General features: G+C 37.0%; 4 protein-coding genes and 1 long non-coding RNA gene across 5 annotated transcripts in view; 2 read left to right on the forward strand and 3 right to left on the reverse strand.

The window, feature by feature from the left end:
* LOC104883238 (cell division control protein 2 homolog C) overlaps nt 1-911 on the reverse strand; it is a 3,843-nt gene extending 2,932 nt beyond the window's left edge. The window contains exon 1 of the mRNA XM_010667720.4: nt 179-911. Coding sequence (XP_010666022.1) covers nt 179-712 — 534 coding nt within the window. The 5' untranslated portion in view covers nt 713-911. The remainder of the gene's footprint in view (nt 1-178) is intronic.
* A 9,879-nt stretch (nt 912-10,790) lies between these two features.
* On the forward strand, nt 10,791-11,522 carry LOC125493762 (uncharacterized). Its single transcript, XM_048637275.1, has one exon. It carries the CDS (start codon nt 10,791-10,793, stop codon nt 11,520-11,522), a length of 732 nt encoding a protein of 243 aa, XP_048493232.1.
* Nucleotides 11,523-15,216: 3,694 nt separating this feature from the next.
* On the reverse strand, nt 15,217-20,501 carry LOC104883239 (ATP synthase subunit d, mitochondrial). The gene is made up of 5 exons (XM_010667721.3): nt 20,162-20,501; nt 19,548-19,629; nt 17,369-17,433; nt 15,683-15,769; nt 15,217-15,570 (listed from the first exon to the last, which is right to left on the reverse strand). Exons 1-5 carry the CDS (start codon nt 20,330-20,332, stop codon nt 15,469-15,471), a joined length of 507 nt encoding a protein of 168 aa, XP_010666023.1. The 5' UTR covers nt 20,333-20,501; the 3' UTR covers nt 15,217-15,468.
* A 12,206-nt stretch (nt 20,502-32,707) lies between these two features.
* Nucleotides 32,708-33,187, reverse strand: LOC104883245 (uncharacterized). The gene has a single exon (XM_010667727.2). It carries the CDS (start codon nt 33,185-33,187, stop codon nt 32,708-32,710), a length of 480 nt encoding a protein of 159 aa, XP_010666029.2.
* Nucleotides 33,188-53,238: 20,051 nt separating this feature from the next.
* On the forward strand, nt 53,239-53,879 carry LOC125493318 (uncharacterized). The gene is made up of 2 exons (XR_007269852.2): nt 53,239-53,600; nt 53,691-53,879. It is a non-coding gene; the product is annotated as an uncharacterized LOC125493318 (long non-coding RNA).
* The last annotated feature ends 18,210 nt before the right edge of the window (nt 53,880-72,089 follow it).

The following is a 72,089-nucleotide window of genomic DNA, read 5'->3' on the forward strand; positions in this document are numbered from 1 at the left end:
TTAGTTCCGACATATTGAGTTGAGTTAATTTCCTCTCACAGTTTTTAATTCAATTTTACTACAAATAAATTTAGTTTAGTTTAGACAGATTAAACTCATTTCATTTGAGTCCAAAAGAACAGAGCCTAAGATTCAAAATGACAATCCACAGAAAAGAAAAAGGAGAGAAGATATGGACCTCATGGGTATAACTCTTGAGAGGCACAGTAAAAGACCTGCCGAGACCGAGATCAGCAATCTTAAGAATTCCCTTATCTTTATCAACCAAGAGATTCTGAGGCTTGAGATCTCTGTGAAGGACACCATGACTATGACAATGAGAAACTCCCTTGAGAAGCTGGAATAGAAAGCTTTGCACCTGAGTAGGTGGAAGAGGACGAGGATTAGGACCCTTGCGGTGTGAATCGATGAATTTCTTGAGATCGGTGTCGAGGTACTCGAAGACGAGGTAAAGTAAAGGCTTGGCAACGCCGGTAGTCGCGTTCTTCTTGTCGACGTGCTCAACACACAGAAGCCTCACTACATACAGCGATTGCGAGAGCATTTGCAGGAGTGATACTTCTCTTAATGCAGTCGGTGGCACACCTTCTTCGTCCATTTCTAGCCTTGTCTTCTTTAGTGCTACCAGTTGGCCTGTCCCTTTTTCCTTTGCCTTGTACACCTTACCATAGGTTCCTTCACCCACCTTCTCTAACTTTTCGTACTTGTCCATTTTTGAGATTCACCTTGTTCTATTCTTCAGTTTTAATTCTACCCTCTCTATTTGATTGGTTCTAATTGGGAATTTCAAATTTGGGACTGCACAAACCCTAAACCTATAAATACAGACAGAGAGAGAGATCGGAAGGAGCGCCTGTTTTTGGTTTTTGAATTTCCCCCAACAGGCCAACACCCACTCAAGACTCAAGAGTATAGACTATAGAGCAAATATAAATTCAATTTTGAAGTAAAAATTAATAATAATAATAATAAAAAAAATGTGACTTAACAGTCAACCTCCATCATTGTCTTCCCGCGTCTCTGCATCTTTTTTTGAATTTCGAATTCACTTCCAGCCTCACACATCACAGATTCACAATTGTTATTTGTTAGTAAGGGTCTTTCACAATTGTTATTTGTTAGTAAGCATGTATGCATGTAACTTATGACGTTTATGATCCGTCGTTCAGACATCGCTCGTCTCTTGTCCAAGCGTCATTCGCATGTCGTCCAAGCGTCATTCGTCCGTCGTCCAAGCGTCAGTCATCCGTCGTTCAGACGGACTCAACTGTCGTCTAGACGGAATTAACTTTCATCTAGACGTCATTCAGTTGTTGTGCAGACGGACTCAACAGTCTTTCAAAGTGTTATTACGTTACTAATCTATTGTCTAGACGTTGTTCGTCTGACGTCATGTCATGCAGATTTTGACCATAACAGTTAGGCCCCATTTTCCTAATTGAAGCATGCCGAAGATTAGGAAAATCGCCTTTGCCTTTGAACGTCATGTCTATTGTTCTTTCGCATCATTGACTAGCGAGGCATGATTGTCAGTTGGTGCCTTTTGTCATTGTACCTTTGCTGGCGACATGGCCAATAAAAGACTCTTAGAATGAATACATAGAGTGAAGTTAAATTATATGTCATATAACATATCATAGGAGGGAAATTTTGGCGACATGGCCACTTAAGATTTCGTAGAAATAATTCTGGCGACATGGCCACTTACGATGTCGTAGAAAGAATTTTGGCGACATGGCCACTTACGATGTCATAGAAAGAATTCTGGCAACATGGCCACTTCCGATGTCGTAGAAAGAATTCCGGCGACATGGCCACTTAAGACGATGTCGTAGAAAGAATTCGGGCGACATGGCCACTGAAGACGATGTCAAAGAAAGAATTCCGGCGACATGGCCACTTAGGACGATGTCGTAGAAAGAATTCGAGCGACATGACCACTGAAGACAATGTCGAAGAATGAATTCCGACGACGTGGCCACTTAAGACGATGTCGTAGAAAGAATTATGGCGACATGGCCATCTAAATTGTTGTCGGACGAAGTCTGGCGATGAAGCCGCTCAAGATCTCAAAGCATGAGATTCTGGCATCAAATCCTAACCAATATCTTAGTGTAACAATTAGGGATGGGCAAGGGTAGGGTCTGGGTCGGGTCCATCTGGACCCTAGACCCGGACCCTAAATATTTTTGAAGACCCGGACCCTAAGGGTCTGAAAAATTGGACCCTTACCCGGACCCTTAGGGTCTGGAGGGTCTAGAGGGTCTGGAGGGTCCAGGCCTAAATTTTATATTTTGCTAAATTTTCAGCATTATTAATATCAATTATCATCTGAAATTCGCATGAAACAAACACAAAAAAATCGCATGAAACAAACACAAAAAATCGCATGAAACAAACACAAACATATAAATTGAAAAAAACGAAAAATACAAACACAAACTTATAAACTGAAAAAAACGAAATAAACACAACTTACATAAGAGTTTAGAATGGGTGTTTTGGTGTTTTAGTTTAGGTTTTAGTCTTTTAGAAAATCAATTTGTTTTTTCGAAAAAAAGTCAAAATGTATATATTAGATAAGTTTAGGGTCTAAGAGTCGGGTCTGGGTAGGGTCTGGGTCCAAAACTTTAAGACCCGGACCCTAAAGAATTTACTTGGACCCGGACCCTTAGGGTCTGAAAAAGTTGGACCCAGACCCTTAAATTAGGGTCAGGTCCAACAGGGTCCGGGTAGGGTCCTGGACCCATGCCCATCCCTAATAACAATAGTCATTATTTTGTAATCATTAAATTTCTTTTCAGGTCGCCTTAAATGTGTAACCTTGTTGTGTCATGATGCAGATGTTATGTCATAGGTTATAACGTCATTAAAAAGCATGTATGCATGTCGTCGTACGTATCGACGCTTAGTGTGTTTAAACATATGCATGCATTAGCTCCAGATGAATAGCTTAAATGAAATAATTATAGATGCGTCTGTTGATATACAGTGTTAAACTCAAAGGTCTTACTGGGTGCTTTAGTGAATTTAGGCATAAATACAGTTTTATGCTAATATACCATCAATGCAAACCATGTCATTTAATTTCACTTAGCCAATGCATTATCCATTGTTACGAAACTTCATTTACATTGAAACACTAATGTCATGAAATATAAAAATTCATCATTGAATTATATATTGTGTGTCTAAATGCGCCCATGTATGTCTATGTGTGTCGTTTAGGTGTCGTGTGTAAGTATCACGTGTGGTGTGAACATGTGTATATTTTTACCTCACAATGTAATGTTTGAACTTTAACAAATGAAGTGATCATCAGTCGGTCTGCCGATATCTGGCGTTAAACTATATGTGCTTAGTAGATGCATGTGAGACAAAAAATGAGTACATTTGTTATGTCGTCATAGCTAGTAGATCATGTGAACTAATGTCATGTGATGCTATTGACTTGATGCATGTTCCATGCCATGAAAAGTCGTGTAATCCACGTTTGTGACATCATGGTTGGTCCCTATGTCAAGCTGGTGCACAGCGATTATCATCGCATCCTCTAGTGGTAGGCGTTGTATCGTGTATAGATATGTGTCGCGTCGTCTTCTGGCTAACGCCGCGTCGTCTGGATGTAGGCGTCGCGTTGTCTTTTGACAGGCGTCGTCTCGATCATCTGGTGACAGTTGTCATGTCGTTTAGAGACAAGTGTCACGTCGTCTGGAGACAAGCGCCACGTCGTCTGGAGACAAGCGCCACGTCGTCTGGAGACAAGTGTCATGTTGTCATCGTGCCGTCGGTCACTAATTCTGCGAAAGAAAGGATACACCAACGAATTTATGTTCTTGTGGTAACCAAGTTAGTAGTGCTTGTAAGGACCAATATAAATATATGTAATAGATCAAAAACAAAATAGAGCGTTCAAATGTTAGCAATAAAGAATTCATATGAGTCAATGATAAGAGTAAAAATTGCAGAAATAGATTAGGAATTGTTTAACTATCGTCATGAGTTTTAGCAACGTCAGTGACTGGTCATGGTACACCAATGATTTTTTGGTCAATATCTCCTCAACTGTTGAGTCTACGTTGTCGTCCCCTAAGACTTGTAATATTTAAGATTCTATGTCATCTACCATAATCTAATATATGGTCTCGTTTGTCGTTAACATACTTTTTGTCTACTGCTCTTGATGCTGACGACGAACGCTGGTTTTGGTGATGAATGCCTTATCTAATATCAAACAACTGATGTTTGGCGTTTGAAGTCAATGGACAAGGATACTTCTCAAGAATCAGAATTTTGTCAATGTCATTGCTACACGATTAATCTCTAAAACTAGTTGTAAACGCAATCTCTCTTTGGAGGTGAAAGTAAAAAGTACTTTCATAAGTATGACAAAATATATGTATTATAAACAAGGGATAGTCAAAACCGTCGAAACATATGTAAGAGATGATGAGATTCATAAAGGTATAAGTTACAGAGACAAACAATTGCAAAGAATAAAGTGAAACGAATAAAATCGGCAATGAAAGGAGGAATGAAAGTACTATAAGATTGAGTGACTTTAGGATTGAGTACTCGTGGAGATGTTTTGATACCCGCATGGATCTTTACAGTGCTAAGTGTCGGTGTCAGGTCCATTCGTCAATTGATTCTTGTCATCATTGTCGTGACTGAGCGTCATTGTCATTGAACTTGTCATCATTGTGTCAAACGATTTTCAATCTACATTTTGATGTTAGCTTTGAATGTCTTATCGTTGATAAGCAATCTTGGTGACAAAATTGTGTCCTGTAATTGACGTTAGTTGAAGCAAAAATAATAACCTCTCTATCACTTTTCAACACAGAAGAGTTGTCAATAGGGTAATAGACAAAACAAGAGTAAATGATAGTGTAATTACGTTATGGTCAAGTGTGACAGACAATTTACATAATAAGTCTTCATCACATTCATCTAAACCATAGCATAGAAAACAAAGTTTTGAAAGTGTTTTGTAGCATACCTATGTGACATCTACAACGATCACAAGTTGCAACTTACTTGACGACGTTAATGGTCAAAGACATTCGAATGTCAAATTTTGTCATGCTGGTATCAGCCCCCAATGTGGTATTTGCCTGATTTTTTTGGATGTCCTTCATGTCATGATGACACCGAAAGTTTCTAGCGTTTTTATCTGCTTAAGATCTTTAGACTTCTTTGAGTGACAGTGTGTAATCATAGTTGATATCGAACCCCCATGACACTTATGTCGTTGACTAACATTGTACCTTGTACTCAAATTCTATAAGCATAATTGTTAATCGCTTTCAAAGTCATGACAAAAAATATCATAAGTTACAATCTAAAAGTCACAACAATTAAATCATACTATCATGTCCCCTTGTGGCGACTTTAGGACAAAACAAAGGTTTTCACACATCGAACTTAGTTTTGGACTGAAGTTAGCCAGAAAATTAGATGACGCTTGTGACTTTAGAATTGTCCTTTGGCGGTAACTAATAGTGTAGAACCTTGACGCTATAATCTATTCTCCATTTGTCCTGACAAACTTGCGTTATCTCAAAACAAACGTATTGATTTAGTTAGTCATGTCCGAATCCGAAACATATTAAATTGATACCATGATGTTAAATTGTAGTTTACCAAAGCAAATGTAAGAAATATTAAAGAGAATTACCTTACTATCACGCCAAGTAAAGAGAACTTACTAATGTGTCGCACGGGTGACGGTTCGTGCCAGAGGAGACGTCTTTGGTTTAAGACTGGCACTAAGATGATGTCAGTGTTAAGTCGACGTTGGACTGTTTGTCGTGACGACTTCATTTGTCCAGACGGACTTTTTGGTCACGACAGACTTATTCATCTGTCACGACGACCTTCTTCATTCCGACGCGACGACAAAACGACTTTCTTCATTTGGTTGCGACGATCTTCTTAGGTGCGACAGGCTTTTGATTGTCACAACACTTTTCAAATAAGACATTGACATATACTTACACCATGGTAAATGTGTGCTTGGTTGATCACGACGTTAGGATTGATACATGTTGCATCTCCACGGGAAAAAGCAAGACAATTAGAAATTAACAAATAAAACTTTGTTACCTATTTCGTCGTGAAGTCGGGAAGTTCACGAAGTCAGCGATAAATAAGGTGTACGTTTGCGTCATCACAATCAACATCTGCTTAATTGGATCGACTTCACCAATGTGATTGTTGATCCTCAACATCATGACTGAGTCGACTCATGCTTGGACTTCGGTCACACTATGACGCCGCTTTGTGCTTTGATTTTGCTTAATTTTCGGATGTCAATCGGCGTCTGGATGTCAAGACATATTCTGACGTTGCCATGCACACGGTCGTGACACAAAGAAGATGACGAATTACTACTTCGACACTGACGCTTCAAATAAAGCTATATGACCCATAGACAAGACTTTGTGGAAATGTGTTTGAAGGAAAAAATCTAGTCATCGGCCCCACGGTGGGGGCCAAATTGTTTATGCCAAAAATCGCATAAGGGAGATCATTGGCTGGGACGTCGATAACTAGATTAAAGCAATAGAAACAAAGGACGAAATTCAAATGACAAAGATAAAGAAAAGGAAGACAAGAAATGGTGACGCGGAAAACCCCAATGAAGATGGGTAAAAATCGCGGGTGGCTTGGATGTCCACCAATCCACTATGGTACCGGCGTTAAAGCCACGTTGAATACATGTACATTGGATGTTTACACGATGCTAATCATTGATAATCTAAAGTATTTGACTAAGGGAAGAGTTATACAAAAGTATCTTTGAGAAAATATAATTACTTTTAATGATCGTGGAGTAAAAAGTATTTGAGAAAGGATGGCCTTTGATGATGTATTTTTTCTAGGTTGTCTCCTCTGAATCCCCCTTGAATAATGCCGATGTGTTCTCCTTTTATAGCTCTTTAGACGGTTGTAAGTGGTTGACCAAAGAGACATGTGTCTCCTACAATATAGGACATAGTGGTTGTACTTATGACTTAGTCTTCTTGCTGTTTATAGACTCCTCCAAGTAATGTATATTGCTTTGACATGTTATAGGGCAGTGGTAAGTGCTTCCTTGATTATAGGAACAGTTACAACAACTTCGTTTGGTCTATTGCTCCTTCACGTCGGCTGACTGCATCCGTCGCGTCGGTCAGTACTGCTGGCTTCACATAGAGTATAAATCAGTTATAAATGTCCTTGATTGGCTTCTTGAATCTCTCCAACTGTTTTGACCTTGGTTGTCAAGTAATCTTTTATCCCATGTGTCATTTAAGTAGTCAAGTGAGTGGAAATAAGGATCCCACAAACATAGGAACAACTTTTGACTCTCTTTTGATGTTGGTAACCACCTCCTAGTATTTAGGGATTTCATCTGAGTTGGTTATGTTGTTGAGCATCGACTGTTGGCTTTCGGGCGTCGCGACAATACTCACCTTCCGTCGCGACGTCACTTTCTTGTCGTCGCGACATTTATGATCTGTCGTTCAGACGTCGCTCGTCTCTTGTCCAAGCGTCATTCGCCTGTCGTCCAAGCATCATTCGTTCGTCGCCCAAGCGTCATTTGTCCGTCGTTCAAGCGTCACTCATCCGTCGTCTAGACGGACTCAACTGTCGTCCAGACGGAATTAACTTTCATCTAGCCGTCATTCATTTGTTGTGCAGACGGACTCAAGTGTCTTTCGATGTGTTATTACGTTATTAATCTATTGTCTAGATGTTGTTCGTCTGACGGCATGTTATGCAGATTTTGACCATAACAATAACCATTGTCGGTGACTTGGTGTCGTCCTTTTCCCATTCGCGACTGCCAACGCCCAAAGCATACTTTACATCAAAATCTTCTCCATGTCCAGTGTTATTCTAATCACAACTCCTTGGATTATACCAATGCTGGTCTCTACATCAATTATATTCATCTATAAAATCCGCATGTATGATTTCGTTTGGGTCGTTCGGCCACCATATGAAGCTCCCAAGACTCCAGCGCCTAAGAATAAGATCTCTCAGAGAGGATTTCGGTAAAGAAGTATTGGTCTATTCTAGAATATTTGGTCATGTTGGTACTACAGATAATAATGATAAGGTTATTGTGTCCGTTGATTAAGAAGTTGCTAGCTCAGATAGATCAGAAACTATTTAATATGGGTAATGGGTAAATTTTTTTTTTTTTCACTTTTTTGAATGTTATTGGTGCTTAATTGATATGTAATTGCTCTTCTGCAATTCTATCTTTCCTACCAAGCTTGCCTTGGCTCACTTGGTGAATGCGATGGCACGGAGTAGTGGCCTGGAACCAGCCAGCCGTGAGCAACGAGGACGTTGGTCCTTATGTGGGGGGACGAATGTTATGGACTGATCTCGGGGAAAGGATCCCAAATCGATCGTATGAGAGGTTGGTGTGTGGTTTATATAGGACAATGGGTTTTCCTCCTCTTGAGTTAGCTTTTTGGGAAGTGCATTCCTATTGTTCTATAACAAATGGTATCAGAGTCAAACCTCAAAGTGGTGGCCTGGAACCATCCACCCGCGACCAACGAGGACGTTGGTCCTTATGGGGGGACGAATGTTATGGACTGATCCCTGGAAAAGGATCCCACATCGATCGTATGGGAGGTTGGTGTGTGGTTTATATAGGACAATGGGATCTCCTCCTCTTGAGCTAGCTTTTGGGAAGTGCATTCCTATTGTTGTATAACAAATTATTCAAACCCACCAAGCGAGGGGCATTTGGAAGAGGATTTCCCTTACTATCCGCCCTCCTTCAAAATGCTAGAGCCCCTGAGATTATTCATTTTATCAATCTAAAAAGAATTCTTTACTAAAAGCATACATTTTATGCAATTTTTTTCCTATGTCCAGCCGCATACTTAGGCATCATCGTGTTCCTACAATTGAGTCATATAATCTATTTTAAAATAATGGTGGCCTGTGATTAGCATACATATTCTACCACTATATATGTTAAGGAGATTCAAGCCCTGTTTGGTATTGAGCTTTTTCATCAGCTTTTAGAGGTTTTGAACCCATTTTAGAATTTCGACCAGTCAAAACTTTATTATGGGTGTTTGTTAGAAGAGGTTTGCAAAAGAGTTTTGGGATCAAAACTCTCAAAACAAAAACGTTGCAAAATGCAACGTTTTGTTTAGAATTTTGCAAAACAAAAATTGTGAAGACAATTTTGCCCACTGTTAATTAGCATTATTAACTCAATGCAAAATCACCAACACTTCCATGGAAATCCACCATCGTAAACACCACCATCGACATCCATCAAAAAAACCTCCACAAGTCAGAAAATCACCACCACTGATGAAGAATCGAAGATGGTGATGCTGCCTAATGGTGATGATGATTTAGGTTGCCTTATGTTGATGATGAAAAATTGTCAATTGATGATGATGATTCTTCTTTTTTTTTCTTGTTACAGAGATTATGATATTCTTGATGATTTTTGATGACGATGATGATTCTTAATGAACGATTGATGATGACAATCAGATGTGTTTGCACATATTAGTTTTGGAAAATTTTTAAAAATGAAATCAGTGGAATGGAAGTGAAAGAGAAAGAGGAGAGGTAAGGAGGAGAGAGAAGGGGTTATGGAGGTTGGTGGCATGTAGTGGGGTGGGTTAGAAGGGAAATGAAAGATAAAAAATAAATTAATAACAATAACAATAACAATAACAATAACAATAATAACAACAATAATAATAAAGACCAATGTCTATAATTATCATTTTAAATCCTAAAATACTTATCAGCTTTTATTAAACACCTAAGTGTTATCAAACACATATATATAAACAGCAGTCAAATCCACAGTCAAATCAAAACTCAAAACTCTAACAACAAACTCTAAACTCTATTTGCAAAATAGAACCTAAATGAGTTACGATTTTGTGTTATGGAAAAATAAGTAGTGTATGTCTAATATTCATCAGCCCTCAAGCTATATCCAGCGCCTATGATGAAGAGAAATATGTGGGTAGTTGTAGCTAAAAGCAAGCGGGAAACGTAAACTGGTAACAATCATAATTAACTATAGTTGAATTTTTGCCCGTAACTGCACACGAATTCACAGCAATCAAATCCCAAGGCCGATGACCCGGACAGCGCGCGTGTGATAACTCCAATCACCACATACCCACTAAGGGGGTGTTTTGTTCACTAGTTTTAGGTATGAGGTATGAATTTGGAATGAACAAAACCCATACCTAGTGTTTGTTTAACTTATTTCTAAATTTTAAACCCATACCTCAAACCCATAAGGTATGGAGTTTAGAAACCCATGGGGGGAGGTGGGTATGGCTCATACCTTACCTCTAGGTATCAAATAAAAGAATATTTTTCATTCGTAAATGAAACCAAACACAAAGTATTAAGTATCAAGTTCCAAACCCATACCACCTTGGTTTCATTCCTGATTCCAAACCCATACCATTATATGAACCAAACGCCCCCTAAAGTCTCATTAAATTACTAGACAACTCAAAAGGTAGAGGAAAAATAATGATTATAAACATTACACTTCTCTTTTTTTCTTTCAATGTGGGACAAATGACTCTTCTTATTATTTTGAAGCAAACTTTGAATTTCTAAACAATACTTTTATAAACTCGAACATACTTTACAAAAGACCTTTCAGAAGAGACAGAGGCGCACAAAAATTCGCAACTAGGACAAGGTACAACATATGTGTGCACTTGCACGGGAGGTGGCAGCTTTTTTCTACACCATTGTCTAGGACAAAACAGATGTAAATAATGGGAGATTTTAATCAAGTCGAATATCTCAATCAAAAACTAGGGGGTTCCGATCATATCCCAGGTAAGGAGCAATTCTCCACATGGAAGAGTAATTTGGGTTTAACTGAGCTGAACTACCATGGACAACATCACACATGGTGCAACAATAGATCAGGAATTGATAGAATATATGAAAGATTGGATAGAGTATATGCTACGGAGGACTGGATACATCAGAAACCAGAAGCCACAGTCTTAAACCTTCCTATTCTAATTTCTGACCATAGCCCAATTGTACTTCTTACATCACCGTTAAAACCCAAGATCAGAACGCCTATCAAAATGGAAGCATGGTGCTTAGACTTCAAGGAAATCTCGAATATAGTATCAGATCAGTGGCAAATCCCTGCTAATGGATCCCCGATGTATAGCCTAGCTCAGAATCGCCAAATTAGGTACCAATTGTTCAAATGGTGCAAGGAGTATAAGAAGTGTCATAATATCAGCTGGGAAGAATGCCTTGACAAATGTAGTGAATTACAAACTAGCCTTCCTTTTGCTGATGGAGGATTTGTTGATGAACAAGCAAAGATAGTAGCAAGAGGAAAGGTAGAGCTTCAACTGCAATATTGGCAGCAAAGAGCAAAAGGTAAATGGAGAGCGTGGGAAGATACTAATTCCAAATGGTTCTTCAGAAAAGCAAAACGTAGGAAGCGGCGAAATGAAATTCTGATGCTCAAAACCACATAAGGGAAATGAATCTCAAAAAAAGAGGATATTCATCAAGAACTGCTAAACTATTTCTCTCATATTTACCAAGGTGCTCAACTCGATAATAATTATTGGGAGGAACTTGCTTCAATCCAAAATCCCATCCCCCACATAACCTTAGATCAACAAACCAATCTGATCAAGCCAATTACTTTTGAGGAAGTAAGACTAGTGGTGTTTCAAATGGGTAGTCTCAAAGCCCCTGGCCCGGACGGAATTCCCGCCATTTTCTATCAGAAATATTGGTCTATAGTGGGTAAGGATATATGGCAAGCAATTTCTCACTTCTTCTCTTCGGGATATCTCCTAAAAGAGTGGAATCACTCGAATATATGCCTAATACCCAAGAAGGAGAGACCGGAAGAAGCGAACCGATATCGACCAATAAGTCTGTGCAATGTGATATACAAAATCATTTCAAAAATAGTCTCCAACAGACTCAAACCAATGTTGCAGAGCATCGTCTCTCCATTTCAAAATGCCTTCGTCCCAGGACGATTCATGGCAGACAATTGTCTCATTGCTCATGAACTAGTGGGTGGAATAAAACAGCGTACGAGCGGAAAACAATACTATGCTGCTCTGAAAATCGACATGTTCAAGGCCTATGATAAGGTTGATTGGAATTTCCTCCACTGGCTTCTCTCTCAGATGAAAATTCCAGCTATTTGTTGCCACTGGATCATGCAATGCGTCACTACCGTCTCGTACTCTATCCTCATAAACGACGAACCTTCAGAAAGGTTTAATCCTACCTGCGGCCTCAGACAGGGAGATCCTTTATCATCATATCTGTTTATTCTTGTCATGGAAATTCTTTCTAGATTATTAACGATAGCCTCTGAGGATAAAATTTTTCAGGGAATTAAGCTCTCTCGAACAGGACCTTCTGTTTCTCACCTATTCTTTGCAAATGACGCCCTGATTTTCTTCAAAGCTTCACCTGAAACTTGTGCAGGAGTCAAGAGCATATTGGATAAATTTAGTAGGCTGTCAGGAGAAGTAATAAACTTCCACAAATCTCTCATCATGTTCAGTCCTAATACACCATTAGAGAGTCGTCAACAAATGCGGAGAATAATTAATACTCCCTCTGTTGAGTCAATAGCGAAGTATCTCGGATGTAACATCGAGGTTAATGGAAGATCGACAAGACAATTCCTTCCCTTAGTAGAGAAAGTTGAAAATCGTCTTTCAAGCTGGCACCATCTATCCCTAACTATTTCAGGAAGAGTCATCCTCATTAATAGTGTGCTCGCTATGCTGAGTTTAAATATTCTTAGCGTGTTCCTCATTCCGAAAGTGATTGCAGATAAATTAAACTCAATCTTTGCACGTTTCATTTGGGCGGGATCCAGAGATTCAAAACCAATTTACTGGAAGAGTAAGGCTACCCTGGAACTTCCCAAGGGAGGTGGCGGGCTAGGTATCCGGAATGTTCACCTGTTCAATAAAGCGATTCTAGTAAAGCAAGCGGTCAGGATTCATAAATCAACACAATCATTGATATCCCAGGTCTATTATGCCAAATACAAAAACTCTCCGTTCAACATGGTTTTACAAAGAAACAAGTTAGGAAGAGTTTCTTGGGGATTCCGAGGGTTATGCAGATCGATCCAAGACTGTTCAGAAGGTTTCGAGCTAATAGGAGATGGATCTAGCACAAGTATTCTTGAAGACAAATGGTTGAAAGGTGGGCCTATCCAGCTGAAATCGGGCATCAATCTTGAAACTATTGGAATTCGGCAAGTATAGGATCTGATGACTCCAACCAATAAAGCATGGAACAAACCATTGATATGGAGAGTCTTTTCACCAGAAACCTCTATCAGGATTCTGTCCACGTACCTCCCACAAGAAACCTTCCAGGACCAATATACATGGAGCGAGTCCAAATCCGGCTCCTTAAGAGTGAAAGATGTATATGCCCAATTTTTTATGCAAAAGGGTCATCTAGAAACAGATCATCATCGAAGAGCCTTTTGGAGTAAGCTATGGGCCTCAGATCTCAGGCCCAAATGGAAAATCTTCATATGGAGGCTTTCTCATAAAGCCCTTGCCACTAATACCAACTTAATAAAACGCAACATTCCAGTGTATCCTAGATGTTACTTTTGCCATCGGCAGAAGGAGGACGACAATCATCTTTTTCGAGATTGCGAAATCTCAGCTCATGTCTGGTTATGCTCGAAGTTAGGCATCAAAGTAATTTCAAGCCAAACTATCCCCTTATGTGATTGGGTCCGCAATTTCTTGAAGTTGTTTTGGAAGGAGGATGGAGTCAAGTGAGAAAGAGTCAAATTTCGTAGTCACTCTCTGGTCGATATGGATCCACAGGAATAATATCGTTTTCAGACAGATATATGAAGATCCTGCAATCATTATCCACATGAAGGATGCTCTCCTCAAAGAATGGGCGGAAAGTAAAGATTTAAAGGAATCCTCGCGTAAGCGCAGCGTTCTCTCAACTGGAGTACAACAAGATTGTCCAATTTCTTAGATCTCTAATTATCAACAGGATATTTGTGTGATGGTAGTGGATGGAGCCTGGAAACGACATAAGAATAAGCATCCAAGAGCTGGAATTGGTTGGTCAGCCAGTGTGAACGGCACCAGGGCCTTTGAAGGCAATGCTATTGTTAGCGCATCGTCGTCTCTCCAAACAGAAGCCTATGCTGTCTTTAGAGGGATATATGAAGCTAAATTGCGAGGAATCCGACATCTTCAAATTCTCTCGGATTCGGTGGAAGTCGTCAGAGCTATTGGTAGTCCGCATCAACCATTTGAGATTACCACATTAATGCACGATATCAAAGCCTTAAGTAGAGATCTTAGCACTTGTGAAATAAAGAAAGGTAGTAGAATGGATGTCACTCTAGCTCCTAAATTAGTTGTAGAAGCTAGACAGGGTAAGATAGTTTCCTAATTGGTTTGTTTGTTCTTGTCGCCAAAAAAAAAAAAAAAAAAAACAGATGTAATTGTTTCCTAGAGCAACGTAATAGTTTCAAAGACATAGTAGTTGACGGCTACTGTGCAGCTGATGTAAACTGTAATGGCAAAGTGAGTAATGGTGATATAAGATAGCTTGAGATCATTGAAACAGAGCGGGATATCGTAAAACCGAAGGGGAGGGGAGGGGGGGGGGGGGGGGGTTTCGCATAATCATTGAGAAATCATTGGATAAAATGTTAATCACTCCGTCACATAATAGTGCTTATTTTTCATTTTTCGCGAGAATTAAGATAAATGAAACATGAATGATAAACAAATAATATTATGGGGGGAAAAGCTAATTTTAGGAGAGAGAATGGTGAATAATGGATAAAAGAGCATTAAAAAAACTATTTTCAAGGAGCAAATAAATGATGGTTGCATGATCTTTTAGGCAAATCAAGGGCAATAGTAGAATTAAAAAATAGAAAAAAAACATCATTTTGGAACACCAAAAATGGAATGCAAGCACTATATTATGAGACAAAATGAGTAGTAATGTAATATCAAGATAGAAAACAATGCCTGATAAAATCAAGATGGCATCGAACTTCAATTTAACAAAGACTACTACAATGAATAAGAGGAGAGCTTAATACTATCAACCTTGATGTGAAAATTTTAAATTCGATGTTTAGTTTCAAATCAACAGAACTTCAGAAACAGCCACAACAGGAAGATGTATTCTTAAAAATTATTTCCAAAACAGGCCGTTTGACAAACATTTTTTGTGCTCGCCCTTTCAAAGACATCATGCAAGCACCTCAAAAATTAACTATAAGAACATGGGAGAAATTTCCTTCACATGATCAAAACAAGTCGCCAGAAAAAGCAAAGATTAGTTATTTTATTATGCTAATTACCGATCAAACACCATGATCTCAACATGTTTATCATAAGCAGGAGATGGCAGAAACAGCAAAAGAATGCAACATCAATAACCCCAGTAATCATTGCGAATCTCATCATCAAACTTCTTCCTGAGCTCTGGATGCTTCTCAAAGTACTCATCGGCAGTCATGGTGCTCAGCTTTTTCTGTAGAGAGTCGGATATCACTTAGACTACAAAAAGAAGTAACAATCTACATCTACTAGCTTTAAAGATCCTAAGGTAAGCATTTAAATAGCTGCAAGGCAATTGGTCTTACCTTCAACTCCTGCACATCTGCTATTTCTTTTTCTAATCTTTCAGACTCTTTTAACGATTGTTGTTCTGCTTCCTTCAGTTCCACCAACTGCGGTACATTAGAAGGCAATGAATAAGCATGCTCACTCATCCTTGTAGCAGAAAATGCTTTTTCTGGTGAATATGAATAAAACAGATCTATTACAGAAAATGATTTCCTGAAAATAGCAATATAATATAAACCTCTGAGCTTGACACCCTATTGTTGTGTTCAGCTTTCATTACCCATGTCTCCTTTCCCAGGTAAAACTAGTTATTAGGCTCGGGCTATTTTCCGGGTAAGAAAAAATTTTATTTATTAATATAATACTTTATGATAATAACACTAAATACAACTTAGTCTAGTGGTTAAGACTTTAGTATATGTACTTGAGGTCTCGGGATCAAACCTTATACTACGCAATTTCTAAACAAATTTATAATACATGGATTACATGAACTAAAGCTTCCTAGGGAGAGCGCCACGTGGCACAGTTTCTTGTTTATGCACGCTTTTTAATTATATTTATTTATTTATATAGATGTTTTTATAGTCCGAATCCGACCCTAGTCCATTCCGATCCAAAGGAAAAAATCTGAGCAGACTCCGACAAAAAAGTCATCCGACTCCGTTTAAAAAGTCGGACTCCGAGTCGGAGGAGGGTCAGAGTCGAAACTCATAAAATAATCCGATATCTAAATCCGACTCCGACTTTGAGTCAATTAATCCTTTTTTCTTATTTATGTTAATGTATTATATATGTATAAACTAACTTCGACTTTCAGTCAATTATCTTATATATGATTTTCCCATTGAAAAAATGATGTTAAAAATAATAGTAATATTTAGATTATTTGTACTATATAAGATTTCCATATGATTATTAGAATAAATTGTAATGATTGATTATTGTATTATAGAAGACTATTCTATTATAAAAAATGGGCAAAAAATAAGTCGGACCGGATTCAGTGTCGGATGTTCGGGTTTTAAGTCGGATGTTCGGATTTTAAGTCGGATGTTCGGAATTTATGTCGGATCGGATTCGGAGTCAGATATCCGGATTTTAAGTCGGGTTGAAGTCAGATTTTCGGAGTCGGGCTCATATTTAAAATCCGACTTCTTGTAGGGTCGGAGTCGGATTATGCATAATCCGGTCCAAGTACGACCCGTTGCCATCTCTACTCTAACCAGACATTATTTTCATAAAACATATTGGCTCTAGCCAGAAATTATGTTCATAAAACTTATTAGCTCTAACCAGACATCTTTTTCATGAAATTATGTTTTAAAGGTGAATAGAACAAAAGCCTTAAAGATCAGAATAGGTCAATAGGACCTATTCTGCTTAGAAACCCTAATATGAAAGTGGAGCATATTTTGTATGTATATTACTAAAAGCAGAAATTTAGTAGTCCATATTAATCCAACCTTCTTTATCTTCAAAAATTTTTGTTGGAGAAATACAAAAACACTTCTTATGTCTCTTCAGATAAAAAATTAGAGGTGTTGCGCAACTGTACCCCGATCAATGCACTATACAGAGTTTCAGAGGCCTTTATATCTTATATCAAATTCTCCTGGGCCTCAGATCAAAGATTAGAAAGGTGTTGCGCAACTGTACCGCGATCAATGCACTATACAGAGTTTCAGGTATCTAATACTCACCAGGGCCTCAATTTTTGGCTTGTACTCCGGTGTAACTGTGTCCACATACTTTGGAATCTCAACGGCTGAAGGAACATCATTTTTAGATTAAAACCTCAACAAGATAAATGTCATGAAAAAAGATGGAATTAAAAATCAAATCACCAACAATACGTCAGGACATAATTGTCAAAAATGAAATGCTCACAAGAATATATTATACTTCTCATATTCATTAAATAAAGACCGAGCCCATCCCTGATAATGTAAACACAAGTTTTTCTTCCCAAATATAAAAAATCCCATTTCAATAAACAATATGTAATATTGCTTAGAGATTATGATAACCATCACCTCATAGTGAGATCCCGAACACTACGCTTTTAAATATTTTGCACACATGTTAATCAGCACAAAACCAAGAGAGACTCTACATAGATAGGGAATAGCAATCTTCATGCTAGGCATATACTATGTACATCCCAAAATGAATTGCTACGATATTTGGATATCAAAAAGAGAGTTTCCTCTTTCTCTTCTCAAAAGACCAATAGTTTAAACATTATTTCCCCATTCTCTCTCTCCAACTGGACCATCACATCAACACTTCTCTCCCTACCACAATATCTTGCTCCCTCAATCCACTTCCAAGAAGTTATTTACATCAAATAACTATTCCTAAAGCCAGTGAAGTCAACCAAAAAAAATTTCAATGAAGGGAAGATGTAATATACAGTGGAAGAAATCCAAATATATGAGCACAAGTAAATCATAAAGAGCTAATGCAACTGATGGTAGCATTGTTAGTAGCATCTCAATTGACCAAAGTGCATTTGTTCATAAATCATAACCAAATGGCAGAAGTCCCTTGAATTTTTGCACGTGGAGAAAATTACATCAAGCAATTGCATGAAAGATAAGGACATGCTTGATTGAGGATTATGTATTTACAGGAAATAGAAGAAAAAAATAAAGAAAGGAAAAGTTGATAGGGTGATGGTAGGTGGGAAAATAATGATTATGTATTACACCCAAAATAAGGGTAATAGTTCCCCTTTCCATCTCTTACTCCCTGCATTATCTATATCACCTCTTCTACCACCACCTAAATTCATCTTCATTCTATTTGTTCTGGGTCAACTACCCCTTAATGCATTACACACTATCCAAGGATGCCTAGAGAGAACATATAGAGATAGTAAATAAGATAGGGACGATAATTGATAAAATATAACCAGACACCCAGTGAAATGAAAAATTAAAATGCCAGAAAATAAAATTCAGTTGTATATTGCCAAAGGTTCTATTTTAGCTAAAGCTTGAATTCACGATAGCATTTTAGTAAATGGATATGAAGTGTACTCAACCAATATAGGTATTTGATTCCTCCTACTTTACATTATTTCTCTACTTAATTTGAGCAGCTACGTGAACAGGCAGGAAAGAGCATCCCACTGTCAAATCATCTATATCTGCATGCTAAATTAAGGTGCATTAAGACATTTCAAAGGGTATAAATTCATCATAGATGGAAATTCTTGCTGCTGCTCAAGAATATCCTCTTCTAATCCTCAAGTATAGAAAATGGCCATGCATGGAGATCATAAATGACATACCAATTTATTCCATGTTATCATGTGAAGAGGCACCATCCAAACGAAAACAAATAACGGGATGAAGAAGCATTAGGTTAACTCAAGAGTATAAAATCCCCCCCCCCATTATACGACAAACATCATATACCATCTCCTTAATCAATCTATGTGCTCTTAGAAGTTAGAACTGTCACATCCGTTTTTCAAAGACTTAAGTTACATTGGTAGTGAACTATTTCTAAGCTTTAAATCAAGAATAATACAATGTCTTGCCAAAGTATCTTCGTATTTTTAGATGCTCCAGGAGAGCTGGCATCACAATTTCAATCAAGTTTCTAATGGTACAAGCCTCTCCACATAAGTAATGTTTCATACACTAGAATATATACCTAACAACAGCAGAATATGTCAAATCTTCAAGATCATAGTGCAATATAACACCAAAAAATCACGACTAACTAATTCTACTACAACATCTGGCTCTATTTTACGACCTCAATAGCATCAGCATTTCAGTTTTCAACATCCATGTAATGCAATGTATACAACTTCAAAAAAGACTTTCCTTGATAGAAAAATTGATAACAAAGAACACGGAATCATACCATCATAAGCTTCCTTGTACATATCAACCAATTTATTGCCAATTCCTTTTCTATAATATTCCCAATCTATGGGCTCAGGTTCCTGCACAATCAAAAATTATAGTGCTATATTATTATAGTATCTTACATATCAACCAATTTAACACCATGTTTTTCAGCAATTAATTAACGACTGAACATCATTATAGCTACGATTTTCACAGAACCTAAAAGAATTCAACAGATCAGAAACCTGTCACCGCGATTAAATACTCAAATTAATCAAACCTCATCAATCAACCAAATCCATAAACCATCAGAAAAATCCAAATAATCTATAATCAAAACTCAAAGTTTCACAACAGAAAAAAAAATCGCATTAAGCGGACATTACATTAATCCCTAAGAATCAAAATCGACAGAAAAGAAAATATAAAACAGGAAATTAGGTTAAAAAAACCGCATTTCCGAAAATCAAGAAGAATAAATCGAAAAAGGACATTATATTAAGTCCTAAGAATTCAAATCGACAGAAAAGCAAATGAAATAACATGAAATTAGGTTAAAAAAAACAGATCGGAGAGGTGAAAGCAGTAAAAACGATGAAAAGAAAGAGGAGAGAGAAAGATAAGAACCTGACTGAACTTGGTCTGAAGTTGAGAGTTGACCTCGTCAAAAGTGCGGCGAAGAGTGAAGAACTCTTTGCGAGCTTCCTCGGTGACAAGGAGCTTAGCCATGCCTTCCCAATCAATGTTCTTCGATGCTTTGAAGGTGACATCGGCTATCTTCTTCGCAACTCCACTCATTTTTTCGTTCTCTGTATTTTTCTCTCTCTACTCTCTGAGATTCACAACAAAAATGGGGGTAATCAGATTGAGGGTCTCGGTAACTGGCGATTGTGAAAATGTTATGCTTGGGCCAACTATAGAATGAAACCCTCTTTTTTTGTTATCTCCCCTCTTCGGTCCTTGGTTGCCTAGTCTATGGATGGCCTAGGTTCGGCCCGTCAGTTTATATACTTCTTCGGTTTCGAATAAGTAACCACTAGCCTTCATATGCACGCGATGCGTGCGTTAATTTCAAAATTTGTTATTCTATAGATATTTCATTCGTACTTTATTTATGATTAAACTTAAATGTGAAAAATTCAACAGTTAGATGAATTTAGATATATTAATTCGCTAATGTAAAAAAATAAAAAAGGTTGTGAGTGATTGTTAACATTAATTTTTTGTGAATGAATATTGAACAGAAAGAACAAAAATAATGAGTTGGTTTAACTAAATTAAAGAGTATCAAAGGTAGTGAATGTTCAGACTTTTCATGTGCACGTTATGTATGCCATCTTTTTTTATAAGGTACTAGCCTTCATATGCACGCGATGCATGCGTTAATTTCAAAATTTGTTATTCTATTAGATACTCCATTCGTATTTTATTTATAATTAAACTTAAATGTGAAAAATTCAACAGTTAGATGAATTTAGATATATTAATTCGCTAATGTAAAAAAATAAAAAGGTTGTGAGTGATTGTTAACATTAATTTTTGTGAATGAATATTGAACAGAAAGAACAAAAATAATGAGTTGGTTTAACTGAATTAAAGAGTATCAAAGGTAGTGAATGTTCAGACTTTTCATGTGCACGTTATGTATGCCATCTTTTTTTTATAAGGTATAAATATTTTGTCCGTTTAATTTTTGATTGAAGTATTTAATGCATATACCATTTTAAACTTGTTTTAAATGGCAAGTTGGAATGAGAATTTTTAAATGATTTCCTTTTGTAATTTTTTTATTCCATTAATTAGATCATTAAGGGTATTTTAGTCACTTCAAAAGAGGACACCACACCTCCTCCCTTGGCTTATATAATAGAGATAAATATTTTGTCCATTTAATTTTTGATTGAAGTATTTGATGCATATACCATTTTAAACTTGTTTTAAATGGCAAGTTGGAATGAGAATTTTTAAATGATTTGCTTTTGTAATTTTTTTCATTCCATTAATTAGATCATTAAGGGTATTTTAGTTACTTCAAAAGAGGACACCACACCTCCTCCCTTGGCTTATATAATAGAGATTAGTTATTTTTAATAACTTTCAATGATTGTGTTGTTTGGTTAATTATATATTCATCCCCATCATTTTTTTGTTTTATATTATATCAGTATTAATTTATCTTTATCCTTCAAAATGTATATTTAGATACATATTTATTATACTATAAAACTTAAAAGCTGAAGTACAAGATTAACATAAATGACTTAGTAAAAGTCGATAATTTTTTTCCAACTTAAATCTCGAGTTTGGTTATTATGTACTTGTATGTGGTAGATGAAAGTTAAATCGATTACATGGATTGTATGTAAAGTATGATTTTTTGGGAAATTCGATGAAAAAGATGAGATACTCCCTCCGTTTCCTAAAGATCTTCACTCTTTCCGTTTAAGGGTGTTTCCAAAAGATCTTCCCTCTTTTGCTTTATTCCTTATTTGGCAAAACAAATTTCCCTATTTACCCTCTCATGTCACTATCATATGGTCCACCATTACATTATTAATTCAATTTTACTCCCTTTCTCTCTCCTACTTTAACCCTTTTTTATTTGTTTATATATCTTAACCCCTTTCTCTCTCCTACTTTACTCACACCATGCCCCACACAACTTGATTTTCCTTGGTATCTGTAGGAACAGTAAGTGGGAAGATCTTTAGGAAATAGAGGGAGTATTATAGTGATAAGAAATTATTTTAAAAAAAGGGTTTTTTTTTATGGTGAGCCCTTGTGTTATTTAAAATTCTACGATGTACCCTCACTTTTTTTTTTCTCTCTGTTGTACCCTCATATTTTTTAAGTTATCTCTATGATACCCTCCCATTAAGTCAACGTTCAGTTGACTGTTAGTTTTGTTAAACCCTAACAAATGATGGGAACTTTTCCCACCAAAACACGTTGCAACAGACCTGTCTTCTTTAAATCACTCGCATCTCTTCCATCCTCTCTCTTTCCATCCTCTCTCTTTCAAATCTGCATCTCTTTCCATCTCTTCCATTACTGAATATGTCAAGTTCTTATTCTTCTAAGTCCTACAATGGCTACGTACGAACTGGAATTCATAAGTCCTAGGTGCAACTACTGCCCTGCAAAAACTGCAAAGCTACATATATTTGGGTCCCAAAGAAATCCGCGAAAGGCCTACTTCAAATGTGACTACTGTCAGTTCTTCTTATGGCTTAACAACAACAATGTTGTTGTGAGAGGAGAGATGCTTGAGAAGTTGTTGATGCGTGGTGGTGATGAACATGTTGTAATGCTTGAAGAGGAAGGTTTGTTGGAGATGAAGTACGAAATTACCGATTTGAAGGAGAAGGTTGAAGGACTTCTCAAAAATTTAAAGGAGATGATTAAAATTGGGTTGTTTATATATGTTTTTCTACTTGTTATTGTGAATTAAATTAGGGTGAAATTGTTAGTAATTAAAATGCAATGAGATAGGAATATCCTACTCAATTGGTGTAGTTGTTGGACAAAGGATGAAAGTTAAGGTTTTTGTGATTGCACTTTTGGTGAATTAATAAAAATTGATTTTGCATAATCTGAATTTGATCTCCTTAACAATCTCAAACCATATATGAAGTAAACTACAAAAGTCAGATGCATAATTCATATAATTCAATTAGTGCGGCTAGTAGAATAGTTGCTTATTGTTGCGATTTTACCTATATGCAGCAATATATCGCGTAAGAAGAAAAGGTAAAGTATAAAATAAAGATATTATTGCTGCGTTTTCGGCCTAAAATCGCAGCAATATGTTATCAACAGGAAATTTTTTGAAAAAAAAAGTTGATTATTTGACCAGACATATTGCTGCAGTTTTTGTCAAAAACCGCATCAATATATTAAAATAATATAAAAAATAATATTTTAATATATTGTTGCGGTTTATGCCAATATTTTTAAAATATATTAAAAAAAAGTATAAAACATGTGTGTATCAGTTGGGGTTTTTTTTTATCACTTTTTCCTCATACGCGGTTTCCTCTCACTCTGTTCTCATCCCCTCATCTCTCCTCTCACCTCATCCCTCGCCACTCCTATCTCTCATCTCGTCGGTCGTTCTTCGTCGGCCCATCGCAAGTTGGCCCACTAGCCTCTCGCCTATCGCCTCGTCGTTGTCGCCAATCGCCACTCTTCACCAGAGATTACTCAGATGAGAATAATGGAAGTTGTTTGATTATTATGCTTGAATTTTGTAATGCATTCTATCCTGGATTGTGTGATAGTTGTACTTGTTTGGTTATTATGCTCCGGTGTTTTTTGCCACAAAGGCTTCACTGATAATAATCCAGGGGAAGAAGAAGAAAAATTATAATGAAAATTGAAAGATGTTGGCTCTAGGGGTGTTGTACTGTTTCTTATTGGTTTGTTTTGTTGTCCAAAGAACTAAAGCAAACCAAATCTCTAATACTAACTAACTTTTAGAAAAATAAAGTGATGGTATTTAAATAAAGTGATGCAATAATTATGCAAGTTATATTAATAACAACTCATAAGTCATAATACATAGGAACAAGCCAAAAAAAAAAAATGCAAGTTACCCGCAACTCATAATCACAGGATGACAGGAACAAGCCAAAAGAAAAAGCAAGGTTAAAATGGGTGTGACCAAAACAAAACTAATGCCATGTACGTGTTTTTTGTTTATAGTCTTCACTTACCTTTTTTTACCCTGTTTTCATATTGTGCCATCATAGATCTGAATTGCGTACACTACTTTTTTTTTATATGTTATGTTGTATTCTTGAAATCTTGCTTATTTACATTGTTGAAATTTTTACTTTGTCCAGTTTTCTTATTGTTGTGTTTTTCTTTGTTAGTTTCATTTCATTTTCTGGTGGAAGTTTATAATTTTTGCTATTTTTTATGTTTCGAATTTAATGGCAAAATGCCAAAAAAAAACACTTGTACCTATTGCTGTGGTTTTCCCAAGAAACCGCAGCAATATACTTTATGAATCTGATATAAAATATATATATTTGCTACGGTTTTACCTAGAAACCGCAGCAATATGTTCAAATTTTGCTGCGGTCCAAAACCACAACAATATATTAATTACCTATTGCTGCCCCCTTAATTGTTGCGCGGCCAAAACCGCCGCAATAGACCACTTAATGACTGTAACAATAAGTATTCTACTAGTGTGCAAATTGAACAAGTATCCAAAAAGCTGAACAAGCATCAATACGCCCTACTAATAGTGCAATTTTCCAAAGTACCCAAAAAACTGTACAAATGTTAGAGTCAATTGTATCTTAGGCTCAATTGTTCACAAAAAAAAAACACCACATTATGTTTCATAATCTTCAAAGAAGGGTCATTATGTTCATAATCTTCTGCCTTTTAGCACTAGTTCTTCCAGTGTCACTTGTTGAAGGTTGGCTAGAAAGTGACTGATGTAGCTAAGGAGGGTTGGCAATTGTGGTAGGTTGGCTAGAAGATGACTGATGTTGCTGAGGAGGGTTGGCAGTTGTAGTAGGTTGGTTAGATGATGCAAAGTCAACTTGTCTTCTTGTTGCAGGTCTTCTTGTTGGTTGCTCTAAGTATGTGTGTGACTGATTGATCATCAAATCAATGAGATTACAATCAACTTTAATCTAGGTTGCACCCCACCTCCTTGCTGCTCCCTTCGTTCCTTAGCTGTAGCTCCACTTTTGCAAGTCTTTGAGTTATGGCTAAAGTCCTTGCATTTCTTGCATTGTACAGTGGTGCTTCTCTTCCCTTTCTTCTGTTCTCCCTCCTCTCTTCTCCTGTTCCTAGATGGTTTACCAATTCCTCTTTTCATGGTTGGAGGAATAAGTGTTGGTTGACCCAAATCTGGCCACTGCTTTGAATCAGGGATTCTTGAAATGTTGCCATTATAAGCTGCTTTATACCTAGATACATTAAACCTATATGAGACATAGTCTAGTGGGTCTTTAGCAGCATCCAATATGACTTTAATTTCATGCTTACATGGAATACCACTGACTTGCCACCTTCCACAAGCACACTCTCTCCTATTCAATGACACAAGCAAATGAGCCCTCCCATCATGATCCTCATACTCTCCCCTCCGAGATGGATAGGCTTGACAAGTCCTTAACTCTTTTGTCAAATATCTCACCTTCTATATGATGTTAGGATATATACCTTGTTCTGCCCATTGCTGAGATAGGTGTTGTCTAGTGGCATGCCTTACCATTGCAATTCTTCTCACACCTGTCACAAGGAAAACCCAAGTAGTTTAGTGTTTAGATAATAAGGCATTGTACATTAGTAAAGATAGTCTAAATGCATATTAAGGAGGATAGTTTAGTGTTTACCCTCTAATAATGTGAGGATAAGATTACACCTATCTGCACCTATTGTGGAGTTAAAACTCTCCACAAAATTGTTTGTCACTTCATCATTGCACAAAGTAGGATTAAACTTCCATTTGGTCCATCTGTCAAGTGGGCCCACATCTTTAAACCACTTAACTGCTCCGAGTCCAACCACTTTTTGTATTATTTTAAAGCTTTCTTGAATGAGTATTGAGAACATGACTTGAAAACTGACCAAAAGAGCTTATGCATCAAGATCCATGGATAATTAGTCTTGAAATTTTTGCACAAGTGTCTTGCACAATATCTTCTAGGGACCTTTGGCCACACTTGATCTAATCTAGGATTAATGCCCTACAACATACATTAATGTAACATAAATAAAAACAGGAATACATAATAAGTATAAAAACACTGTACAATGGAGGGAGTAGGGTTACCTTTTTCCTATCGAACATAATGGTCAAGTCTGACCTTCCACTTGCAGTCAAGGTTGCCTTCAGATGATGGAAGAACCAACTCCATGATGTCTTGCTCTCAGAACCTACCACATCAATAGCTACAGGAAATATCTCATTATTGTCTCCATCCAATGAGACAGCAAACAACAAGATCCCTCCAAAATGCCCTTTAAGATGGGTGCCATCAACACCAACCAATCCCCTACAACCATCTATTAGGCCTTTAAACTGAGCATGGAAGGTATTGAAAATGGACCTGAACTGTCGAGGCTTTTCAGGCCTCTATAATGTTGCCCAAGTACAAAAGGCGACTGAGTTTGGGTTGTTCATCTTAAGGAGCTCACAACAGGTTGGTAGATTTGTGTAGGAATCATCATGACCCCCTTGGACGATTCTTATTGCCTTATCTTTTTACAAAGTGTGGAAGTTGCCATTCTCACACGATATCTATCCGAAAGCAACTCATCCATAGTTTTCCCTCTAATGTCCATATTTGCTCTAATATCCTCCAATAATTTTCTAGCAGCCCATTCACAGTTCACCATAGGATTAGTTACTAAATTCAAATCACAGTTATGCTTTTGCTTCATGGTTTTGATTTCCCAAGTATATCTATTTGCTAGCCTAACAACATGGATTCTCCACCCACACCTTTCATCAGCACAAACTGTTGTATACCTAAGCTTCTCCGACCTAGTAACAACTAAGGAAACCCCTTCCTGTACGCAATAGTCTCTCAAGGTGTCTTTGAAGTGTTCCTTATCCATAAAAAGCATCCATGGTTTTAGAAAAATATTCCCCATCTCAACATCATCATATATAACACCATTTTTGTACATACTACTGAAATATCCTCTTTCTTCAGCATTCCAATCTGAGTTTCTAAATGCCTCTCACCCACCATCAACAAAATTCTGGTGCAATAGCTCATTAACATCCTCTTCCACTAAAAAATCATCACCATCAACTTTTTGATCACTCCTACCCTCTTCATTATTCACACCTGGCACCCACTCCTCTTCACTCTCACTGCCACCCTCACCACTGACATTTGGTCCCTCCAAAGCAATACTTGTGCTCCTACATCTTCTAGTCCTAGCTACTTCAACATTAATATCAACATTGACAGTAGTGGAGGCAGATTTAGGAATCCAAATACCCTTTTTTCTTAGTTGTGGTCCTAGCCATCTTTTTCCCATGAGGAAAGGTTGTAACACACTTAAGTTGTGTGCTTTCCTCTACAGTGTTGGAAGGTTGTGGATTAGGCTCATTTTTGTCCTGGGTCAGTGGGGAATTAGGTTCATTTTCGTCCTAGGTCAGTGGGGGTTCAGGTTCATTTGGGGCTGGGATGATGGTGGACTGATGTGAATTTGGGGCTGGGAAGATGGTTGGGAATTTAGGTGAATTTGGGCCTGGGAGGATGGTGAACTACAGAATAGTAGTTTAGGGAATCTTGGGCTTCTCCTTAGTGTAGGACTTATCATTGGGGGAGTTAGGTTTGTTGGACAAAATCAGGTTGGGTCAATTGAGGTGAGTGTTGACTTGACTGATCATTAATAATCAGGTTTGGGTTAAGTACAGTTGTCTTAGGTTCAATTATGTTGCTTGGGCCTTTTTTTTCTTCCAAGTCTGAAGTTTGGGCCAATAGGTCTTTGATGGGCCTCCTAATGGCTTGCCTAAGTTTTGGACTTTTTTAGGTTTGGGTTGGCTCTCAGACTTAACCCTCTGTGCTAACTTCCAGATGAAATTAGGTTCTTCTAAACCATCAACCCATACATCAATTTTTTTGCTGCCCAACACCCCAAACATTATCATCATGCTGCCATCATCAACAAGTTCAACAGTTGTATCCCTATTTTTATACTTAAACACAGGGTATGAGGGAAGCTCAAAATCATTCTTCTCAAACAATTCACACATATCATTCAAAAATATCCATCAACAGACAAAGATCCAGATCACCAATCCCTAATTCTACCGCATTTCCTAGATAATGAATTCCCAAAATTCTCTCAGCCATTTTCTACAACATTACACAACAACACACATGCAAAGCTCATTTTCAGTTTCTAAGCTAAACAAACAAACCCTAAACACAACAATATAATTATCACATACAAAAGAGAAAGATGAGATTTTTAAGCATCAAAGTTACCTAAAATTTGAGAATTACACCAGCGCAGTAGTTGATTATCCTTCTCCCTGTTTTTCCTTCTTCAATTAGGCGCAAAATTTCTTCTTCAACAGATGAAATCTTTCCTTGCTTCATCTAAGTCTACAATTTCTTCTTCACAAATTCTGGGAAAAAAATTTGGTTTTGGAATCAAAGGATTGATTTTGGTTGTTGATGCGTGCTTAAAAAGATGAATAGACTGATATTTAGGAGTAGTTAGGAGATCAGTTAATAGGGTTTAAACTAGAAACGGAATGTTAGTGAGCCCAACGTATTTCATAACGCCGTTTTTAAAATATTAAAACAAAGGGTACCATAGAGATAACTTAAACAGTATGAGGGTACAACAGAGAGAAAAAAAAGTGAGGGTACAACGTAGAATTTCAAATAACACAAGCACAGACCACAAAAAAACCCAAAAAAGAAAAGAAAAGCAAACCAATATGACTAAGAGTGATAGAGGATATTTGTATTGATCAATCATATTAATAGATAGTAATGTACTTCAAATTGTTGAGTTGTTTACATATATATATTGTAAACATTAATGTCACTCAAAATTCTACCAATATACTAGCTTTAATTCAGAAGATGATGATTTTATGTATAAGTTGTGTATATAGGTAATTTTGTACAATGCACAATTATATTTATTAAATTTTGTTTCATTATTTTATGATATAATTTATTATTATTTGTATTATAGGCAGATAAAATATCATATTTAATACAGCAATACTACCACAGAATATTAATGTGCACTCAAATGATAGGACACCCTTGTTGAATGTATCCAACGTTAAAACAATAGTTTTTTTTAGTAGTATATGTAGATATAACTAGTGAATCATACAAAATTTACAATCATTGTTATTTAATCAATGAAAACGAATTAATTTTAAAACAGGGCCTATGATACTCAATACAGTTCGTAATCAATCTGCACGTATTGCTCAAGATAAAAGAAGGTGTATATTCAAAGATAAACGTAAAGGTCGTTTTTGTTCTCCTAAAGATATGAAAGAAAATGAGACTCCAACTAAGCCGGTCTCACATGGTCATAAATCGCTAAGCCTACTATTGAGAGCCTATACAAAATCTTACCTCCCGGTGTATAACTTTGAATTGCAACAATAACAAACACAGTTGGTCAAACTTGTCGATTAACTCAAATAATAAGAATCAAACAGATCAATAAATTAAATAATTATTCAATCAATCCCTCATATGCATACATAAATCCCCAATTCCCTAGAAAATAAACTACTCACACATAATTGGGGAAACATAATCACAATTAAATAAAAGAGCAACATGATGGAATAACAAGGAAGAATTAAAAAGGGGATACTAAGGGATGAGAAACAATACCAATTGAAGAATAAATCTTGAAAGAAATACTATATTGAAATCTTCAATGAATTTATAAAATATATAAATTAGGGTTCTTGAGACAATAAAAGTGCTAAGAAAACTAATGACTAAAAGAATAATATGAAAATGTGTTTTTTTTCTCCTCTAAAAGGTGAGTTATTTATACTAAAGTAACAATTAGCGCAACACACGCTTCACAATTCCGCCCGACTTGGCGGTTGTCATGTCATTTTCCATATAAGTGAAATAGCGCTCCCGCTCGGTCGGGCATGCAACAAAATATTTTATTTTCCTACAAATCTTCTCCAAACGATGAAATTTGGCTAAGTAAAGGCGTTAGGGCAGTTTTCACCTAGACAGGCGGTCATCAGCCTTTACAAATCTCTATCTTCAAAATATCATAACTTCTTCTTTATTCGTCAAAATTAGGCAAATGACCACTCGTTAAAAATCTCTTGAAGTTTAGAATCTAACCCAATCAAAATTACCGCATCAGGATTTGTAGAACTTGAGATATAATCAAAAGAGTGGACTGGAGTGATTTTTCTACTTCTTTCACTACTATTCTCTTTGCTTCAAAACTCTTCCAACTCAATGTTCATGCTCTCAAAAGTACATTATCTCTTGTAGTGATATAAATGAGTAGAAAATGCACCAAAACATGCTAATTACTACAATGATCAACCTGAAACTACAAACACACTATAAGGAGTACACTAATACTAAAAATAACTCCAAAGAGTGCAATGAAGACCAATAATAATTGAGGGAAGACGGTAAAATTCTACATAAAATAGATATATCAAACTCCCCCAAGCTAAATTTTTTCTTGTCCCTAGCTAAGCAAAACTTGCCCAAAAATCAAGAGTTCAAGGAAGCAATAATCATTTCACCCCGACATAAAATCATTGCAAAAATCATTCTGGTGACTCTGGATCAAATCAAGCACAACAACTCATAATCTGTAAAGCTCAACAAATAAGCACTAATCAAGGATAAGGACAAAAGAGGCCACTAGACATGCACTACGTACAAATCAATGAGAAGGATCTCACAAGGGGACTTTCCACTCATTTGTAAAACCCTCTACAGCAGTTAAAATGACTGCTTTTATCCAACCCCGAGTACCCCATCCTAACTCTCACATTCATGTGTTTGAAGGGTGATCAACGACACTAAATTGCCAAACTTCACCAAGTTAGTCCATAGACTTGAGCCATCTCTCCACATTAGGTAACCATACATGCAAAGAAATCATATGACTCATTAAATCTTGTTATGAGGCCCATGGTAGTAGGTGCAGTAAATATTTGAAAATATGGTGCTCAAGGAAGTGAAGTATTATTGCAACTTTGATGATACAACCCACACAATATATCGAATTCCAATACAACTACAACCAATTTTCTTTTCTTTGATCTCCTTTCTCCTTTCATATAATCCAAGCAAAGAATTTCAACTCAACGTCGTCTTTCACAATTTTTTTTCTTTTGTTCTTACTTTTCTTGAAAAGCCTTGCATGTCTCATTTTCAAAGGTATAATTTAGCTACTAGCTAAAAGGGATAAAGGAAAATCAACAATTAGGACTTGAAAATAATAATGCGGAGTCCTTTTTTCATCTACACTATTTTTTTTTTCATTCACTTTAATAACCAATTTCATCCAACAAATGACAACCTACATACATTTCCTAAATACTTCACAACCAAAGGTAGATGGATGTATTTTTGGAAAATGAGGAGCTCATAGCATGGTTACCAAAAGAAATAGGCTTAGCTCAGCGTGTACTAGGGGAAATAAAAATGTAGGAAAGGTTATTTGGTTTTATGGTGCAATATCCTACAAGAGTCAAATCATTTTTAGCCATCATATAGTCAATGTATCAATGGAGAGAAACCACAAGTTTAACCTAAACATGCTTGTGGGACATACATAGTGCCATAATTGTGATTCTTATTATAGTCAAAGTATGTCATGCTTTGTTAATCGATCATTGTTTCATGCACATCATAAATACAACGTCAAAACACAAATACGATGATACAGGGCACAAGGAAACAACTATTCAAATTGATTATAATTTTCTAATGAGCTCCCATTTTTGTTTTTTTGAACTTAAAAAACCTAACTAACACTAAATAAGATTTGGAAAGCAATAAACTATCTAAGGAGTGAGAAAGAGACCAACCATATGTACAGAAAACGCCCCCCACGCTGCACTCAACAATAACCTTATTGCAACGAAGGAAGGAAAGAAAGAAAGCAATACGTGCTCACGCTCTTTTTTTGTTGTTGTTTTGGTTTCTTCTAATACAATGATGCAAAAAGAAAGCTCCAAAGACATAAAATGCCACAATCTCACCACTCCATAAATTAAAATAAAATAATAAGAAATAAATTAGAATTTTGTTTTTGTAAAGAATCGGCTTGCCTCCTTATTAGTGTTGGTTTATAAATGTCCCGCACGATCATTTACCTCTTTCAGTTACCCAGTAAAGGTGGTGCTTGGAGGTAAAATTCTTCAACTAAAGCAACAACACCCTTCTCCTCGATCTTACTACCGCCACCACCATCCCGTGGGCAAAGCGGCCCATCAGGAAACTCATCTCCAGCTAACTCCTCAATAAACTCATTAGTACTACTGTGACTTTGCTCCCATAATCGCCCAGGTCTCATATCGTCCCCTGGGCACTTCAGGATTGCAAACTCACAAACCGTCTCATCTGTGACATCTACTCTGTAATATATACTATCAAGCATAGGGATGTCATGAGTCATGTTTAGATTGAAAGTCACATGTTCATCCTAGATATTCAGTGTGCTACTTCCCGCCCTTAAATCAATTACTTCCCTTACAGTGCACAAAAAGGGTCTACCTAAAGTAATGGGGATTTTTAGGTCCTCAGCCATGTCAAGCACCACAAAATCAACAGGAATGAAAAACTTACCCACTCGAATAGGGACATCCTCTAAGATACCTAATGGGTGCTTAATAGAATGGTCAGCCATTTGGAGGGTCATTGTGGTACACTTAATTTTTCTCATTTTAAGTTTTTTACACAAGGAAAGGGGAAGGACACTGACACTAGCACCTACTTCACACAAAGCATTATGAATACAAATAGGAACAATAGTGTAAGGTATAGAGAAACTACCAATGTCTTTCTTTTTAGGTGGTGCCCTATTCTGAATAACCGCACTATAATGTTCAGTAAAGGCTATAGAATCCAGGTCATCAAATGTTCTTTTCTTATTCAACACATCTTTCAAAAACTTAACATACATTAGAATCTATGTATTCAGAGAAAGGAATGGTTACTTGAAGGCTTTTTACAATAGCCAAGAAATTACTAAACTTCTTCTCAAACTTAGAGCATGTTGCACGGTGTGGAAATGAGAGTTTTAGAGCGAAAGGTGGAGAGACAAGATCCTTCTTTTTCTCACTGTGCTAGGCACCATGCTTCTTAGAAACGTCTTCATCGAACCCATCGTCCCCAACAACCTCATATTTAGCCAACCAGTCTTCCTCATCTAAAGTAGAGTCGTTGTGGTTAATCATAGCGGGCTCATCGTTTCACAAACCATTCATTAGAGTGATTGCATTAACACTTTCTATGGGATGGACGAACTGGCTAGACATTGAACCGAGCTATCTAGTAGAGGACAAACTTGCCAACTGAGCTATTTCTGACTCTAACATCTTATTATGTGTCCCCTGTAGCTTGTTCTGACTTCTGAGCGTGTAGGTTCTCACACTGAAACCTAGTATCTGCTTGAAAAGAAAGAAATTTTGCACACGTTTATCTTGTAAAGCAGTAATGCCTACTTGCCTTGGGCATTGGGCTTAATGTTGTAGCCCAAAAATCAAGGGCTATCAAGATGACAAGTGGCCTCATCGGAGCCCTACACGTGGCAGGTGCTCATAAAGGTAAAGTACAAAGGGCCAGAAAGCTGCAGGGCTAAAAGTATATCTCCTGAAGAAAGTGTACTAAAGTCCCTCTCTTGGCCCAAAGGTTGTACTTAGGCCCAGCAAAAGTAGTCTGCACCTTTGTATGAAAGTGAGGTGTACTGACCAATCAATTACTGCCACGTGTCACCATTTTATTGATTAGCCAATCAGATGCTCCAAAATTAGGGTGACATCAAGGTACAACAGTCATTTCAAACAGTATAAATAGTCCTTGATTTCAGGGTGAAAGGTACGTTTTTCAGAGCATAGTACTGTTACTCTGTCATAAATTCTTCTCTCTCTCTAAAAGTTCCTTTACATCCCTGATATCTGACTTAAGCATCGGAGGGGGAAATACCACCCAAACCTCCAGGGTGGGTCCCTTTTTTGCAGGTTGTTGGTCAGAAGTTTGCACCGGGATTCGAGCCAATCATTGTTGCACAAGTCTCCAGTTTTAGAACCTATTTTTGGGAGTTGTGATATTTAATTACTAGTTTCATACTACGTAACATTTGGCGCCGTCTGTGGGGAGACGCAACAATGACGGACTGTCATTCATCGAATGTCGCAAGGAACAGAAGTTTTAGAGTTCAGGTAGAAGACACTGTGGATGACGAGAGGCCACCTCGTGGGCGAGATCATGGCCATGCTGCCGTCCATCTGGAGGGTAGGACTGTGACTCCAGTCGTTCAGGAGAATCTTGACCGTCCAGTGACAGCTTGTCACTTGGAGAATGTGTTGAATGACTTCCAGGCAAGAATGGCCGTTGTTATGGAAGAGCAGATTAAGAACAATATGTTGTTCTTTCAGCTGAGTCCAGGAGGAGAGGTAGCAGCGCCGCTTAAGGGAGATCCCAAGAGGGTTGTCCAGGACCTAGTCGGCCACCTCGGCCAGAATTGACCAGGCCGCTTTCCAAGGGAGGGGCCAGCTATTAGTGACTCTAGGAGAAAGATGGACTGGAGGTTGGTAGTCCGTCCAGGCGACAATATTCCCCCTACTAGCCACAAGATGGAGACTGATACCAGGGAATATTTGGAAGCCAAGAGGGCAGCAGCTCAGCAGCGTTCAGCCTCTGGTTCCACTCCTTATATGAAGGATCCGTCCTTAAGACTTCCGTCCAGAACAATGGCACGAAGCCGTGGACCATCAGCTTTTCAGCCAAGGCAGGAAAAGACAGTTTTGCAGCCAATGGTGTACAGGCGTCAAGCCTTAGCTAACACCTCTTCTAATCCGGTACTAAAGGAGTATCGTTAGGAGCACATACCCATTGAGGGTCAGGTTGCGGCACTCCAGATCAATTGGCCAACTCCTTTCTCGGTCAGGATTATGGAGTCCCCTCCTTTCCCAAAGGTTAAGCTCCCGACCATTGAACCTTTCGACGGAACTACTGATCCAGAGATCATCTATCAGCTACAAGCATCAGATGTATGTCCAAGGGGGACGATGCTACTTGGTGTAAGAATTTCCCAGCTACTTTGAAGGGGGTAGCGCAAAAATGGTTTAACAACTTGCCACCTAACTCAGTGAACAATTTTACTGAACTCAGCATTCTATTCACCAGTCACTTTGTGGCTAATCGTTAGGAACAAAAGACAAGCATGCACTGGGTAAAGTCATCCAAGGTCCTAAGGAGGCATTGAGAGGTTATGTGAAGAGATTCAATCTAGAGGCATTGCAGATCCAAGATCTAAATGCGGGGTGGCGTTTGACGCCTTCATCAGAGGTTTAGAGACCAGGAAGCTTTAAGTTTGATTTGGTTAAGAAGAAAGATCACTACTTTGACGGAAGCTTTGAAGGAGGCTGAGGCCTTCATCCATGCCACGGAGGTTTGTGCTGAGGCAAAGAGCCAGAGGTGAAGAAAGTGGAAGAGGTTGTTCAGCCAAAGAAGAATCCGCCCAAGAAAGCTGAGACTTGGGCAATGACTTCTCTGACCACCTCGTCCAAAAGAAGTAGGCGGTCTGAGCCGGCGGCCTCAGTTGAACCAATAGAGTTCAACAAAGATCAATATTCCATTTTGATGGAAATAAAGGATCAGCATGACTAAAGGCGCCGGCTGAAATGAAGACGCCATAGAAAAGAGACAAAAGCAAGTATTGTCACTTCCACAAAGATTGTGGGCATGAAACTAATGAATGCAAGCACTTGAAGAGAGCACTAGAAGAGTTGGTTCGAAAGGTAAGATGAACAATTACCTCCTTCGTCAGGAAGGAATTCCAGAAAAGAGATAACCGTCAAGGAAGAAAGATGGACGGAGATAGCACAGATGATGATGTAGTAATGGTCATCTCGGAGGATTTGCGGCAGGAGGTCCAACAAATCGCGGCCACAAAAACTATTTAAGGGAGCTCAGTCAGGTTATGCTCACTAACCAGGCCGAGTCTGATCCTTTCCCAAAAATAGTGGTCAGCGAGCTGGACCGAGGGAAGATAAGGACGCCGCACGATGATCACTAGTTGTGGAAATGAAGATTGCCAACCTTAGGGTTAGGCGAATTCTGATTGATACTGGAAGCTCCACTGATATAATCAGTGCTGATTGTTTGTCTCGGTTGAAGTTTGATAAAAACGATTTGATGCCGGTAAATCATCCTATAATCGGTTTTGGCGGAGGGGTCATCCATCCCATGGGGACTGTCACACTGCCCGTCAGGGTTGGGGAAAAAGATGCTGCCAGGACGCTTTTTGTGAAATTTTTGGTAGTACGAGACTTGACCGCTTATAATGTCATTCTCGGACGACCTACCTTAAATCACATCAAGGCTGTCATTGTGACCCACCTAATGTTAATGAAGTTTGAGTGTGATGGGGAAAGATTGGATCTCTCTATGGAGATCAGCAAGCTGCTAGAGAATGCTACCTCACCATCTTAAACCTTCATCCTGGAAGGAGAGGGCAGAGCGTCCAAAGGTTTGCGAGGATGATCCGGCCGAGAAAGTAAAAGGCCAAATTGTTGAGCTAAAGCAAGAAGTTGAGAAAGTTCAAGAGCTACCTCTTCTTGAGAGCAAGCCGTCCATGCTTTTGCCCAGCAAGAAGAGAAAGTATTTGGCAATCAAGGAAGAAAAGCATTCGTCTGAGGAGGTCATGGCTATAATGAGTCTGGGACTAGAACGTCCAGAGCCGGTAGAAAGTCCGGTAGAAATTTGCTTAAATCCAGAGCGTCCAGAAAGAACATTGAAAATAGGATCAGTTTGAGAAAGAATCAAGGACGCCTTAGTTGCGTTGCTGCGAGAATTTGAAGATGTGTTTGCCTATGCTGTAGAGGAAATGCCCGGGATAGATCCTGAGGTGGCCGTCCATAAGCTCAACATTGAGCCAGGGCAAAAGCCTATTCGGCAGAAAAAGAGGCACTTAGGGCCGGCCAGAAATAAGGCCGTTGATGAAGAAGTTCAAAAGCTGCTCAAGTCTAAGTTCATCCGGGAAACATATTACCCAGATTGGGTAGCAAATGTTGTGATGGTTCCGAAGCCGAATGGCACCTGGAGAATGTGCGTTGATTATACGGACCTGAACAAGGCTTGTCCTAAGGACAGCTTTCCGTTGCCTAAAATCGATCGTCTGGTGGATTCAACAACCGGCCATGCATTGCTGAGTTTCATGGACGCCTATTCCGGCTTCCACCAGATTCCCATGTGGCCGGATGACCAAGATAAAACTTCCTTCATTACTGAGAAAGGTATTATGGATGGCTCAGAATGCCCTTCGGCCTAAGAAATGCGCCAGCCACATTTCAAAGGCTTATCAACACGGTGTTTCAGCCGCAGCTTGGGAGAAACATGGAAGCCTATATCGACGACATGATCGTCAAGAGTAAAGAAGAAAAAGATCATCTGGACGATCTGAGGGAAACTTTCCTACTTTGAGGAAGTTTAAGTTGAAGCTCAATCCGCAGAAATGCGTGTTCGCGTAGTTGCTGGAAATTTCTGGGATTTTTGGTTGATCAGAGAGGGATTGAGGCAAATCCCGATAAAATTCAAGCTATTATGAATATGTCTTCGCCGTCCAAAGTCAAAGAAGTTCAGCGATTGACGGGCTGTTTGGCTGCTCTTGGACGGTTTCTCTCGAAATCAGGGGACAAATGTCACCATTTCTTTGCAACTATTAAAAAGAAGCCAAGTTTGAATGGACGGAAGAGGCTGAGGTGGCGCTTCAGCAAGTTAAGATCATCTTCGGCAGTTGCCAGATTGATCAGCCCGTCCGAAGGGAGAAAAATTGTTCGTTACCTGGCCGTGTCTCCTTTCGCGGTAAGTGCTTGTTAGCTGAGAGAGACTCAGTGCAAATACCGTCTATTTTGTGAGCCACGTATTGAAGGATGCGGAGAGCAGGTATTCGTCCATTGAAAAGTTCGGCCTGACTTTGTTGATGGCCAGCCGAAAGTTAAGGCCTTACTTCTTAGCCCACAGCATTCTTGTTTATACTGATCAGCCGCTGAGGCAAGTGTAATAAGATGGATGCATCTGGCCGAATGTTGAAATGGGCCGTTGAGCTCAACATGTTTGACTTAACATTTGAGCCTCGAAAGGCAATCAAAGGGCAAGCTTTAGCTGATTTCATTGTAGAGCTTACCCGGCCTACTGTAGAACCGTCCAAGACCTAGCAGAGGGAAAGCGTCATTGGACCCTGATGGTGGATGGATCCTCAACTGCGAATGGATGTGGGGCAGGGATCATCTTTCAATCCCCAGAAGGAGACAAGTTTGAGTATGCAATGAAGTTCAAGTTCCAGGCGTCCAACAATGAGGCAGAGTATGAAGCTCTCTTAGCCGGCATTAAAATGTGCAAAGCGGCTGGAGCCTTGGAGATTGAAGCTAAAACTGACTCTCTGCTGGTCGTCAGTCAAGTAAACGGTGATTTTGAATGTAAGGAAGCGTCCATGGGCAAATATATGAATTTAGTCAAAGAGAGATCAAGTCTTTGAAAAGGTTCGTCCTAGATCAAGTGCCCAGATCTGAGAACATCAGGCTGATGCCCTTTCTAAGCTGGCCAGCTCGGCTGAAGGAGATGTTCCTAGAACGGTCGTCTGGGAGGTCAAAGCGGCCAAGAGCATTGAGGCCGAGAAAGTGCTGTTTCTCAGCCGAGAAATGAGTGGATGAGCCCAATCATGAATTTAAGAAACTGGCCGTTTCTTGATCCATTGAAGCTAAGTATGTGAAAGCAAGGGACAAGTGGTTTGAGTTGTGGAATGGCACTCTATACAAGAAATCCTACAATCGGCCTCTTCTCAAATTCATCAGCCGAAAGGAAGGTTTGGACGTTTTAAAGAACCTGCATGAGGGAGCTTGTGCTTCTCACATTGGAGGAAGGCATTTGGCAGAAAAGGCTCTAGGACGGGCTACTTTTGGCCGTCCTTGAAAGAAGATGCCTCTGTTATGCCAAAAATGTGATAGTTGCCAGAAATGGAAATCTATCAAACCGTCCAATTACTTAACTCCAATTCTCTTCCCCCTTCCCTTTGCTAAATGGGGGATGGATATTCTTGGGCCTTTTCCTATTGCTGCCGGCCAGAAGAAGTTTGTAATAGTAGTGTGGACTACTTTACAAAATGGGTTGAAGCTGAAGCATTAAGAGGCATCACCACTAATGACGTCAAAGGGTTCATCTGGAAGAACCTGATTACAAGGTTTGGAATGCCCAGTCGATCGTCTTTGATAATGGGCCGCAATTTGAAAACCCAAGCTCCGTCAATGGTTGGCTGACCAAGGAATCAAGCTCACTTTGCCGCAGTGCTCATCCACAGGCTAATGGGCAAGTTGAGGCTTTTAACAAGATTCTTCGGCCGGATAAAAAGAAGTTGGACAATGCAAAGGGGCTTTGGGTAGAAGAATTGCAGCTGGTCTTATGGTCAATAAGGACAACGGCCAAGAATTCCACAGGAGAGACTCCTTTATGATGGTCTATGGCTCTGAGGCCGTCCTTCCTATTGAGGTTGAAGAACCCACCTTAAGGTAATGATGTACTCAGAAAATGCTAACTGGGCAGCTCTTAGGACGACTTTGGACTTAGTTACCGAAGTCAGGGGCAATGCTTTGCTGAGAATGCAACTATACAAGTTGAGAATGGCAAGGGAGTTCAACAGAAGAGTTGCAAGGCGTCCGTTAAAGCTGGGAGACCTCGTCTTAAGGAAAATGGAAGCGGTCGGCCGAGCCAAAGAGTTAGGCAAGCTTACCCCTAATCGGGAAGGACCCTACAAAATAATCGAAGTAGTTCAGAATGGCACCTTTCGTCTGAAGGCATGGACGGACGTCCCATTCCTAGGACGTGGAATTCTGACACTTTGAAGAAATACTTTGTTTAGGGCATCCGCAAATTTAATCTTTTACTAATGCATTACAATGAAAAAGTAGAATGTATACATGTACCTTGACTATTCGTCAAGCAAACTTCATATAATACACTCTACTTCTCTATGACTTTTGTTTGATTTGTTTGTTAAGTTATATACTATCGTCCAAAGCTAATAATTTAACAAAGCAAAAAGACAATGCACCTTTCATTAGGAGGTGGGCTGAACATGTTATCGTCCTAAAATGGATAAATAGATAAGATTTGGCCGGTTGTTTACTTAAAGAGTTAAACATCTCCTAAACAAGGTCAGCTGGAATTAGGACGCCTTAGTAAAGGTATCTTACTTCCCGTCCAGAAGCCAAAAACTTAGAGATAACAACCTTAGTAAAGGAACAAGTTATCTCATAATTTAACAAAGATGGACGAGTTGCAATCACTCTTAGAAAAACGTCCAAGTTATTTAAAAAATTATGGTCTTTACTCCTTCTTGAACAGAGAAAGGATATAAGTATTCCTCGTCCAAGAAGGGGGGCATATAGGGGCATAATTTATAAATGACTAAGTCTTTGTCCAATGACGAATGATTGTCCAGGTTTAGGCCGAACAAGTTATTAACTTGGGAGGTTTTTGAAATTCAAAATTTAAAACAAGTTTTTGCTTGGACATCTGGTGATGAACGTCTAGAAAAGAACTAATGGGTCAGATAAAAACTTGTTGACGAATTACTTTTATACTTGGGACATTAATAAAGGTCTTAATGCAATCGGTCAAAAGAGCTGAAAGAATCGTCGGAAGTATGTTATGACGAGTTGCTTTTGTACTTGGCATAAATATGGAATTGTAATGCAAGGCGTCTTAAACAGTAAAGCATGGCACAATGGAGATTGAAAAAGATAGCTTTTCATATATTAAAAGAGATGATTACAACTAATCTAAGAAAAAGTACAAGAAGCAAAAAATTACAAGTGGCCTGCGGCCAAGAAGAAAAGGGGAGAAGCTAAGCGTCAGGATGGCTATTATCCTCTTCGTCCTGAGCCTCAACATCATCTTCTTCCTCTTCGTCTTCGGAAGATTCTTGGAAGACGGGGGCCTCTTCCCCTTTGATGTTGGCTTTGCGCAGGCTCTCCTGGAAGTCCAGCCGGCGTACATAACGGGGGACATCCTCTTCTTCGGCCATCATCTCGAAGGCCTGCACAGCCCAGTTCTTTGAGGTGTCTATGACGGTATTCATAGCCTCCTTAGCCGCCTCCACCGTGGCCGCAACCTCAGCTCGGAGAGTTTGATTTTTAACCTTCAGGTCGAGGTTTTCTTTGTAAAACTCGGCAGCCATGGTCATGACTGAGTTCCTCTCGTCCAAAAGGTAGCGTTCCAGAGACGCTCTCTCGTCCAGCATTTCGGTCAGCCGAAGTAGATAACTTTTGTTTTGAGATTCAATATCGGCTGACCGCATCTCCCAGGCTAGCTTGGACTGCTGATGCAGCACCTCCTGCTCGGCCATTTTGAACTGAGCGAGGTCCGCAGCCGCGGTCACATCTTGGACGAGCTTTTTATTTTCCATTCTAAGCTCCTTCTCCCAATCTTCAGTTATTATGCTGCGAGCAAAGAGCTGAAAATAGGAGGACAAAAGAGTCAGGATGAATGCAACATGGAGAAAATATATATCTAAGTAAAGAATATAAACGTCTAAAGAAATAAAGATGTACCTCGGCAGCAAGTTGAGACATGTATCCTACATGCCCTGATGATGCTCCCCTCAACACCTTAATGTAGGGTTCAGGAAAGCACTTGAAAAGCTCCAGCTTGAGCTTCTCGCGGTCGGACGATGACATCTTTCCAAAAGCCGGGGAAGATTCATCGTCAAAAAGAATGGGAGAGCCGTCAATAGCTGGACCCTTCCCTTTATCTGAAAGATTAGACTCGTCAGTATATCTGATGGGAATAACCACGGCCTGTTTGTTGGACGGACTCATCGGACGCCCGCCAACCCGTAGTGTTCTAACCACGTTTGAATAATAAGACTCACCAGAAGAACGGGACGTCGTCCTATATGCAGTAGGCATTAGGCCTACCAGCTTAGCCACTGGTCCAGAGAAAGCGGACCCGTCTGCAGCCGCGTCCGACTGAGAAGATTGGCCTGCGTCGTCCAAAACGACAACCTCGTTAGGTTGTGAGGCTGCAGGTTGCTCGGCAGGGCCGACGTAGGTCACCAGGGCCAGAGAGCCAATCTCGGCCGGTTCTTCCTTGGCCTCTTCTTTGGCCGAAATATCGATCACTACCTTAGGAATCGGTCGTGTCGATTTCTTCTTCTTGGCTGTGAACCCCTTTGCCTTCTTAGAGGGAGGAGCTTCACTAGTTCCAGCCGGCCGCTTCTTTGCTGCCGCCTTTTCAGCCAAGGCTTTGGATGTTGGGGCATTTTTCTGAAAGATTAGAAAGATGTAAATTAAGTAATAACTCAGAGGCCCTTCAAAGATGGAAATCGTCCAGAATAAATCCGGACGTTTTGCTCATCATGGAGGCAGCTCGTCCAGCCATCGTCTAGACGTGTTGCTCTTTAATGAGGCAGCTCGTCTAGCCATCGTCTGGACGAGTTGCTCTTCAAAGAGGCAGCTCGTCAAGCAATCAAACTGGACGAGTTGCTCCTCAAAGAGGCAGCCCGTCAAGCAATCAAACTGGACGAGTTTCTCCTCAAAGAGGCAGCCCGTCAAGCAATCAAACTGGACGAGTTGCTCCCAAAGAGCAGCTCGTCAGCTTCATCTGGACGTGCTGCTCTTCAAAAGAAGCAGCTCGTCCAGCCATTGCCTGAACGTTTTGCTGTTCAAAAAAAAAAAAGGTAATCTTACCAGTGTCTTTGCCCTCTTTTCGGCACCTGACTTGCTGTATTCCTTCCAGAGAGTATCTGCAAATCTGGACGAGCTCATGTCTCCTATCCAAGATTTTCTCAGTTTACTTCTGGCTGAGTCTGCAAAAAGAGAAATAAGAAAGTGAAGGTCAGACAAATGATAATTAGGACGGGAAATTTACTTGGAAAGTATTTCGATGATTATACCTCTATCCTCGTCCTGCCGTAAGCCGACAGCGACTAAGAAGTTATCGTGGTAGAACATCTCTTTAAAGGGGATCCAGTTGGACGGACCCTTGAAAGAGACGCCCTCCATAGAATATTCCGAAATCCGGAAATACTCCACCATCTCTTCGGCCGAGTTACTTTCTAACTCTAAGAATGAAGCCATCCGTCCAGTGTTGGTATTGGATCGGCTAAAGTAACGAAGTCGATTAGCCACCGCTTTATTGGGTGCTTGGACGAATAGGAACTCACCTTTTCAAGAATGCATCTTGGATGTTTTATCCCAGGATGTCAAGAATCCTTGACGGTTGCATACACTTAGCCAGCTTCCCTCAACGGTTCTGGGAACCTTGGCAACATAATGAATATGGGTGAAGGCGGCCAGAGAAGGGTCCTTTCCTTTTAAATTGCAAACGGCCAGAAAAGTGAGGATGTTTTGCCAGGAGTTTGGGGCAAGCTGATTATGTCCCATGCCATAGTAATGAAGAAGCTGGCTGATGAAAGGGTGAAGAGGAAAGCGCAGGCCGGCATCTAATGCCAAGCGATAAACAACAAAATGTCCTGAGGGGGCACTAAGTATGGTATCCTCCCGGCCAGGGAGGACGAATTGGTATCCTGGCATGGGCATGGCCAGTGAGAAAGGTCTAAGGTCCGAGCCTAATCGTCCCAGCCAAGTGTTATCGGCCAAGATAAATCTAGGGTCAGAAAGAGGACCTAGCCGCCGTCTTATTTCAGACGAGGTTGTCGACGGCTCCTCTGAATCACTGGCAGGATAGGAAGAGCTGGCTGTCTTTGGCTCATCCGAGACCGTCCTACGTATGGACGGGCTGGGATCTGGGGAGCCTCTAATTTCTTGTTCCTCCTGGGCGTATTCAGGGGAAGGACTCGGGTTTGCTGGACGAGCGCTCCGGACTTCGCGCTCACCCTCGTTGGGAATCCGTCCAGTGGATCCCTCCATTTCTGAGCTAGAGGGCGGCAGATTAACTCCTCGTCTGACACGAGCTGTTTGCTTGACGTGCGCCAGATTACCCTGCACAGGTAAAGACTGGGTCGTCTGACTTTGCCGGCCATGAGAAAAGAAAAAGAATGCATGACCGGCCAAGATGGGTCCAACTCTAGAAGATGCCGGTGAAGATTGGCCCTCTGTTCTAGGGTTAGTACCAACCCTTGAGCGGCCGGGATTGTTCGATGAAGAAGACGAATCCATTTTCTTTAAAAATGCTTGGAAATATACAAGAAAGGAATAAGGAAATACCTGTATACGAAAGTTCAGACGGTAGTCAAGGACGAGTTGAATTCTCGGACGAGTGAAGTAGCAGTTGCAAGAGCTTGGACGGGAGTAGTTTCTCTCTCTAAAAGCTCAGTAAAAATTGCGGAGTCTCTCTCTCTAGAAAATTTCTCGCAATGTTAAAATGATTCCAGGACGACTAAGTCACATATTTATAGAGGAGTGAAAATGACCCCCATCCGGTAAAAAATAACCGTTGCTCTCAGGAGTTGACCTGTGGAGACCGGCAAAATGGCGCCTCTTTTTTGAAAAGAAAAAGGGCAGTTCCAGGTCGGTTAAAAGAGGAAGATTAACCGTCTTGGCGCCTAGAAAATAATAACTCCCTCTTTTAAGGGGTAAATGTTGTAGCCCAAAAATCAAGGGTTATCAAGATGACAAGTGGCCTCATCGGAGCCCTACACGTGGCAAGTGCTCATAAAGGTAAAGTACAAAGGGCCAGAAAGCTGCAGGGCTAAAAGTATATCAGAATGTGTACTAAAGTCCCTCTCTTGGCCCAAAGGTTGTAATTAGGCCCAGCAAAAGTAGTCTGCACCTTTGTATGAAAGTGAGGTGTACTGACCAATCAATTACTGCCACATGTCACCATTTTATTGATTAGCCAATCAGATGCTCCCAAATTAGGGTGACATCAAGGTCACAGTCATTTCAAACAGTGTAAATAGTCCTTGATTTCAGGGTGAAAGGTACGTTTTTCAGAGCATTGTACTGTTACTCTGTCATAAATTCTTCTCTCTCTCTCTCTACTTTCTCTCTCTAAAAGTTCCTTTACATCCCTGATAGCTGACTTAAGCATCGGAGGGGGAAATACCACCCAAACCTCCAGGTGGGTCCCTTTTTTGCAGGTTGTTGGTCAGAAGTTTGCACCGGAATTCGAGCCAATCATTGTTGCACAAGTCTCCAGTTTTAGAACCTATTTTTGGGAGTTGTGATATTTAATTACTAGTTTCATACTACGTAACACTTAAAAATTGTTTTTTTAGAAAAATTGAGGCCCCTCTAAATGATAGGCTCTGTTTTAATTCCCATTTTGGACTAGTTCAGGGTCGAGCCTGTGTTGACCTTTTTTTTTATTTCTTAGAGTATTACAGTATGGTAGGGGAGTTACAGTACTGGAATATCACTAAACTTACTACTCCGACTGTCCATTTATTTTCTTAGTTTATGCATGCACCCTACACATTTCATCTTTTGGTTGTCAAACTTATTTTCATATACCTTGTAGGGTACCGCTGACTATGTTTTTTTTGCTTCATCCATCTCGTCGCATGACTATTGTTGCTTACTTATATTCTAATTGGGCTAGTTGTCCCAAGTAGTTCTCGTATCACAATGAGTTGTGTTGTTTTCCCTTAGTAACAACATTATAAGCTAGCACTTTAAGCAATCCATTATGTCCAAGTCTTACCATCATGCTTAGCATCATGCCGCTTACACAAAGCATGACACTTGTATGGATTCATTCTATTCTTGTTGAGTTGAGACTCCTCATTTGCCATCCTGTCAAACTCTTTTGTTATAACGTTTATGCTCCCTTTTTGGTTGTTGATCTTTAGCATGATCGTAGCAAACATATCACAATAGATTATCAGTGGTACGTAGGAGAACATGTTGTTCATGGTGAGTTGGTAATAAAATAAGTCTCTACTCAATTTCAAATTGCTGATATACTAAGAGTCTTAGTGGCCCGCAATTTGAAATTTTCATTTTAGTCTACACGTGGTTTTCCCAGAACTAATTGGAGAGGATGTAATATTCGATACCCATATAAGTGCAACTCTAATGACACTTAACATGTGAAATATAACCAGTCAGAGAGAGAGAAAGAGTAGAGCAATCAGTTTGGTTAATGAACTACTAGTTGAACTGAAACAATTGAAATTTGAATGAATTAAACTGAACTAGGAGTAACTGTAACTAAAATAAATTGAAAAATGCTAAATTAAAAATGAAATAAACTTGTAAACGAAAAACCAAAACTGAACTGCAACTGAAATGAAACAAACTGTAACTGAAGATAACTGTGAAAAACTGAAAAGTTGATCGATCAACGGAACTAAACTGAATATTTAACTGAATCAACAGAACTGAATATTTAACTGAAAGTGGAACTGAACTGAAACCGATTTAAACTAAAATTGTTCTAAACTAATTTTTAACTGCACCGAACCGAATTTACATATTACCAAATTCATGAAATATTCCAATTCACGAATTTGATGGTGATAGTATTAGTACTCTCACATGTAAATTTATGATGATATTATATTATCAATATACCAAATTATGACATTATCACTATATTTCGTGAAAATGATATTTTCAAATCCATCAAACATTTTCTTTATTTCAATGAAAATATGACTTGGATTCACAATCCTATACAGATAAAATATTGATCGGTAATAAATTCCCATGACAGGATCTTCCTATGAACAAGAGATTTTACACATTTACAATTTTACATAAACATGATTTATATCTACTACCTCAATAACTTGACACGTATTTCTTTAAATTTCTTATACACTAACTACTTAATCTTTAAAGTTCTCAATGTACCATTCCATCTTCACTAACTAGTTAATCTTGAAATTTCTCAATGTACCCTTCATTAATTGCATATCAAATAATTTCTATCAGTAGACTTCCTTTTGAGAATGATATCTCAAACCTTGAGGTAGTTAGGATGCTATGAGCTTTAATGAATAACATTCTCACTAAAATTAATATATTGAAAATCATATCAATTAATAGAGAAAATCAGGACAAAATTGCTAATTTATTTATCTTTCTCCAATATTCATATTTTACAAAACTAATCTAACCATACAAAAATCATAAATTTGATAAATTACAAATAAGCATGAGGCCACTCTACTGCCCTCCAGCATACATGTGCCTTTCTGTCAGCAACGTGCCAAAATCCTCTACTGCATCTAGGCAATAAGAGTATAAGACCCTATATTCCAACTCAAAGTATAAAAATTGGATTAGAAAACTAACTTTTACCACAACTTGATATAAAACATTGGTGCTAACAAATTACCTTTAAACTTATCATTGACATTGAAAAAATGAATATTATTTTATGCATTGGGCTCTCAGATCAGATAACAAAGAATCACAAAGCTCAAAAGCCCAGCTTTTTACATGAAAAGTATAGTCATCTAGCATCGTCCCAAAATAATTCCCACAACCAATCAACTTTAGTGCATCTAGCAAGGAGACCTATGGGCATCTCTTCAACTTACGATACAAAATACCATCCAAGCAGCTCAAATTGAAACCCAAAAAAAGCCCCAAAAAGAAGAGTTCCCAATCATAGGAATCCAAGGGTCACACAAAAACTGATAGTTAAAGAAATCGTTCGAAACTTTATTCATCAAGCTCAATAGAGTATAAGGACATTATACCATTATCGAAAACCAACTCAATGGAGTATTAGTAATAGCATACCATTACGGAAAACTAGCCTAATAGAACAAAAGGGGAATATGTATCAAGCTCAAAAGAGAATTAGGGACAACATCAACATACCATTATAGAAAATCAGCCCAACAAGACAAAAGGGGCATATTCATCAAGCTCAACAGAATAGACATCATACCATTATCGAAATCGTACGCAACATAACAAAAAGGTTTGTTCATCAACTTCAACAGATTCATAAACCAGCATACTAGCACTGAAAACCAGCCAAAAACTGAAGGGAAATATAACTCAAGCTCAATGGGATTTTAAGACAGCATAACATAACAGAAAAACAAGCCCAACAAAACAAAAGGGGCTCATCAAGCTCAACATTATGGACAACATACCATCACTGAAAACCACCATAAAAAACCCACTAATTAGCACAATGGGAACACCAATCAGTAATCTGGTAATAAACTTCACTCAGCCTATAAATTATAAATATAATCAAATAAGTAATAAAAGGTCAATAAAATAGAAAGTAAAAAAACTGCCCAAAGCAATACACATACTCTTGGAAGGGAGTCTAAGTCTACATTGTCAAAAACTGAATCTTTAACAACATCAAAACAATCACCAACTTCCTCTTCTTTCAAGTATCCAAATAACCAGTTTTGGGTTGTCACAAAAGCCTCAACATTTTTGGGAAGAAGAGATGGCCTATATTTGGTCAAAACTCTCCCACCCATGCTGAATGAGGATTCCAAAGCAACCGATGTGATAGGGATTGCCAAGATATCTTTCGCTATCCTGGAAGGAACTGGATATATAGAAGCGAAAGACTGCCAAAAACTTAAGGACATCAAAATCAATATCACTGCGTGGAATCAAGGGTGCATTTAGATATGCATCTATACCACTTTCAACATCGGATCCATTATAATTATTGGCCTCGAATTGCTAAAAAGAACAGAATAGAAATAATAAGACAACAACTTAGTCACAACATTTACATATCAAAGAATGACTCAATTGTTCAAAATAAAAACTTGAATCATAGCCATTGTTTGAGTAGATGTAAAACTGGAGTAAGAGGTAGATGTGGAAGTGGTAGAAATGTTGTCATAGAACTTGTAAAGCTCCAGAAATGCATTATAAACAACTTTTAGTTTTTTCTCCATTTCAATTCCCACAACCAAACAACCAAGCATGTTTTGAACAAACTTCAACTTATAGCTAGGATCAAGCAAAATAGCAATAGAGAGCACAAGTGAATAATCAACCCAATACTTCTTAAAAATTTTCAACATTTCCTTAGCCATTTCCTTAATACTATCAACCTCATGAATATGACCCACTTCTAATAATATTTCAATTGCTGTGATGTTTTTAAAATATAAATTAGCAGTTGGATATTCAAAACCAGAAAACAATACAGTAATATGGTAAAAAGGCTCAAGAAAGTCACAAACATATTTAACAATTTCTCATTCATCCAAAGTTAGTCCATTATCAAAAGAAGACTTTCTAATTGCAAATAAATCAATAGCCTCTCTAGCTTGAAGAACACTCATAATGATCAAATAGGTGGAGTTTAATTTCTCCTAGTGGGAACATCCAACCTTAACTTTCCCGAAAAAGCAATATTAGAATCCACAACACACTGTTCAAACTTTGTTAACCTTGAATCAGAACCATTAATGTAGTTCACACCGTCACGCAACTTTTTCACACAATCATCAACAACTTCCATGCCAGCTGGCACAATCAAATTTAAAACATGGGCACAACATCTAACATGGAAATACTTACCATTTGAAGGTAAACCAGAACGATAATGTAAATATTTCAACCTAGTTATTATGACATCCATAGAACTAGCATTATCACATCTCATAGAAAATGTATTTCCTTCCAACTTCCAATCCTTAATCAACCCCAAAATATATATATATATATATATATATATATATATATATATATACATACATACACACACACACATACACACACACACACACACACACACACACACACACACACACATAAATAAATAATACCTTTATCTGGTGGGGGAAAGTACTTAAAATTCAATATGTGGGATTTTAGTTTCCATCAACATAATGCACAGTCAAGGTAAGATAACCACGAGATGATACTATAGAAGTCCAACAATCACAACTCACAAGTAAAACACACCCTACTATTAACCAAAGAAAGAGAAGTTTGCAAAGAAGACTTCATATCATCATGTTGTAAAACACAATATTTTAGTATTGTATTTCTAGTAATAATGTGTCTAACATTTGGGTTAAGATAAGAATGCAATTGCATATGCTTCTCATGCTCAACTATTCTAAGCGAATATGAATGACACATAATGGCCTCGGCAAACATTATACATTAGGTCTTTTGATCATAATCAGAACACACATTAGGATTTTTAGCCTTGTGCTTAAAATAAGCAACACTTTTTTCTATGTGACTAATAGCATTAGAAGTGACATAAGAAGGGTCAACACAAGATTTACTTATTTTGCAATTACTTGTTGAGTGAGGCATGACTTTACCATCCTTTCCTTCAACCATTTTGAAAGTGTAATGAGCCCATATTGGAGCCCTTTTCTTACCTTATGGTTTGCTCGAAACAACAAGAGAACTCTCTATGTAGTCTTGTTTGGACCTAATGCTCTCAATCTCCTCATCTGCAAACAACAACAACAAAAAACATTAATGTGTAACTAAACATAAACAAAACTTAAAGTAAAATAAAATGATGACAAAAAATACCTTCGAAAAACCCAAGTGGTCCACGAGAATCAAGATCCATGATACTGAAAAATAATGAGATCAGTCAAACAACAAAAAAACAAATTTCAATTGGAAAAAGAGATCAAGTAGGAATGGGGAGTAACAAATCAAGAAAAAAAATGGGCCAAGGTCAGGTGGGGCGCTGGGTATATGTCATAAAAATTTATTTATTTTAGGGTTTTTTAATGATTTATTTTTTTAAAAGAATTTCTAATCAAATTTTAATCAAATAAAATCCAAAACTAACCCAGGCCATATAATCTAATTTAAATTTAATAAATCCAATTTTTTAGTTGGTAAATTTAATTTTCAGTCAATAAATCAAAAAACCCTGAAGTATAAAATATCAACTGAAAATTCGAATCAAATTATTTTAAAAAAATCAACAATAATGTATGGCATAAAAATCCTAAAACGTTCAGATCTAAGGCATAAAATAAATAAACAAACCCTAAAACATTCAAATCTAAGACGTAAAATATAAAATATCAACTGAAAATTCTAGAAATTTCTTTAAAAATTAAATAAATCAATAATAACATATGGGAATTTTTTCCTTGGATAATGCAAAAGTGGGTTTTAATTCCCAAAATATGCCCAAAAATATTAAAATTCCCTGCGTACCGTCCACGTAGGACGGCACGCGAGAATTTTTTTTTTTTAGTAAAACCGCTACTCGGAGTAGCGGTTTATAAAAAAAAAAAAAAAAAAAAATAAAAAATTTTTTTTTTTTTTTTTTTTATAAACCGCTACTCCGAGTAGCGGTTTATTATGAAAAATGATATCTGCTTACCATATTTTTGCGCAGGTAAACCGCTACTCAGAGTAGCGGTTTATATTTATAAACCGCTACTCAGAGTAGCGGTTTATATTTATAAACCGCTACTCAGAGTAGCGGTTTATATTTATAAACCGCTACTCAGAGTAGCGGTTTTTATTTGTAAACCGCTACTCCGAGTAGCGGTTTATTTTAAAATTAAACCGCTACTCTGAGTAGCGGTTTCTGTGGGTTAAAACAAAAAAAAAATAATTTTCTCGCGTGCCGTCCTACGTGGACGGTACGCAGGGAATTTTGATTTTTTTGGGCATATTTTGGGAATTAAAACCCACTTTTGCATTATTCAAGGAAAAAATTCAAATGGCATAAAAACCCTAAAACGTTCAGATATAAGGCATAAAATAAATAAAATAATCCTAAAACAGTTAGATCTAAGACATAAAATATAAAATATCAACTAAAATTCTAGAAAATTCTTTTTTTAAAAAATAAATCGATAGGCATACCGCATGTAAATGTGATTGAAACTTCAAAAACCCTAAAATGTTACAGATCTAAGCCAGAAACTTTTTCCAAAAAAACCGTTCAGATCTGAGGCATAAAATAAATAAAGAAACCAAAAACGTTCAGATAATATAAAGCATTGAATTTTTTTTTAAGAAAATCAAAGCCTGATACACAAAATATACATAATCTTCCTTGAAGATTGAAGCCTTCAAATGCTTCTAGCCTTTGTTAGCCCCTCCGTCGTCGCCAAAGAAGATCGAAGCCTTCAATACTTTTCCTCGCTGTTAAGTCCGCTGTCGTCACCATCGTCGCCAAAAAGCTTTGCTTCATTGTTGGCGCTGCGCGTTTATAGAAAGAGTGAATTTTTGTGCATAGTGGAAAAAACCTTATATGTCACTTAGTAACAAATGCGGTTTTTGTAAAACTGCATCTGAAAAACAACCAAAAAAGGAAGGGAAAGTTGGCAGAAAAATCTGATGTGGTCCTCTTGTGGACCACATCAGATTAAAAAAAACCGCTATAGTTTTTTAAAAAATTGATGCAGTTTGTTGGACCGCATCAATAAATCAGTTATATTTCCGCAAAAAAAAATCACCCAAAATCAGTAACGGCCCAAAATGAAAGGCCCAACTTCAGTTGTGTTCACGCTAACACTCCTGAGGGCTGAGACCCCTCTCCTCTCTTATTTCACCCTATCAGACTCCAAATTCTCCTCTCACTCTCTCCTCAATAGAGATGTAAATAGATCGGGTTCGAGGCGTGTGGAGCGTCACCCGCATCCACCCACTCCACCCGATCCATCCATCCATTTGTAACCGGGTTAAACGAATGGATCAGGTGATTAACGGGTGAAATCAAATAGTATTAGGAGAAGAAAGAAAAATTACTAACAAGAAACACTAATCCATTTATATAATTCTACTTACTATGTAAAATCGTCTCCAAACTAACCCTAATCCACATTTTTAATATTTATATACTTATATTATCATCTTGTAACTTTTAGGCTATAGATTAATAAAGCTGTAAAAATGAAAAGCCCAAAATTAAAAAAATTATATATTTTTTACTTCAAACGGGTGATGGATCGGGTGGTAAACGGATGATGGGTCGGGTGATGGATGAAAAAACATCATCCGAACCCGACCCGCATCCATCACCCAATTATCCGTCTCCCGGCTATCATCCGTTTAAACCGGGTTTTTCACCCACTTAATAAACCGGATGGAGTGAATGGTCGGGTGATCCACTGGATATTGCCATCTCTACTCCTCAACATAAACTCCAAAACACTTACACTCCTCTCACTCCCTTTCATCTCTCAACTCTCGTATCTCCCCCTCTCTTCACGCCCTTCAGCACTGAAATCATTTCAAACCACGTTACCTTTCTTTGTAAACGCATAGCCTTCAAACCAGCGACACCTTCTAATTTTGGAGAGAGAAATTGAAAATTCTAGAAGAGAGAGAAAGAAACCACAAATTCCATGGCAGACGATGAAGAAGTCTCAAAAAAAACAGAGCAACTTAACTATAAGTAGAAGCTTGAGATTGCGAAATGGTTTCTCTTGAATTCTCCCACCAGCGAAATACAATACGTTTTCAAAGGTCTCAATTTCACACAACTTTTTCGCATTTTCTCTCTCCAATTTTGCATTTTTTTTTCAATTTTGAATTGCATTTTGTTGTACTTAACAGATGTGAAGCTGACTTTGAAGGATGATAATGTGCATAATTTGGCTGCTTTGGACGCGTTTCCTCAGTACAATAAATCTCATATGATTTGTCTTGAACTTCTTGATAAAAGTAGTGATGTAAATTTCTTTTCGAAATGTTTTAGCTATGAACTTTATTTATGATATTATGGATGAAATATGTGTTAATTCAGGGTTTATCTCTGTTACATAAGGGAAGGGGAGCTATGGTGTCCTCTTTTGAACGGATTATTTTGCCCCCTTCCCTTTTAAATTACAAAAAGAATCTCAAAATTAAAATTGAGACTCAAAAGTTATGGGCAAAAATTTAAATATTTAGATTTCAAAGATTTCACAACAAGATCCTATTACATACGTTGGCAATCTTTTTATGCATCTATATTTTTTTTTGTATGGTAGTTTTACTGGTATAAGATCGAACCTAAACATTTGTCGTTTTCATCAGGTGCTTAATTTTTTTTTTTTTTTTTAAAGAAAGAAAAGGGATTTGATTAATATTTAGCCAAACGGCACTTACAAGTCATTTCTGAAAAAACATAAAATTCTAATAGAAATACATATCACCCTAGAAATGTAAACATCGCAGATTTGACTTAATTTTGCCTTAATAAAAATCTTCATCTGAAACAATACAATATGTGAGTTCGCTCTAGTTCGGCATACAATCTGCAGATGCGAAAATTTTGGGATGAACGTACTCCAACAGTCTTCCATAATTTTACAGAAGTTGTGAAACCCTAATTCTTCAGGTTGAATCTTGAACTTCAACCAATGAGAATAATTTCTCATACCTAAAAACAAAAGAACCATACTCACAACTCCCATCAGGTGCTTAATTAGACTAATAAGGAGTGATCAATTTACCTGGCCACTTTACCAAAAACATATATATATATATATATATATATATATATATATATATATAAGGAAAGGGGAGCTATGGTGTCCTCTTTTGAACTGACTATTTTGCCCCCCCTTGTTTTCTAAATTACAAAAGGAATCTCAAAATTAAAATTGAGACTAAAAAAAAACTACCAAAAATTAATTTACAACACTCATTCACAAATCACTCAAAAAATGCCAATATTTAAATTTTTGCCCATAACTTTTGCAAAAAGTCCATGTTCAGAAATAAATTTTGAAAAACAAAACAATATCAAACTTTCCGCGAACAATTTTTGCAAAAAATACATTTTCAGAAAAAAAAACTAAATTAATTTGCGAAAAGTAACGATTTTTGTTTTTCTAAAAAAAATCCAATATCAAATTTATGAAAAAAATCAAAACTTCATTTCAAATATAATTCAAGCTCAAAGTGTTGAAATTTAGAAAAGGACAAAAAGTGAAATGATGAAAATTTTTAAATATCAATGTGCAAACATAATTTAGAAGTTAGACAAGGAAAAAAAACGGAGGTGTATTTGTAGTGAAATCATAATTTAGAAGTTAGACAAGGAAATAAAATTATTTACTTTTCATAGTGTTTCCTATATATAATGAAACTTTTACATATATTTGGACCTATCTCTTTTTATTATATAATAGCGATTAATTATCAAGGTAAAAAGGTTTATGTAAAATTTCATTCAAGAATTAAAGTACAACATATCTCTATTATATAAGGGAAAAGGGGGGGGGGGGCTATGGTGTCCCCGAATGAAGAGACTAATATTTTACCCCTTTTCCTTTCTAAATTACAAATCCAATTACAAACCAAAGGGAGATTCAAATAAAAATACTGGAAATAAAATTATAACAATCACTCACAAGTCAACTTAAATCATAGAATTGCATAATTTATATTATACAAAACACTCAAATGATGAAACTTTACAAAAACCAAAAAATTAACTTACAAACTACAACCAATACACTACAACGTCAATATATACTCACAAAAATTTGACTTGAAATCCAAGTGTCCACTTTCTTCACAATATATGAAGTAGTGTACTTAATTTAAAAATCAACTAAAAAATTATAATATTAGAAATCATAGATAAATTCAATAAAATTTCTATTTTGTTCATAGAATTTTGACCCCGAAAAGAAAAAAACTAAAAAAAAAATGGTGAGAGACTTAAGTGACAGAGACTAAACCAATTAAATTTTGCAACTAAAAATAATTATACTTTGTATGTCTAATGTTCAAATTTTGACTTTTATATAAGTCGGAAAAAATCGAGCTTTTGTCTTGAAAAGAATTCAAAGCATGCATCGCGTGCAAAAAGTGCTAGTGAGTAATAATGGGAGAGTTATGTCTGCATTGTGGAGAATGCGCCAAATTTGTGGTGTTATGGCATGGTGTTGCTAAAATTATCAATTTTACAGAAATAGAAATGCTAATTCGTACTTTGATTGGTTAGATTTAGCGTCGTCTAGGATGGTGTGGAAAGTGATTTACAACACGGGACCACTCATTTTAGATGGTCCAAAAATCATAAGTCTATTAGATTTGATGTTGTCTAACTTTAATACTTTAGGTGTTGGAAAAATAATAATCTTAATGTGATAACATTATTGAATATACTTATTCTAAGGTCTCGATTTTATATTTAACGTAGGGATACAATATGTTTAAGACAACCCTGGTTCAATAAAATTGAATTTTGATTTGCTGAACTACTTTCTGTTTCATGAGTGTGAAATGTTGTATTAGCTAACTAATTGGATCAACATTATTAAATTGTTTCCTATTTTATTGATTGTTCCAATATTTCCTTTTTAGTGCTTTTTCAGATGAAGATGCTACTTCTTACTTAGTCTAGTCTATAATCTATCTATCTATATATATATATAATATATATATATTATAATATTATAATATATATATATATTATTATATATATATAAAGTAAAATCCTTTAGGCCACGTGTCGTTCATTTAGCGATTTCAATCCCACGTGGCATGACGTGGCATGCTCCTTTGATCAGTATTCCTCGAAGCTCAATGAGAGTGTCCACGTGTCACACGAATCAAAGCATATATAATTGACGTCAATTAAGGATTTTGATTGATATGTGATCTACATAATTAAGGAAACGTTTATTGGAATAACGTAATCTTTGTAATCTATGTGAACCATATTGCACGTGAAAATTACAAAAAAAATTGAATCAATCACGATATTTGTTATTTCCCTAGGAACACTACAAGAGGGGGGGGGGTGAATTGTAGGTGTAGAAATAAACGTAACTTTTTGCGGAAATTAAAACTTAAACGAATAAACAAGCTAAAGGAACACAAGGGATTTTTACGAGGAAAAACTTCTTGGGCCCAACAAGAAGAAACAACCTCGACCACTAGGGATTTTCAACTCAACACTTTCACTAGTTAGGCCAAACAACTCTGTTACATCCTAATTCTAACTCGAGCCACACCTTGAGTTCCTAAACTCAAGTTCTTGAGCCACTGTTCCCTTAACAGCAGTTCCTCTCAACTTCACTCGAAGTTTTCTCACACATACAAGCTTCACTCAAGCCTCTCCTTACAGAACTTCACTCAAAGTTCCCTTACCCCAAAAACCAAAATACAATTGATCGAAATAAGCTTAGTGGAATTAGAGTAAGAAGGCAAAGAACAAATGGCTATTATGAGAGAATGAAGGCACTGACACTTAATAAGTTAAACTCACTTAATTAAATAGACTGCCACAGTTCCTTACCATTCTTTCTTTGTTCCTTTACATTGGAACTAGAAAATAAAACGCCTAGCTTCTATTCTTCTTGATCCAATGCTTGCTCCAGTATCAACATAGAAACTTCTTTACTTAGCCTTTGAAATCCTCTCTTGACTTCTTCATTGACTTCGTATTCTCCACTTCCTTGCATTGATACTTTAAACACCATACACTTAAATAACTCATTAGTTCACTACTTAGTTTGTTCCTTTGTTTCTTTGTCATTATCAAAAGTAGGGTTCAACAATTTCCCCCCTTTTTGATGATGACAACAAAGGTACAAACTAAGGAAAATAAAAAATAATATAAGTGACTGATAATAAAAACATAAAGAAGAAAATGAAAAATAAAACACAATTATGTAAGTAACTGAATTTTGATTTTTCATTTACCTTAACCATTTTTTAATTTTTTCATTTTTAATTTTTATATACAGTTTGTTCCTTAAATCATTTTCCCTCTTTGTCATCCTCAAAAAGAATAAACTCTGCATGTATTGATGAATTGATTTAACACCTTAAGATCAATATACAAGCACCATTGGTGGTTAGGTTAGAAAATTGAAGAGTAAACTGGCTCAAACATCAGTCACATAATACTAGCCATTCCAAGGAAGAAATTATGCAAATCATTTAGAAACATAGACATTATAGCAAAAGTCATTGATTATATAGCACTTGTTCCATAACAAAACAAAGAAAGAAAAGAAAAAGGATTAAACAAAAGTTGTGTTCCTTGATTAAAGAAACAAGAACAACAAAACAAAAAAAACTAAGAAAGGGAAGGGGAATGGTGTTCCTCTACAACTTCTTCTTCAACCACATCCTCCAATTTTTCATCACCACCCCATGATTGAGTCCAACCTGTTCCTTCAGCTCCTCCAAGGCACGAGCCATAGAGTCCATCTTCTTTTGCTGCGCAACCACGGTATCACTCAAGTTCTTCATAAGACTTATCATAGTATCATTTTGGCATCCAAAGTCCAATGAAGATGATTGTAAAATTTTATCATATGTTGTGCAGGAAGGCAGACTTCATTAACCCAGTTAGATCATCCGGATTTCCTGTTCCTTACCCTTGGAACTGAGGCAGATGGGGGTTTGTGAAGGAACTGGAGGAGGTTTGAGTGGAAGGCTCATCTGTTCCAGGAATGGAAACAGAAGGTGAAGGGTGATAAATGGGAGGAGAGGAATGGTGTGGGTGGAAGAGTTGTGGAGGTGGAAGCAAAAGGATTTGGCCTTTTATTTCATCCTTCAACTGCTCAAAACTGAAGGAACAGAGAAGGACGAAGGTGAAATGGAGGGATTTTGTGAAAGGAACAGAGAGTTTGGGAGATGGTGGTGGAGTATGGTTCCTTGAGAGGAGGGTACCTGTTCCTCATTATCCGAAAGGACTAAAGGAGAGTCCTGTTGGAAGGAACAGGAAAGGAGCAATTTTTCGACGAGTGCTCTTTCTCACTCTAGAGGAAGATGGTTAGGCAATGTGTTTGCGCCTCTTAGGTTTCGGTTCCTCCGGTTTAGGAACAGGGTTATCCAAGATTACATCATTATCCTCTTCTAAGTTCAGTTTGGGCAGTTTTCTTTTTCCTGAGGAACTGGAAGCCATTCTTCCTTGAATGAGAACACCTTCTTGGACAGACAAGCCAAGTCCATTTAGGGTCTTCTCATTCAAGATGTTCCCTTGTTTGACTCCTATGTGGTCCAACCCGTAAGTCTTACTTCAAAATGATGAAGTAAGAAGAAGTTATCAAGGCACCGTACCAATACACAATTGTTCTCAATACAGTGGGTTAAATGTTGAATGAAGAGGGAAGGGAAATTATTTGTATGTGGTGGTCCAAGCAAAACATGTAACACATATCCAAGAGACCCACTTCATTCCTCTTTTCAGTTCGAGGAATGAGTGCTCTCCAAACCAAGTTAAAACTACTTTGTGAAGGGAGAGAGTAGGTTATGGTTAATTTTGTTTTGGCCAGCTGTTCCTCCAAAATATTCTAAGATTTTGTCTTGAGGAAAATTCGGAAAGGAAACAGTTCCTTTCCTTTAAAATACAAATCAGTTCCTTTGCAAGGAACTTCCCATACTTTGCTTAAAGTGCTTGATTAAACCTTATTTTCTTTCCTCTAACCTCAGTTGTGCAAGTTCCATTAGTATTAAAAAATTTGCACAAACTCATCCATAGCTAGAGGAACAAGAGCATTATTAAAGGCGAATTCAAACAAGAATTCCATGCCTTGTTCCTTTAGAATGGAGGTTAATTCTGAAATTCAATTTTTTGCCCATTCTAAATCGACGCAAAACCCAAACATACCTAGATTCACTTCGTTCCTATCTTCTTGGAAGACGAAGAAACAGTTCCTTTGGAAGGAACAGGTGCATTTCTTCTTCTTCCCCCTGAGATTGTTCCGGGGTTTCTTCTTCATCTCTTCCCCAATCAATTTTCTTCTACGCATGCTCCTTCTAGGAGATTCTAATTGCTGTTCCTCTATGGGGTTTTCTTGAATTATGTCGGTTTCAAGGGTTTGGTTGGAGATGAAGAAATTTCCATTTTTGAAGTGTCGGTTGTTTTTGATTTGGGAAAAGGAGAGTTTCTTGAAGTTTTTGCCATGATTTGTGAAGGTTTGGAGGTTTTTATGGAGTATCAAAGGGTGTGATGAGGTTTCGGCTATGGTGAAGATGAAGAGATGAGGAACACGGTTTCTTAGATGAATTAAGAAGGAAGTTTTGCATGTAATAGTAATTATGACACGCGGGAAAGAAATAAAGCAAAAAAAATAAAAATAAAAGGAAGAAAACGAAAAGATAATAAGAACCAAGATTTAATTAAAACTGGTTCCCTTATTTTTGGGATTTTTCGGATTTTTCGGATTTTTATGAATTTTAATTTTTGAAAGAAAATAAATGCTAAGGAACTTGTGCTATAGGAACAACTAATGCTACATATCAATGTCCTTCATATCATGCATGTTTCTTGACCTTAGGAACAGTAAGGGGAGTATTATGTGACATTTGTGAGTTGTTTAATTTCTTTGAATTCATGTTTATGTTTTGCAACATTCCAATTTGCAATGGTCTTAGGCAATTAAACACAATTATTTTTAGCACACAAAGTCACTCAAATTGATTCAAACATGGGGGGGAATGACATAGGAACAATCACTTAATTTTTATTAACCTAACTCAAGCCTTAATTTTTCATATCTATCTCTTTGCAAAGGCTTAGTTAGATATCAGCAATCTGATAATCAGTTTGACAAAACTCAAGTTTAATCAAACCTTTTTCAACATTTTCTCTTAAAAAGTGATGTCTATATGTATATGCTTTACTCTAGAATGATGCACTGGATCTTTAGATATACTATAGCACTTGTATTGTCACAATAAATAGGAACACATTCAAAGTTTATTCCATAGTCACTAAGTTGTTGTTTTATCCAAAGCATTTGAGAGCAACATGCAGCAGCGCTACATATTCTGCTTCAGCAGTGGATAAAGCAACTGTGTTTTGTTTCTTGGTACTCCAAGAAACTAAACTATGACCAAGGAATTGTGCCATACCTGAGGTGCTTTTCCTATTTACAAGATCTCCAGCATAATCTGCATCTGCATATCCTTTTAGTTCGAATGTATCACTTCTTGGATAGTAGAGTCCAAGATCATCTGTTCCTTTAAGATATCTAAGAATTCTCTTCACAGCAGTGAGGTGAGACTCCTTTGGATTTGCTTGAAATCTAGCACACAAACCAACACTGAAAGCTATGTCTGGACGACTAGCAGTTAGATACAAAAGTGAACCAATCATTCCTCTATATTTTGTTTGATCAACACTTGTTCCTATGGAGTCTTCATCTAATCTAGTTGAAGTTCCCATAGGAGTGTGATTTATCTTTGAATTTTCGAGGCCATATTTCTTTAATAGTTCCTTTATGTATTTTGTTGGTGAACAATTATACCTTTTTCAGTTTGTTTGATTTGTAGTCCAAGAAAGAAATTTAACTCACCCATCATACTCATTTCAAATTCATTGCTCATGAGACTTGAGAATTCTTTGCACAATGTTTCATTAGTAGCTCCGAATATGATGTCATCAACATATATTTGAACAAGCAAAATATCAGTTCCTTTAGATTTTAGGAACAAGGTTTTATCAACCTTTCCTCTTTTAAATTGTTTTCTAAAAGGAACTTTGATAATCTCTCATACCATGATCTAGGTGCTTGTTTTAACCCATAAAGAGCTTTATCAAGCTTGTAGACATGATTTGGGAGATTATTATTTTCAAACCAGGGGGTTGTTCAACATATACATCTTCGTTTAGATAGCCATTTAAAAATGCACACTTAACATCCATTTGATATAATTTAATCCCATGTAAGCAGCAAATGCAATTAAAATTCTAATGGCTTCTAATCTAGCTACAGGAGCAAAGGTTTCTTCATAATCAATTCCTTCTTGTTTGTTATAACCTTTTACTACAAGTCTAGCTTTGTTTCTTACAATGGTTCCATATTCATCTAGTTTGTTTCTAAACACCCATTTTAAGCCAATTACTTTTTGTTGTTTAGATGAAGGAACTAGATGCCATACCTTGTTTCTTTCAAACTCATTTAATTCAGCTTGCATTGCGTAATCCAATCAGAGTCAGTTAAGGCTTCTTCATGATTTCTTGGTTCCATCATTGATAGGAACGCATGAAATGCACAAAAGTTCCTTAACTGAGATCTAGTTTGCGTACCTTTGGATATGTCGCTGATTATGAGTTCCACAGGATGTGACTTTTGTAATCTCCAAGGTTTTGGTTGAAACTCTCTTATAGGAACATGTTGTTCCTCATGAGTTCCTTGAGTAGATGAGGAACTCTGCTCAGTTGTTCCTCTGTTAGCCTCGGTGGACTCAGTTCCTTCATTTAGAGGAACAGGAGCATCTTCTCCTCCTTGAGGAACAGGAACATCATTGATTCATTATTTTCAATTCCTCGTTCCTTTCCTCTTTCACTTCTTCTTCTTCTTGTGAATCTGGTTCCTTGTACTGGTTGTGCTAACCCTATCTCATAGTCATCAACCTGTATGCTTGGATTATGTTTGTCAGATTCATCAAAGATTACATGAATGCTTTCTTCAACACACATAGTTCTTTGTTATATACTCTATAAGCTTTACTATGTGAGGAGTATCCTAAAAATGTTGCTTCATCACTCCTTGCATCAAATTTTCCAAGATTATCTTTTCCATTATTATGCACATAACATTTGCACCAAATGTTCTAAAATAGGTGATGTTTGGTTTCTTTCCAAAGTAAAGTTCATAAGGAGTTTTATTAATGATAGGTCTCATCATGGCACGATTAATTATGTGACAAGCAGTATTAACAGCTTCAGCCCAAAAGTTCCTTGGAAGTTCACTAGCAATTAACATGGTTCTAGACATTTCCTCCAAAGTTCTATTTTTCCTTTCTACAACACCATTTTGTTGTGGTGTTCTAGGGGCAGAAAAATTATGATCTAGGCCATTATCTCTGCTTAGTCATCAAATTTATAATTTTCGAATTCCTTGCCATGATCTGATCTAATGTGCATTATTTTATGTCCACTTAGGTTTTGAACTCTTTTAGCAAAGACAAGGAACTCATCATAAGTTTCATCTTTACTAGGAGAAAAATAACCCAAGTGTACCTAGAGTAGTCATCTACAATCACAAGTACATACCTCTTTCCACTTCTGCTTTGAATTCTCATGGGTCCACATAAGTCCATATGAATTAACTCTAATGGTTTAGTGGTACTTACAATCGTTTTAGATTTGAAAGAGGATCTTACTTGTTTACCTCGTGCACATGCATCACAAACTTGATCAATATGAAATTTTATGGATGGTAATCCTAAAACAAGGTCTTTTGATCTAAGTTTCTCAAGTAATGAAAAGCTAGCATGTCCTAGACGCTTGTGCCATAGAAGTGAATCATCTTCAATAACACTAAGACAAGTTAAATTGATTTGAGGAACAAGGTCTAGATCCACAATGTATGTGTTCCCTTTCCTTGTTCCTTCCAAGATAACCTTCTTAGTTTTAATGTTGATGATAAAGCATTTTTCTTTATCAAATTTTACAGTATTTCCTTTGTCACAGAATTGAGAAATGCTTAATAGATTATGTTTTAGACCTTCAACTAAAAATACATTTTCAATGGAGTGTAATGGTGACTTACCGACCTTACCCATAGCAACTATGTTACCTTTCTTATTATCACCAAATGTTACACTTCCACCTTCATAGGTTGTGAGTGAGAGAAACTTCGTTTTGTCTCCTGTCATGTGCTTGGAACAACCACTATCGAGATACCATGTGTTGTTCCCCCTCACTCCAACCTGCAAAAATCAACTAGTTGTTAGTTGAAGGAACCCCATCTTTCGTGGGTTCCTGTTCTTGACTAGGATTTGTTTTGACAACCCATTTTTTCTTACTTATTGTCACTTTTTCCCAATCATTCAGATTTTATTGACATTGATTTATGTAATGACCTACCTTGCCACAATACATACAAACTTATCACTAGGTAGATCAACATATTTCTTTGTCTTGTTCCTTTTCTTGTAGTTTTCAAAACCAAGACCTTCCTTCCTTTTGGTCTGTGGTTTCTCAATCCACTTAGGAACTTTCATGATTTTGCCTCTGTTCCTTGCGACAACCAGTTCCTTTTTAAGATTACAGATCTGTTCCTTTAAAATATTTTCTCTTTATTCATTTTTTCAATCTCAGATCTGAATCCTTTCAAAGGGGTTGATCTTATATCAAAGGAACTCAGAATAGGGAAAAAAATTTCTTCAAGTGTGAAATCTCTAAATTAATTAGATAATTATCATTTTTCAAACTTCATAAATTCTTTGATTTTTAAGTTTTTATCAAAATATCAAAAATCTTGTTTCACATCTGTTCTCATTTTCTTAAGCCATTCTATGTGTTCCTTGCAAACTTTAAGGCTTGTTCCGTTTGTTCACGTTTTTCACGTTCATCTCTACATTCAAGAATTGCATCATAAAGAAGATCATATATTTCATCCTAGTTTTACCATCTAGTTCTGACTCAAGTCCATGTTGACTTACCTCAATTTTTCTTCATCTTCTTTTTCGTCAGTGTTTGCCATGAGGCAAAGGTTTGCTGTTTCTTCAGTTGGTTGTTCCTCTTCTTCTTCGTCTCTGAATCTCCCCAAGCAGCTATCATAGCTTTGCGCACATTTGCCTTAGAGAAAGGTGCTTTTGATTCTTTGTTCCTTTCAGCAAAGCGTTCCTTGTTCCTTTCTTTGGTTTTGTCATTTTCCCAAAGAGGACATTCCTTGATGAAGTGATCTGTACTTCCACATTTATGACAAGCAGCTTTGTTAGAAAATTTCTTAGTTTTACCTTTGAAGTTTCCATTCTTCATGTTCCTGTACATCTTTCGAAATTTTCGAACCATGAGGGCTGCTTCTTCTTCTTCGAGTCCGAATCATCTTCATCATCTGCTTTGAGAGCAATTGATTTTGATTTGGAGCTTTCACCATATTCAGTATCAAGGTGAAGCTCATGAGTCATAAGTGACCCTGCCAGCTGTTCTAAGTTGAACTTAGTGAAGTCTTTTGTTTCTTGAAGAGCAGTGACTTTAGCCATCCATCTGTCCTTAGGAAGACTCCTAAGAACCTTTCGAACCTGTTCCTCAGATGAAATAAACTTTCCAAGAGAAGCCAACTCATTTATAATGTTAGTAAAACGAGTAAACATGTCTCGGATGCTTTCTTTGGATTTCATGCAGAACAGTTCATATTGATTCATAAGTAAATCAATTTTCGATCTTTTAACTTCATTAGTTCCTTCGTGGGTTACTTCTAGTAAATCCCATATTTGCTTTGCGGATTTGCATCCCATGATCCTATTATGTTCATGGGGTCCAAGTCCACAATGCAATAATTTAATAGCCATGGCATTTACTTCCATTTTTTCAAAATCAGATTTGTCATAATCAGAGAGGGGTTTAAGAGTTACCTCATTTTTGTCATTTGTAGTTGTGACTTCGAAATCACCAACTTCAATGACTCTCCATACCTGATAGTTTTCAGCCTTGATGAATATCTCCATGCGGTTCTTCCAATAGTTGTAGTACTTCCCATTGAACATAGGAGGCCTTTGAGTGGAATAACCTTCTTCAAGTTTCTCGGTGGTATTCATTGTTCCTTGGATCTTTTTCTCAATAGGGTTTCCTATCTTACGTGAGTTCTAGCTCTGATACCAATTGTTATTTCCCTAGGAACACTACAAGAGGGGGGTGAATTGTAGGTGTAGAAATAAACGTAACTTTTTGCGGAAATTAAAACTTAAACGAATAAACAAGCTAAAGGAACACAAGGGATTTTTACGAGGAAAAACTTCTTGGGCCCAACAAGAAGAAACAACCTCGACCACTAGGGATTTTAAACTCAACACTTTCACTAATTAGGCCAAACAACTCTGTTACAACCTAATTCTAACTCGAGCCACACCTTGAGTTCCTAAACTCAAGTTCCTGAGCCACTGTTCCCTTAACAGCAGTTCCTCTCAACTTCACTCGAAGTTTTCTCACACATACAAGCTTCACTCAAAGCCTTCTCTCTTACAGAACTTCACTCAAAGTTCCCTTACCCAAAAACCAAAATACAATTGATCGAAATAAGCTTAGTGGAATTAGAGTAAGAAGGCAAAGAACAAATGGCTATTATGAGAGAATGAAGGCACTGACACTTAATAAGTTAAACTCACTTAATTACTTAGTCAGACACATTTGGAACTTATCTAGACTTCTATATTTATAGTGTTAATCATAAGAACGTGGGATTAAAGTTAGAGTACAGTTTAAGTCCATTAACCCATGATGTTCCTTCCCCTAAGGAACACGTTTACATCATGTCCCATGATCCCATGAACTAAAATGAACGTGGATTTCAGCCATTACTCCTAAGTAATAGGAGTTCCTTGAGCTTATCCGAAAATCAGTTTTATAAAACTCTTTTATCTTTAAACTGAATTTTAATCTTTAAGAAAATAATATCTTTTAAATAAAATCTTTCTAACAACCGGATATTTATTTTCTTATTTTCCGAAAAATAAAATCTTTTCTAAAACGATTTTCTTTTTAAAACTGATTTTATCATTTGAAATTAGATATAATTAATCCTATAATTTAGGCATGACTTACTCCATATCTTTTAACCGTTATAATATTGCACGCCTAAGTCTAGTTCCTTTTATTAACTAGTTCCTTTAACATATTCGCTTAGTGCCACTTAGTTTGTTCCTTACAAAGGAACAAACTCTCATTCTCAAATAACTGCCACAGTTCCTTACCATTCTTTCTTTGTTCCTTTACATTGGAACTAGAAAATAAAACGCCTAGCTTCTATTCTCTGATCCAATGCTTGCTCCAGTATCAACATAGAAACTTCTTTACTTAGCCTTTGAAATCCTCTCTTGACTTCTTCATTGACTTCGTATTCTCCCAGTTCCTTGCATTGATACCTTAAACACCATACACTTAAATAATTCATTAGTTCACTACTTAGTTTGTTCCTTTGTTTCTTTGTCATTATCAAAACTAGGGTTCAACAATATTAATTGATACATTTTCGAATCAATTAAGGAATCAATTAAGGAAATCTCAATATAAATCACAGTTGTGATTGATACTAAACCAACCACCCATGCTAATAATAAGGAAATAATTTTACATTACTATTATTACAATTAAATTAAAAAACATTAAAGTGGTAATTATACTCTCCCAATTAGGGAGGATATTAAAAGATAGATTTCAGAATTAAATTTTCGAATCAATTAGGAATCAATTAAGGAAATTTGAATATCAATCACGATTGTAATTGATACTAACCCAACCACCATGCTAATATTAAGGAAACAATTTTACATGGTGGTAATCATAGTCGGCCATATGTAGTATAAATATCAATGGTTCATTGGCCTTTGTCTCACCACACCACACCATAACCCAAACTTTCGTAATTTTTACAATTAAAAGAGAGTCCAAATGACGTTTTTTGGATGGTCATGGCACACCATAAAACAGTTTGTTCTTTTCTTAATAATGCGCTTTTATGAGATTAGTTTCAAAAAAATACTAAATCAAAACCAATCTAATAACCATAAACGTGATATGTCCGTAATTGAAGATGTAATTCATGAAGTCCCATGTGAAGCACAATGCGCCTCAATTGAAGCTTCTGCGTGTAAACCAAAAACGTGTGAAGATACATGACATCCGAAATTGGCACATTCTAATTTCTTTGATGTTGATGCAATGGTTTTAACACTATTTCGTTCGGGTCGTCTTTTGTGTCATAAAGTATCAACTGAATTCACGCATGATATATGTTATGATTCACCTATATGAGATACTATTGAAGACGTTTGTTCATCAAAACCTAGGTTTAGGGTCTACTTGGATTGTGATAACATGATGTTGTACTACCTACACACTTTACCTCCAAGGATTCATAAAGTGTGCCATGAGTGTTTCGAAGAATTGAAATTGGTCGACGGAAATCTTCTTCGTTTTAGAAATAAAACTTTGTTGTATTATATTGCAAAGAATGATTAGCAAGTTGTCTTACATACTCTTTAATATTAATGTAGTATGTTAATTTTCTTAATTGAATTACAAAATAAGTGCAATTAGAGTTGTACTATTTATTTGTCAATCTTAATATAAAAAAAAACGTGTTTGCTATTATAACTCACGATTGGTGATTAATACATGCAATAAATTCAAGCTTTTAAATACCAACCAATGCATGCAAGCCATTAAATATTATCTACCACCTAATGCATGCAATACATTAAATGATATTTTTTTTGCCTATAAAATAGACTTGAAGAATCCGGTTTTCATTACCCCTCTTGCTTCCAATACATCAAAATCTGTTTTTAAATTTCCAAGCTAAGTATCCTTCTAATTTCTGAAAAAACAACTTATTTCATTAAATGGATCCTAAAATTGCAAAACATGTCAATGATATTAATGAGTCTATGATGGAATTTTTTGAAGCATGATCTGCCATTGATGAGCAGATTGCGAATTATCTAAAAGCACTAGAGAAATTAAAAGAAGAAGAAGAAGAAATGGAAACCATGGGTTATGTTGGTATGATTATCTCCTTTTGTAATAAGATTGAACTTGCAACAATAGAAGCAAAGGAAAGAGTTCAGTATTTGGATTCTCTAATAAATAATTAATGTACTTAAACGTGTGTAATCATTGGGGATGAAAAGATGAGATGATGTCTTGAAGAATGAAGTATTCAAGTTTTCTCATGTATTGTATTGCATTTTCGTATTAAATATGTATTACATATCTCTATTTATTTTTCATGGTCATGAATTTTGTTTAGTAAAGAAAAAGTCTTGCAGTATATGACTAAATTGCTTAAGTGGAATTTCATAGTAATTAATTTGTGAATGTTTGTATTAAATATGTATTATGTATATCTCTTTAGTTATCATGGTCATGAATTAAGTTCAATCAAGAAAAAGTAAAATATGATGCATAATATTTTATTTTTTTCGGATCTATAAAAAAAACGTGACTACAATTTATATCTAACATAATTATTTTGTATATTTCGATCTAACAATGAACATGTCACCGTGGGATCTTATGTGTGTTAAAGATTTTGATTTGATTTACCTTTTAATATATTGATTCGTTACCAAATATATGCATTAAAACACTAATAAAAAACGTTAATATTTAGCAGTTTAGAAACGAAATATTCCAGTGAATTTTTTATTGATTGATTCCGAAATTAAGTGATTTCAAGAGACAGATACCTTTATTTGCGGTATTGTTTGTCTTATATATATTGAACATACAAAAGTTAGTTCTATTGTGATATTTTTTTCCAAGATCAAGTTGTTTTATTCTCTTTTGTGAAATGGATCCTCATGTCAATAAGGTGCAAAAAAATGAAGGAAAAATTCACATAAATAATCCGAACTATGAGCGAAATTCCAATAATAATCCCAACTATGGATTATTATAGTACAATCTAAACTAATTGCAACTCTTTCAATTTTGATCCCACTTGACCGGCAACCTGTTAATCAAGTTAATCAAATGATCAAACTTAAGTTTTTTTATTATTATATTTAACAAATTTAATTTAGTAAAAATTAAAAAAATCAGAAATTAAAAAATAAAAACAAAAATCAGAAAAAAAAAAGATCAAAATCTAATTAAACCCCAACCCTCTCTCCCCCACTCTCTCTCCCTCACCGTCTCTCTCTTCCCCCAACCACCTCCGCCACCACCACCAAACCGACACTCCTCCCCACTCTCTCTCCTCCCTCGCATCACCACCGGCACCACCACATACCTCCTCTCTTCTTCTTCTTCTTTTTTTTTCTGGATGGGTTTGAATGGGTTTTGGGGTTGGGGTTCGAATGGGTTTTTGGGGTGGCTGGGGTTGCGATGATGTGGTTGTGGGGGTGTGATTTGACAGGATGGGGTGGCGGTTTGTGGGTTCGATGGGGGTGGGGGTGGTTTGAAGGTGGTGGTGGTGCGATTTGAAGGTGGAGGTGGTGCAATTTCAATGGGTGGGTTGTTTGGGGTTGATTTGGGTCGATTAGAGGTGGTGGTTCTGTGGGGTTATGGGTTTGATGGGGTGGGGGTTGATTTGTAGGAGTGCGGCGGTAGGTGGTGGTTCTGATGGTGGCTAGGGGGTTCGAAGGGTGTGGCGGTGCGGGTGGTGTCGGTGTGTGGTTCTGGTGGTGTCGGTGTGTGGTGGTGCTGGTGGTGTCGGTGTGTGGTGCTGGTGGTGGTGCTGTGGTGGTGGTGTTGGTGCGTGGGGTTGGTGTGTGATGCTGGTGCGGTGGTGGTGCTGGTGCGTGGTGCAGTGGTGTTGGTTGGGGGTGGAGCCGTGGTGTGGTGGTGGTGGACTGGTGATGATGATTCATGATTGATGATGATGATTTATGATGATTGAATAATTAGATAAAAAGAAAAGAAAAAAAAAAGGAAAATGAATTTAACCTGTTATTACAAGTTACAATAGGTAAATGGAGTGATATGGGAAGGTAAATGCTTTATTTAGGATTATACTAAAATAACTCATAGTTAGGATTATTATTGGAAGATGCTCAATAGTTAGGATTATTCATGTGAATTTTTCCAAAAATGAATTCACATTGCTAAATTCTTTGAAGAGGCAAGTTCACGTTGAAAATAAGGAAATAGGTATATATCTACTGCATTTTTTACCACACGTTTCTTTGTTTTTTTTTAAACTTAATTTTTTACATTCTTATAAAACATTCTAACAAAAATAAATCCTTTTTCGATTTTTACTCACTGTATAGTTTTAAAAAAAAAACATAAATTCGTTCCATGCATGCTATGTAAATACGAAATCTATATCTTATATCTCAATTATGATAATTCTCTTTTTATTTTTTACAAATATATATATATATATATATATATATATATATATATATATATATATATATATATATATATATATATATATATCGATAACTACATTTATCACTATATATATATATATTATTTTAGATATATAGATATTATATAATGTTATAAATTATTTTTAATATTTTTGGTTACATTCATGTGATAAATGTAGTTAACGATATAAAGTTATATTCGATATCACAACAATATAGAACTATCAATTTTCGCCTCTTTGTTCTATTTGGGTTTTTCTTTATTTTTGTCCACATTTAGAATTATTTGTATCATAATAATATATGCATGTGAAATACAAAATCTTCGTAAATGTGTAATTCTTAAAAAATGACATGTTAGGTGTTGTTGGAGTACTCATCTATATGTGACGTGTTCAATCAAAAATTAATCGACAAAGCAACAAACAATATATCATACTAATTGACAAGAGGTAGTTTTATAATTTTGTGATTTATATTACATGTAATTGTAGTTCATTTTTTTTTGCCATAATCAATATATTGATTCGTTGTTTCTACTTATATCAGTTATACTGCTATGAAACTATGCGTTGTCGACAATTGTTTTGACCATTTAGAACAATTAAGTTCTGACATATTACAAGAAGCTATGGTTGTTTTAGCAAGAGGATTGGTTTTGAAAAATGACGACGGTAAGCATGAAAATTGTATTATTTAGGTAACATATGTTTACAATCTGTATTTAAAATACTTTTGTATTTTTACTACATTTCATAGGCATTTATTTGCAATCCGTTGAAAACACACAAATCATGATCAATCCTAGGACAAAGATTGCAAGCAAGCTAAAACAATGGTAAGCTACTATGTATACTTACATGCGATTTGCTCATATTTACAATCATGCAACTTAACATGTTCGCTTAAATACATGTTTTAATTGGGTTAATTAGGTTTCGTAACGATCAATTTGTCCGACACAAGACAATATGGATAAATAAGACTTCTCTTCCGCTCAATAAATTACTATGCATCTCAAATTCACTGTGTTTATCCATTTCTGAGTTTCACAAATACAACGGGGTATGTCCTATCTGATATTTACTTTATAATATCTTATATTTGTTCGTTTATGTTTATATAAATATGTAAATGAAATTCATTATTTCATTGTAGGGATGCAAGTGTAGGGTTGTTGGGAGAATAGATGATATTTACAAAGTAAATAGTCCGGATTCCCTATAC

This window comes from Beta vulgaris, chromosome 9, assembly GCF_026745355.1.
Source record: "Beta vulgaris subsp. vulgaris cultivar EL10 chromosome 9, EL10.2, whole genome shotgun sequence".
Taxonomy (NCBI): domain Eukaryota; kingdom Viridiplantae; phylum Streptophyta; class Magnoliopsida; order Caryophyllales; family Amaranthaceae; genus Beta; species Beta vulgaris.

Coding starts and splice junctions, on each gene's coding strand:
- LOC125493762 (XM_048637275.1), top strand. CDS start 10,791: ATGGGAGATTTTAATCAAGTCGAATATCTCAATCAAAAACTAGGGGGT.
- LOC104883239 (XM_010667721.3), bottom strand. CDS start 20,332: ATGAGTGGAGTTGCGAAGAAGATAGCCGATGTCACCTTCAAAGCATCG. Junction 19,630..20,161: donor TTCAGACCAAGTTCAGTCAG/GTTCTTATCTTT, acceptor TTGATTGTGCAG/GAACCTGAGCCCATAGATTG. Junction 15,571..15,682: donor CAGATGTGCAGGAGTTGAAG/GTAAGACCAATT, acceptor GACTCTCTACAG/AAAAAGCTGAGCACCATGAC.
- LOC104883245 (XM_010667727.2), bottom strand. CDS start 33,187: ATGTATGTTAAGTTTTTGAAAGATGTGTTGAATAAGAAAAGAACATTT.